Here is a 72,089-nt window from a genome sequence, read left to right as displayed (position 1 = left end):
CTCCAAATGCTTACACAAGATACATGGGAGTATGTACTTTCTTTTCTAATTAGACAATTAACTGCCATACAAAAGTAGTTATTGCAATGTATTCTTCTGGCACATGAACTGTTTGTGAACTACTATACTATAAATATTAATTACCTCACTTCTGAACAGTTTGTTGTTTATTTGGGTTGACATTAGCACGGGCTGCTCAAGACAACTTGACACATTTCAGTACTGAGTATGCCTACCTACATCCTTGGTAGAGCCTGAATACACAGGTATATTGTTCTTTTGGGTAGGGGAGCAGAAGTACAGAGAGCATTATATATTATTGCGTGATGTTTATCTTGCTGAACATACTGGGTTGCTGTGTACCTGTTAGTCTAACAAGGCAAGTAGTCTGTCTGTGTAGCTCCCACCTGTGGACATATCCAGATGGTAGCCAGAGGTTAGCCTATTATTCTTTGTCTGTGCACCACACCAGTCTTTTCTGCACTGGAACAATGGCATTGTCACAGTTGGTTGCTACCAGTACATGGCTACATCCGCTGATATTTCTGTGTTGTACTCCTACATAAGGGTATGCTTGTGGGACTCATTCCAAAGCTATTTGCAGAGTGTGTAACAGCAGAAAAGCTGAAATGCCTGTGTGTTTCTACCTCTGCCAGGCCTTTGATACACTCAGGTATATATCTGAACAGCCTCAAGGAAAGGTACATATAAGTGAGGTACACCTGTAATATATTACAGACATTAAGTCGAGACTGTGAGAGAATCTGAGCATATGTATTAATACACCTTTTCTGATGTGCAAGCAGTGTGTACTCTTACTTATTGACATTATTAAGTGTAATTCCCCACTTTTTGGCCTAACGTCAGTACTTTTCAGAGGAATTCTGAGGGACACAGCTAACATTTGTTTATGAATCAGGGACATCCCTGAAAAGCAGTCACAGTTGGGAAGTATGGCCTCTGCCCTATTCAAATATGCCAGTGTTTATCCTGCTCTGATACTGTGTGGTGTTTGTAAAGTGCTACTATAACTTTATTTCCTGCTAGAATGGCTGGTTCTCTTTTCACAGTTATGTCATGCAATTCCACAACAACTGCTGGTAAAGATCCACAGCACAAGATTTGTGTTATGGCATTCCTATTTCCCCTTTACATTCACTCATTGTAATGCATGATATATTTATTACAGCACCAACTTGTTGTATGTCTACTGTGGCTTAGTGGTACTTCATGCAGTGTAGTGTGTCCAAGGTCCAGGGTTCGAGACTGACAGAGGTGTTTTATTTTGCTGCTCAGCAGAACAAGGGCCCTGCCATGCAGAGTGACTAAGGCACTTTTAAGAAGTTGTAAGCGGGTTTGAGTGGGTTTGCGCGATGCTTAGCAATACTTAGCTAAGTGCACACATGCGCACACTCGCTCAAACCCACTAACTACTGCTTAAAAGTGTTTATTCCGCTAACCCCCGTGCTAATTTCTTTGAAAGAAAAGAAAATGGGGAGATAGGAAAGTGGTGAAAAAGGGGCACAAAGAGGGAAAGACAGTAGGGAAACCAGCTCAGGATGTGCAGGACAGGTGTAGGGAAGGTCCATAGCTCCCCATTTTTTTACCAGCAACAGCTGTGCATGTTAGAAATTTGGAGTGAGATTTGAAACTTTCCACCCCTGAGAGAGGGGTGAGGACAACAAAGTATGTTGCACTGCCAATTATAATTATCAGTTTACATGCCCAGCAAACATGTGTGCGAAATGGGCAGCTATGTATTGGGAGTAATTTTTTTGTGGGAACAGATTGCCCTTTTTTTTTTCAGGTGAGAGTGGAATGTGAGGTAGAGGAAGTAGACATTTTTGGGGAGGTAGGTTGGGGAGGTAAACAGACAAGACAAACAAAATGCATACAGGGGCGGAATATGACACATGGGGTGGGTGAACACAATTGACGGGGACGAATGTTTGGAAATCGCAAGCCCATGAGCCCACAGATGGTAACAGTGGAACTGGGATCCCCACCCATGGGCAGTCACCACTGCACCTTCACAGCCTCGAGGGTGGCTATGCTGGGGGCTGTGTAGGAGGGGCAGGCTCACCCTTGAGTCGAGCCACTCTTGCCTCAAGCTGGCGTAGGGGATACGCGACTGAACGCTGGATCTCCCTACGCACCACAGCCCGGACCCTTCGGAGGGTGACGGGTGGCCCTTCTCCGCCCACGCTTGCACGGGGGGATGAGCCCATACCCTGCAGTGCTTCCACCTGAAGGTGGCACAGGACCAACGGAGGAGGGGAGCCCGGGCTGGGCACAGGACCTGCTGGTGCCAGGTGCAATCCCCAGCTGAGGAGGGACAGGTGGGTCTGCTGGGACGGGCCTTCCCATACGTTCTGTGTTTAGGTGTGTTTAATTACAACATAGACAACAGAATTCAGTAATATTCCCATTAACCCAACACACCAGGGTTCCAACAGTTGAACAGCAAGTAATATTCCCATTAACCCAACACACCAGGGTTCCAACAGTTGAACAGCAAGCATAACACATGCATATACTGAATGACAGTAAACATTCCAACAGCATGCAGGGATGATTGGTGGCAACAGGCCACTAAGACTGTGGTGTTTGAACAGGGCACATGCATCAAAGTAAATGCAGATATTTATAGAACAATAGGACATATGTCCCAACAAATGTTTTGAGATTACACATACCCATTGAGGTGTGGAATTGCATTGTTTATGCACATACAGTAGGGTGTAAAAAGATACCTCCATTAACATCTTATAAGTACTTATAGTTTACACTACATTCCTATTGACTGTAGGTGTATATCCCCTACATGTATTATTACACTAGGCAACGTGCATTAGGTTGTGTGATGGGTTTGGCTAGTTCATTTTATACCTGACCTATATCTGACATATTAACTGTCCAAGATACAGATGTTACTGCTACATAGTTATATATTTTATTTATATATATATATCTACATATCTGGATGTGTTCACGTGACATTTTCAGTTATATTTCTACAGAAACCTACATTTCAAGTAGCACACTCACTTTTCTGGGGAACACATTAACAAACTACTCATGTGCCAGATCTACCTATGCATGCCAGCCATTAACCAACTGTTGAGGACTGTATATATGCTTCACAGCTACTGCCACTTCCTTCATCCACTTTATATGGGACTGCCCAACTGTGGGTTGACGGCGCTTAATACAACAGTACTATTTATATAATGCAAGGGTACAACAACATTTCAAAGTAAGTGACACAGACACACTCCAAGTATTATACCTTTATTAATTACATTACACACTTTTCTAGAGGCTCTCTCATTTATTTGATATTACAGTACATGCAGAAGACTTATTCAAGACGTATTATACCTTTAATAATAGGTTACAACACTCTTTTTTAGGCTCGCTCACTTATTTTATATAACAGTACATGCAGAGATATTATTCCAGACTTATTTTACCTTTATTAATTGGTTACAACACTCTTTTTCTGGATCTCTGACTTATTTTATATAACAGTACATGCAGAGAAATTATTCAGGGTATTTTATGGCTTTATTATTGGGCTACAACACTTTTTTTCAGGCTCTCTCACCTATTTTATATAACAATACATGCAGAATAATTACTAACCTGCCTGGTGGCGCAGCCTTAGCAGCCTATCTGCATAGGCTTGCTGATTCGCAGCACGGACACCTGTAGCTGTGAAGTAAATGAAGGGATATTGAGGCATACCTCTCCATTATATAGAGTACATTAGCATGTCTTACATAATTCATTCCATGGATACCTACTCAGTAGTGGGGCATCTTGCATGTCACGGGCCTCCTGTATCCATTGGTTCAGTAGGTCCTGCTTCTGTCTCTGCAGGTCTGCATGGTGTTGACGGACCTGCTCACCAGTCCGAGGGATGTCTGTGGCACTGGTGAGATCATGAGCCAACTGGTTCCAAGCCTCTGCTTTGTACTCCGTCCCTTGGAACTGGCCCTGCAGGAGTCTTGACTCATGATGGTGGACAAGAAGCCAAACCATGTATTTTGACTCCTCGATGCCCCAGTGTTGCGCTCGAAAGCAAGTACCCTCTCCAGCACCAGCCATTCTGACTGCAGATGGGTGCTACAATCAGTTATGGTGAGTATTCCTGCCTATGGAGCTTAAATATGCCGCATTTCCTGCACTTATTTGTGATTGGCAGTTTTAGAAAATTCTCGGCTGACAGCAGACCTGCTTAGCAATGGTTAATCTTCCATTTATAAGTATATGTATGTTAAGAGTGCATGTTTATGCTAAGCTCTCATGGCTTAGTGGTTCAGTACTTTGATTATGGTGCACAGTGTCCCGGGTTCAAACCTTGTCATTGCTTTTTATTTTACTACTGTCCTGACAGGCTAGGGGGTGTGGCTGTGTTTAGGCCACTTTGCACTGCATTGCTCCACGTTGCCCAACGGTGCACTGGTTAGTGCGGTGCTTAGCTATGGACAATGATATTGCGCTAAGTAAAACCCTGCTTAGCTGTGGGCACTTTTATTGCACTAGGTAAAATGCTGCTTAGCCATGGGCAATTATATTGTGCTAGGTAAAACCCTGCTTAGCTATGGGCAATTATATGTCAATATCCTTAATGCTGCTCACCTTCTTATCTTTATATGTATACATTTTGTTCACTAGTACATAGGCCATTTCAATGCTTTTTACTAAAATTTCATTCATATATCTCAGGAATTATTTTATATATTAATTTAAAACATAAAATAGACAGGGGAGTGGTGGGACTAGAACCGGGAATGCCTCCTCTTTGTGCGAACCTCTACCACTAGCTATTGCTATTTGGCTTGATTTGCATAAACATTTCTTATTATGCTCTTCAATGTCGAAATTGTTAACTGCAGCTAAGCAATGGGCACACCCGCGCAAACATGCGCAAATACGGGCAGCTATATCGGGAATTATAAAAAAAAAAATAGTTTAGTTTCTGAGATATTTAAAAAAGTCTAATATATATATATATATATATATATATATATATATATATATCATAAAAACAACAGCTAATATCTCTTTACCTGCACTAGACAGTGGTCAAATATTATCTCTCTGAAGGTGGGTTCTCGACCCTCCACCTCCTGGGTGTCTCCGCCTTTCGACCCCGTTATAGAAGTAGTGGCTCGGAAGGCATGGTCGGCCCCGGATTCGGTGGAACCCACCCCTTGGAGGCCATCTAAATTCATTACAGCACCAGTCGACAAGCAATTTCTGACAAAAGGTGTACTGGTGGATGCCATGGTGGTGGCTGCAGCCACCAAGAAGGAACTAGCTGATCATTCAGTACCTGTCCATCCTCCTAATCAAAATTCTAGGACCATGGATAGGCACGGTAAGCGGATGTTTTCTTCAGCGACCTTTGCCATGCGGTCGCTGAATTACCTGTGTCACTTCACCCACCTTCAGAGAGATATTCTCAAAGAGTTGGGAGAAGTCTTACAGGATCCATCAGCTGCTGGGTCCCAGGATAAAATAAACTCACAGCTTGGAATCCTGAACTCGATTGTTAACTCCTCCATGCATCTGATTTCATATGCAGCCGATGGAGCGAGTAGGGCCGCAGGCACAGGAGTGGCCTTAAGGCATCACACCTGGATGCGCCTGTGTAATTTCGCAGACCCTTTCAAGGTGTCCTTCACAAATTCCCCTTTTGATGGTTCGGCTTTGTTCGGACCTCAAGTGAAAGACACCTTGACCAGATGCGAGCAAGATGGCAAGACTCTTTCTGCTGTAGGAGTCCGTTTCTCCACCCCTTCAAGACCATACCCTAAGGGTCAGAAGGGTGGGAAAATGTGGTTCCGCAAATCTCAAGGAGTCACGTCTGACGCAAGAGGTCAGTTTACCCCAGAGGCAGAGGGGGTAACAACAACAGACACCACCCTAGGGGCAGAGGGTCCGCAAAACCAGGGTAGCAGGGAGCCTCTCTGACAAACCCTTCCAGCATCCCTGAGATGTTGCCCGATTGTCCACCTTGGAGGCAGTCGGGAAGATTGTCGCTGTACCCAATAGCCTGGCTTTCCCTTACCCAAGACAAATGGGTACAGTCGATCATATCCGAGGGTTACAAAATTCCCTTTATCCAAACCCCAATTCAACAAAAGGGAACCCTCCCAGACGTTCCACCCGGTCTAAGGGAACTAGCAGTATCAGAAATATCAAAACTGCTAGCAAAAAGAGCCATCCAGCCAGTCCCAGCAGACCAACTAGGATCCAGAATCTACTCAAGGTTCTTTTTAGTACCGAATAAGACAGGAGACTGGAGACCAATATTAGATCTCAGCAAACTGAACAAGTTTGTAAAGAGAACAAGATTCCGTATGGTCACGCTACAGTCCATTCTGCCCTTTCTGGGCAAGGACAATTGGATGTGCTCCTTGGAACTTCAGGATGCGTACTATCACATCAAAATTCACAGGTGCTCCAGAAGGTTTCTCCGCTTTCGGCTGGGGGCCAGTCACTACCAATTCAGAGCCCTGCCCTCTGGTCTCACTACAGCCCCCAGAGTGTTCACCAAATGTATGGCAGCAGTTACGGCTCACCTGAGATGGCAAGGATTCCAGGTGTTTCCATATCTAGACGACTGGCTCCTCACTGCCACCACTAGGCATCAACTTCTCCAAGCCACAGCTTACACCATTCACATTTGCAGAGGGCTAGGAATCTCTATAAATTTCGAAACGTCTGCCTTGTCGCCTTGTCAGTCTATTACCTTTATAGGCGCCAACTTGAACACCGTACAACTTTCAACAAAGTTAACAGACCAAAGAGTCTTAGATATTCAAAACCATGTCCAGGTTCTTCTTCAGAGCGACAAAATTCAGGCCAGGTATGTCCTGAAAGTATTGGGTCTTATGGCAGCCTCCATAACACTTCTTTTCCCCTTGCACGTTTTCACATGCGTCTTCTACAGTGGATGCTGTTCGCCCAATGGTCTTTTCAGCAACTCCCCATGCACCACAAGATCATAACTCAAACTTGCAAAAGTCATCTGTCCTGGTGGATATTGTCCCCTCAAGTCCATCAGGGCAGACCTTTTGTTCCTCCTCCCCCGGTCGCCATGGTGACATCGAACACCTCCCTGTTCAGGTGGGGGGGGACATTTTCAGGGCAGGATGGTCCATGGCACTTGGTAACCTTTCGAGCGCCACCTGCACATAAATGTCCTAGAGATGAGAGCAGTGCTTTTAACGTTGCAAGCCCTCCACGACTCTCTTCCCCTAGGAACTATTGCAATTCAAACGGACAATATGTCCGTAGTGTGGTACATCAACAAGCAAGATGGAACCAAGTCCTATCCCCTGTGTCGAGAGGCACTCAGACTTTGGCAATGGGCAATCTCCTCTCAGCGGTTTCTGATAGCAACGCATATCCCCGGGAAGTCCAACTTCATAGCAGACAGGTTGAGCAGAGCCATACACATGCCACACGAGTGGTCTCTCAAACAATCGGTAGCGGAAGAGATTTTTCAGAAGTGGGGTCTTCCTTGCTGCGATCTTTTTGCTACATCCCAAAACAGCAAATGCCCCGACTTCTTCACCCTCTTCCCCCTTCCAGGCCATCCCCTCAGAGACGCTCTAGTCCAAGATTGGCCTTGGGGACTTCTTTATGCCTTTCCACCTTTTCCTCTAATTCCACAAGTAATTCAGAAAGCAATCGCCTTGAGAGCCAAGTTGATTCTCATTTCCCCTTATTGGCCTCGACAGATATGGTTTCTGTTCCTACATCATTATCTTTTGGTGCAGCCTTGGCATCTGGACCCAGCTCCAAATCTGCTGACCCATCAGTCGGGGCAGCTGCACCAATCCCTACATTCTCTCAACCTCACTGCTTGGTTGCTCCACTTCCGTCCTTAGCCAGGCTTCCTATGATTTCTAATCCCGTCCGGGATATCATAGTAGCTTCCCTTAAATCTTCCACCAGAAAGATTTACACTAGTAAATGGAAACGTTTCTCCTTCTGGGCAAAGGCAAGGAATATAGATCCTTTTACTGCCCCAATTCATTCGGTCTTAGACTTCCTAGCCGAAATTTTTCATTCAGGGTCTTTTGCCTCTACAGTAAAGGTTCAGTTGGCAGCCATATTGAATTTTCATACAGGCTTATCGGACCACAATATCATGTTCAATAAGCTTTGCAAAGCCTTCCTTAAAGGTGTATATTTACTTAGGCCTCCGATCAAAGATCCTTCACCTCAGTGGGATCTTAATTTAGTCTTAACATCCTTAATTCTCCCACCCTTTGAACCTGCGGTCTCCTGTTCAATGAAATTTCTTTCATGGAAAACACTTTTCCTAGTCGCCATTACTTCTGCTAGGAGAGTATCAGAGCTTCACGTCCTCTGCATTCATCCTCCCTACTTAATCTTCCACAAAGACAGAGTTTCTCTAAGGACTAATCCATCCTTCTTACCCAAGGTGGCTTCGCAGACAAATTTGAATCAATCAATTGATCTCCCAGTTTTTTTCCCAAACTATACTAATAGAGCGGAGCAAAAGCTACATTATCTAGATGTTCACCGCCAGCTCTGGTACTATCTGGATAGAACTAAACAAATAAGGAAATCTGATCAACTGTTTTTATTGTAGGCAGAAAATAAGAAAGGCCTTCCTGTTTCCAAGGTAACCCTATCTAGATGGCTGTCTTCTGTGATTACATCTATTTATCAACTCAGAGGCAGGGAATTATCTTCTAAGCCAAAAGCCCATTCAACTAGAGCACTAGCTACATCTACAGCTTTTCAAGCTAGACTACCAATAGACACTATGTGCGGCAGCCACATGGGCCTCTCCTCATACCTTTGTTTCGCATTACAAATTGGACATGGCCTCCAGGGACAGAGCAACATTTGGTTCCACCATTCTTAAGAGTCTGTTCCAATAAGCCACCCAGGATGAAGGTGCTAGGGACGCGGTCCCATCCAGCAAGAATGAAGGCGAGATTGACAACTTATCATTGAGAAGTTATGTACCTACTATAACATTCCATGTTAGTTGTCTTCTCTCGCCTTCTTTCTTGCATCCCACCCACCATCCCCCTAGCCTGGACAGACCGAGAAGATCTTCCCTTCTTTGAAGGGTCCTTTTATTCCTTTGTTCACTATCTAGGTGTCCTAGGATATATATAGTGTAAATAATTATCTTTGGAGGTTTTTATTCCTCTTCCTCTTCCTTCCAGTGAGGATTTTTGTTTATTGGCCTATGCTAGGTTTTTCAGCTTCCAAACGAGATCTGGGGAGTTATTGCCTAGCATCATGGGATATAGGGTTGCCTTGAGCCAGTAAAATAAGCTCTCGAGCTTTAGTAAGTGGCCGAGTCAGAGCCGAGGATCGGCTCCGAACCCATCCAGCAAGAAAGAAGGCGAGAGAAGACAACTAACATGGAACGTTATGGTAGGTACATAACTTCTCATTTGTAGCATATGTTGCAGGATCACAGGGAAAGGCCATTTCAAAGCAAACCATTTCCAAGTGGATAGGACACTATCCATTTCTGCTACACACAGCATGGAAAGACTGTACCTAGCAACATTAGGTTACATTCCACCAAGGCAACAGCCACTTCAACTGCCTACCTTAGAGGAGTACCTACCAAGGACATTTTGGAAGCTGCAACTTGGAGTTCAGTGCACACCTTTACCAAACATTACCACTTGCCTCTTTACTCTAAATCCAGAGTTGGCTTTGCCACTGCATTTCTGCAGGGCCTCATAGCCACCCCAAATACTTTATATACCCAGCCACCCTAACTCAGCTTTGGGATTCAACCCAAGTATAATGACTGCAGCAGTGAAACAAGATGAACATAGTACAGTTTTGTACCTACCATAAATGTAGATATTTGAGTGTATTCACTGCTGCAGTCCAGGTTACCCTCCCTCCATCCCCTCTTCTTAGCTGGGACTTATCTATACCTTTCTACCCTATACAACCTATGTGGTGTATTTGCTTGTAACTGAAGGTATTGCTTATATTTTTTATGTATATTTTATTATAGATATATATTGCCTACCTATTTGGGGGAACCTGACATCTGGTGCAAGAAAAACTGAAGAAAATGGCATCAGCTGCGTCTTGTATACCCCTGGCGCACTGACGTCAGGGAAGAAGCGACAGCAACCGACGCCAGACCAAGACTTTGGAACTCTGGCCGACTACGGGACCGCCTGATGGCAGGATACCCCAAGTGTAATGATTGCAGCAGTGAAGACACTCGAACATCTACATTTATGGTAGGTACAAAACTGTACTTTCTTGACAGCCCGGGGTCACCCGTCTTCTTCTCAAGACCCTCTCCCTTCAGATGCACAGGGTTTTTCTCCATCTACCCCTACTTATTCTCCTCTAACCTTGACATAGGCTTTAGACTTCTCACCTTCAGAGTCCTAGGTACTGAAGGCTTCAGCGCATAATCTAGCTCTCGTTCCCACGGTGTCTTCAACACCATTGGGTCCCTGGGACCGTGTCTTTGCCATTTTTCTATGAAGCCGACTGTGTCCCTTCTGGCTGCATTGGCAGGGGACCTGTCTTTGTTTCCAGTCTGTCAGGTGGGGTTCGCTGGGTGGGGTGTGACCCTGGTTTCAGATTTGTTGGTCTGTGTTCCAGGCTCCCATCTCTTCTCAGGGGAACTGCCTTTCATGCTTTGGAAAAAGGAGGTGGCTCCTGTAATTATTGGAGTCTTCCCCTGTGACTCCAGGTTTTTCAATTCAGCCACCAGCCTCTACCCCTGGACAGCGTGCACCATGGTGGCAAGACTTGCATTCTTAATGGCACTCCCTCTTCTGAGGAGCCCCCTCGGAAGAGATTGTGTAAGAGGAAACACCTTGATTCTCCTGAAGAATCTGTCACACAGGACATGAATTTCAATGATGGGGAAGTTTCCCCACTGTCAGCCCGGAAGATGTCTCCTTTGGAGACATTCTGGAGATCCTAAAACAGAGGGGTGATTGAAAGTCCAAAAACCCATCTTCAGAGGAATCTGTGTACTTGCAGGCCTTTGGTGTGCTCCCGTCCATCTCCTGGGTGACCCTACCTGCTGGCGATTTAATTAAACTAATTGCTCAAAGGGCTTGGAAGACTCCTGACTCTGTGGAACCAGTCCCCTGCAGACCTGACAAAATCCTTACTGCTCCAGAAGACCAACCGCATTGGGCTAAGGGCTTAGTAGTAGATGCCATGCTGGTAGCGGCTGCCACTAAAAAAGAACTGGCTGAGGAAGGTGCTACTGTCCATTGCCCGAACCAGGAGTCCAGGGTGATGGACAGATGTGGGTCTATGCATCTTCGACCTTTTCCATCAGGCCCTTCAACTTTTTGGCACACTTCACAAGGCTCCAAAGGGATCTGGTCAAGGAGCTATCAGATACCTTGTAACTTGATACCTTGATAACTGTCACCGAGGGAGTCCAGGAAATAGTGTCCTCCCAGCTAGCTGTCCTGGAGTCCATCTTGAACTCGTCCGTGAGGCTCAATTCGCATGCAGCTGAAGGGGTGACCAGGTCAGTAGCTTCAGGTGTTGCTATTCGAAGATGTGCTTGAACGTGCCTGTGTGAGTTTGCGGGACCATTCAAGTCTTCCTTCGTCAGTGCTCCCTTTGACTAATCATCTTTATTTCATCCCAAAGTGAAGGAAACTCTATCCAGGTGTGAAAAGGATGGAAAGACTTTGTCTGCTGTGGGCATACGTTTTTCCACTCCTCAACTATCCTATTCCAGATATCAAAGGAGATTGGTAAGATGTGGTTCAAGAAATCCCAGAAGCCTTTTCAGGACACACGTGGTTTGGACTCCCCTCTGGTCAGAGGGTGGAGATATTTATTTATTTACATTTGTTGACCGGGAGTGTCCGACTGGATGTAGGTCCATTTTCAGCGGAGGCCCGGGGAGAAAAGCTCCACAGTTAAAATAAACAGACAGTAGTTACATTGGATTGCACAGCGATTAACAATTTAACATAGCAATTACTTACAACATATTTACAGATGAAGAACATAGTACATCAGTAGACAACTAGAATCTTTATCTGTGAAGTACATAACAGACATTAACAAATATTACAATAAGAAGTTCCTGCTGTATAATAAGTACTAGGCTTATGAGCATCTGAGCTTGCTATAATCAAGGTAGTTAGTGGAGTGGAAAGAAAGGTAGTGATTGGATGGGGTGGGTGATGTTAGAGTGGGAGTTGCAAGGGCATAGCCAGCATGTTTTTAGGTGCACTTTTAGTAAAGTTTTGAAGTGGGTGCATGATGGTACGGAGGTAATTGTGGGTGGAAGGGAGTTCCATAATTTGGCTATGGTGCAAGAGAATAGTGCTTCACCAGCAGAGTTATTGGCTTTAGTGATCTGCAAGTGATTTTTGTTGCTGGATCTTAGTGGTCTGGTGGTGCGATAGGGTTGGAGTAGATTCTGGAGGGCTGGGACATTTAGAGGATGGTTTACTAGTTTGTGGGCGAGTGAGAGTTAATACCACTGAAGGAGGTGAGGGAGTTCAAGCCAGCCCAGTTCAGCAAGTGAGAGACAGTGGTGACTACGGTAGGATGCCCCTGTGGTGAATTTGGCGATTTTGTTGTAGCAGGTCTCTAGCTTGTTTAGATCGCATTGCCTTAGGTTGGTATATATTGGGGAGGCATAAAGTAGGGTGGAGATAAGGTGAGAATTTGCTATTGAAATCTTTGCTGCTTTGGTGAGAAGTTGCTTATTTCTGTATAACGCTCCTAGTTTTTTGTGGACTATTTTTATGGTCATGGATATGGGAATGTCAGATTTTTGTTTGTCTATTTCCACTCCTAGCAATTTGGTGTGTTCAGTTGGGTATATAGTGGTGTTTCTTTTGCTGTGATGTTAGAGAGAGTTGTTTTGGGTATGTTTGGTGGGTTGGAAGATGAGTAGTTTAGTTTTGTTTGCCATCCCAGAGGTAAGAGTGGTCTTCAGAATCAGGGTTCCAGGGATTTGTTCTTTGGTCAACCCTGTCAGCGCTCCTGAAATGGAGCCCAATTCCCTTACCTCTTGAAGCAGACACATTAGCACTGATGCTGGGTGCCAAGGATCATTACCAAAGGTTATCTAAATCCCTTCACCTTTTATCCAAGAACTCTGGTAAGACTCCCCAATGTTCCACCCAGTCAGAGTTCAAGCACAATAGAAATACAAAAGCTGCTGGAAAAGTCATCCAAGAAGTCCAACCAGACCAACTAGGATCCGGATTTTACTCAAGGCTCTTAGTGCCAAAGAAAACAGGACTGGAGACCAATTTTGGATCTCTGTATTCTAAACGAATTCGTCCAACAAGCAAAATTCCGGATGGTCACGGTTCAGGCAATTCTTCCTTTCTAGGAGAAAGATGATTGGATATGCTCTATTGACTTTCAAGATGCATATTGCCACATAAAGGTGGGCAGAAACTTAGTTTCTCCACTTCCGAATTGGAGCCAGTCATTTCCAATTCAGAGTGCTGCCCTTTGGCCTCAACACAGCCCCCATGGGGTTCACCAAAGTATGGCAGCACATTTGAGGATGCACAGATTCCATGTGCTTCTTTACTTGGATGACTGTCTCCTCACTGCTCCGACCATGCATTTGCTTTTACAGACTACGGACTACATTCTGACGCTAGCCACTCAGTTGGGCATCACAGAAAATTCTGCAGAAATCTCAACTGATCCCTTCTTAGGACATGGAGTTTATCAGAGCTCGCCTCAGCACTGATGTTCTTCGTGTTTTACTGTTGCAGTTATTACATTTGGATTATCTGCCTGCAGGTAGCCCTCAGCCAGCCTGAATATCAAATTCTTGGGTCCTGCGTCGGATGCTGTCCCTTCTTCCATGACGTCAGATCATCAGGGGTATAAAGCATGCAGCCGACACCATTACATCAGTCTTTTTTGCCACGCGGTGCCCAAAGCAGAAGCAGTTCGCAAGTGCCGATCGGCTGATTCCTGAAATTTTTGTTTTTGAGCTGCAGAACCGAAGTCTTCAAAAAAGCTAAGTACCCTGTTGGGGATCCTTTTTCTTGCTCTAAACCAATGTCAGTAAAAGTTAACAATTGTATTACCTGTGGAAAGCAAATACCTCATAAAGATTTTCATTCGTACTGCATTCCTTGCTTAGGCCCAGACCACGACGTCCCTCGCTGTTGGTTTTGTGCCTTATTCAATCCTCGAACTATTCGTCATCTGTTCATTTTTGCATCAAACTATTTCGGTACTCTGTTTAATTATCCAGAAATGGCTTCGGTAAGCCATCAGACTACCGACATTCCAAAAAAACCGTAAAGATAAAGACAGACCGCATAAGTCCAAATCTGCCGACGACGCTTCCGTTAAGCTAGTCACCAGTTCGCCAGTACTCAGGTGCTTTCGCAGCCCCGAATACCCACTACGTCAGATTCGCATGCCTCTACTGAGACCCATTCAGAGTGCAGTATGCCGCGAGATGCTTCTTCGACTATGGAACCTGCGGATGTGTCTACCTTGGATGGGTCCAGAGCCGCTGTGCAGGCACCGGCTTCTGAGGGTGAATTCAGGCCTACAGACATTCATATTAAACCAACGCCATCATTTCCATCCAGAAGTTCCGAATTCCTCAGGCCAAAAACTCGCACTACGCCTAGAAAACCAATGACCAAACCACAGGCTCAGGCCCATATGCCTCAAAAACAAATGCTTAGAATGGCTGAAGACCTTATTACCTTAATTAGGGGAAGCCAGCCTACCACCTCCAAGAGACCTAGAACTTATTTTCTTTGATTCTTCTGATCAGGAATCTGATATTTCTGCTCCTTCTGATTACCAGAATTTGCCGTTATCTCCTTATGAGGATTCTGATGCAGAGGATTCCATTCCCTCTGCTTCCCCTCCAGAAGATGTTTCTTTTGGTGAAACCTTGCACACTCTTAGGGAGCATTTCCTCAACACAGGCCTTTAGCTGTCCCTCCTGTTCTGGACATTGTAGATGATGCTTTCTTGTAATCTAGCCTTTCCCCAGACACTTTACCTTCAGCTCCCAGAAAACCTGGCAGGTATTACAGAGTACCTGACTCTCACAAGTTCCTCTTCAAGAATCCTACTGCGGATCCAGAGACCATTTCCCAAGGACCAAAAGGCATTAAGGCTACTGCTGCCAATAATCCTACCCCTTCTGATAGAAATTCTAGAGCCTTAGACAGATGGGGTAAGAAGATACACACTTATGCTACTTTGGCCATTAGGGCTTTAAATTGCCAGTTTCATATGTTAAAGTATCAGCAGCATATTATGGGACTACATAAACATAAAATGATGTTGATTCCTGACTGTGCTGAACACAAAGAGTTGCAAGATTTAATGCATTCTGCAGAACAAGTCGGTAAACATACTTTGAAATGTGGTTTTGACGCTTTAGAAGCATCTTGCAGGGCTGCTGTCACTGGGTCTGTACTTAGAAGGCATGCTTGGCTTAAGGAACAAAACTTGCCAGATCATATTAAAGCTAAATTACTAGATGCTCCCTGAAACCAAGACCACCTTTTTGGCAACAAAGCAGAAGTCCTCAAAAGGATGGAGGAAAAAGCTAAATCTATGCAAACAGTTAAAAATTTCCTACAAGTACAGCCTCCCAGATTCAATAGGCATTGGCCTTCAAAGAACTGGTCCTTTCCAGTCCCTTGCAGGCCTTCTCAGTCCAAACCCAGGAATAGCAGACCACCTATGCTGCAGTCTCAGGCTACGCACAGATCTAAGCAGTGGGGGGGTCCCACTTCCAAAGCAGGGAGTAGTAAGCCACCCCCCTATGGAAAAATGGCACAATGACTTAAACTTAACCCTTCCAAGCCCTGCTCAACTACCTGCTCCCTTAGGAGGAAAGCTCCCCCTGCATGCAAAAAACTGGGAACTCATTACCCAGGACAAATGGGATTTGAACGTAGTTTCCCCAAGGATACAGATTCCACTTCCACACAATAGCAACCCCAAATGATTGGCCAGACCTACCCCCAGATCAGTGGGCTGAGGCCCAACAGCAGGTTCTCTCTCTTCTCAGTATCAGGGCTATTCAGCCTGTCCCAACAGAACAAAGGGGACAAGGTTTTTATTCAAGACTTTTTCTGGTACCCAGAAAAGACAACAACTGGCATTCTGTCCTGGACCTCTCTATTCTCAACACCTTTCTGGTGGTTCCAAAATTCAAAATGCTAACTCTTGAACAGCTTCTTCCTATGCTAGCCAAGGATGCCTGGCTGGCAACCCTAGACGTAAAGGAAGCTTACCTACACATCCCAATAAGAGGATCCTGCAGACAATACCTATATTTCAGGGCAGAGTCCATGTACTTTCAGTTCTCTGCACTTCCCTTTGGCTTATCTACTGCACCCAAGGTGTTCACAAAGTGTTTAGCTCCAGCCATTGTATTTTGCAGGCAGAGAAATATTCAAATTTACCCATACTTGGATGATTGTCTGATTCAGGCTGAAAGCCAGGACTTGCTATTACAGCACCTGGCATTCGTAAAGAAACTTCTAACCTCACTGGGGTATACCATCAACGAAAAGAAATCTCACCTAGTACCCTGCCAACAGATTGTATTCCTGGGAGCAAGCTTGAACACAACTTCCCAGATGGCATTCCTCACTCCAGAGAAACAAGTTTATTTGACAACCTACTTCAAACTATTGGCCACAAAACCCCAGCTATCTGCAAGGAAAATACTGCAAGCTCTGGGGTTCATGGCCTTTTGCATTCTACTAGTTCCATATGCAAGACTACATATGAGGAAACTCCAATGGTATCAACATTCTCAGGACCTGGAAACAATGATTTCTGTCATTCCTTGTATGAAGACAGAGTTCCTTTGGTGGGCAGAGGCCTGCTACCACAACAAGGGACTCTCTCTCACTCTACCCCCTGCCGCCCAAGCCGTAACAGATGCATCAGACTATGCATGGGGGGTTCAGGGCAGTGCATTCAGGGCAAATGGAACCCGAGGCAGATGCACCTGCATATCAATCAAAAAGAAATGTTAGCTGTACAGAATGCTCTCACAGCCTTCAAAGACCGTATTCTTCCAGGTCAAATATTGGTAAAGACAGACAACACCACAGTTATGTGGTACATAAACAAGCAGGGAGGAACCCACTCGTACTCTCTCTGCAGACTAGCCATGGCTCTGTGGAACACAGCCTTGAGCTACCAAGTACACCTACAAGCACAATTCCTGCCAGGCAAACTAAATGCACTGCAGACGACTTGAGCAAAAATCTCATGGACCCTCACAAATGGAAACTAGAACCCAACATATTCAACCTCTTGAGGAACAAGTGGGGGACTCCAGAGGTGTAGACCTGTTTGCCTCCCCTCAGAACTACCAGCTGAACAAATTCTGCACAAGAACTCCCCACAGTCAAACTTGGAAAGTGGATGCCCTGTCCTTTACCTGGGAAAGCCTCTCGGTTTATGCCTTTCCCCATCTGCCTCTCATTTTGAAGGTTCTACTAAAGATCAAACAGGACAAGCCAAGGACAATACTGACTGCACCAGACTGGTACCCCATCTTGCGCAGTATGACACTGCTACAACCATGGCACCTGCCTCAGACCCCTTCCCTGCTGTCCCAGCAGGCGGGCCAGATTCTGCTCCCTCAGCTTCAAACCCTGAACCTTGCAGCCTGGCTTATTCTTTGAGCTCTCCTCTAGCATCCCTCAGTAAGCAGGTGCTGGATGTAATTCTGGAGGCATGGAGGCCTAGTACTAGAAAATTCTATGCTGAAAAGCGGAAAAGATACTGTTCCTGGAGCCAGGCTCAGGGGATGGGCACAACTGTGCCCAGCTTACCTCATATTTTAGAGTACTTAACAGAAATGCTCCACAAGGGCCTATCTTTCTCGTCAATTAAAATTCATGCCTCTGCCATTTCAGCACATTATAATACTGAGCCACCCCTCTTCTCTCACTCCTTGCTAAAACAATTCCTTAGAGGGGCCAAAAATTTAAGACCCCCCCCCCCAGGAGAGCTCCCACTCCTGCCTGGGACCTTAACTAACTTTGTATTGGAAAAGTTCACTCTTCCCCCCCTTTGAGCCAGCTGCAACAGCAGAGATGAAATTCTTTTCTTGGAAAACAGACTTCCTTCTAGACATCACTTCAGCAAGAAGAGTGTCTGAATTACAGCAACACATGGCAGTGGAACTCTTCATTATCTTCCATGTGGACAGGGTTTCCCTCAGGACTTATCCTTCCTTTATGCCCAAGGTGGTGTGTAGTGTGGCCCTAAATCAGTCCATTCATTTGCCTACTTTTTTTCCCTAATCCACAAAACAAAGGGTAATGAATACTGCACTCTCTGGACGTGCACAGACAACATAGATTCTATTTGGACATGACTAAGCCTCTCAAAACATCTGAACAGCTGCTAGTTGGCTTTGTTGCAGGAGCAGAGGAGAAGGCTATTTCAAAGCAAACTATTTCCAAATGGATAGCCCATTGCATTCATTTCTGCTACAAGCACCATGAAAAACCTACCCCATAGGGGATAAGATCACATTCCACCAGGGCTACATGTACCTCTGTGGCATTTCTCAGAGTAGTCCCTACCAGGGACATCTTAGAAGCTGCTACCTGGAGCTCTGTACATACCTTCACCAAGCATTACCACATGCCTATCTTTTCTAAATCCAGATCTGGATTTGCCACTGCAGTCTTACAGGGCTTAATAGCTGTCCCTAATGCTCTTTAACTTCCTTCTTCCTTCCTTATCTTTGGGAATCAACCCAAATGTGATGACTGCAACAGTGAAACACGAAGAACATAGTACAGTTGTGTACGCTTACCATAAATGTAGATGTTCACTGTTGCAGTCCTGGTTACCCTCCCTCCAGCCCCCTGACTTCTCTTGACACTACCTTTCCTTCTTGTTGGTATATTTATTTTTTCTTGTGTATTTGCTTTTTGATGGGGGTGTACCATACCATAATTGCTTCCTGTTGTGGGGGCACCTGATATCTGGGGCAGGAAAAACTGATGTAATGTCGTCAGCTGCATGTTTTATACCCCTAACGACCTGACATCAGGGAAAGCGACAACATCCGATGCAGAAATCCAAAGACTCTGGTATTCAGGCCGGCTGAGGGCTACCTACAGGCAGATAACCCAAATGTGATGACTGCAACAGTGAATACACTCTAACATCTACATTTATGGTAAGTGTACACAACTGTAGTTTCTAAAGCTTCTTATTTAGTTTTCCATAAGGACAGTGTGTCACTAGGAACAAACCCTACTTTCCTTCCTAAAGTGATATCAGAGACCAGTATCTTCCAGTCCATAGACTTGCCTGTATTCTTCCAAAACTTTTCAAATAAAGTTGAATACTTCCTGCACCTTCTGGACGTACAGAGAAAATTACATTTCTATCTTGATGGAACTAAACAGTTTAGGTGATCATATCAGTTATTTGTATCCTTTGTGAGTGCAGCTTTGGGCAGACCAGTATCCAAGGTGACTCTGTCCAAGTGGTTAAGCAGCTGCATCTCTTTTATTTACGCAAAACTGAAGATGAAGCTCCCTGTGCCAGTCAGGGCACATTCCCCCAGATCTATGGGGATGTCAGCTGTTTTTCATTCCAAAGCTTCCACGTCAGACATTTGGGCAGCTGCAGTGTAGGCTAGTCCACATACCTTTATTACTCATTCAAATCGGATATGGTCTCCAGGGGAAGAGCCTCCTTTGGTTCTGTAGTTCTCAGGAATATCCTTTCATATGGCCACCCATAGTCTAAGGTAGTTGTTTACTCTGTCCCACAAGTCAAGAATAGATGAAGATTGACAACATCAGTTTAACGAAGTTATGTCTTGCCATAGTGTTCCATCTGTGTTGTCAATCTTCTATTCTTGCATCCCTCCCACCTGCCCCCTCCTTCATACTTTTGGTGCAGCAACCTCCGGTCCTGATTTGTTCTTGTTAGGGATACCCTGGACAAAGGTTTCTGTATTGTATTATGACAACACAGAACGTTACGGTAAGACGCAACTCTTTTTTTTTGGGGGGGGTGAGCCCTTGTACCCCTACATTGACACCTTATATGTACCAACTCAGATAAATTGCATTACAGTGAGGAAAGGGTATTTTCCCCAATCCTACTGTACAGCGATATATGCTCATAAACAACAGCAAAGTGCAAAAGTTAATTTTTGAGCAGCCGATTATTCAAGTACTGAAACAGAGTTCAAGCTCTTGAATGGAACCCAGATATGTGGATAATATGTGCACACAATATATTCACCTGTTCTCCATATTCATACTTTGTGTCATTATGCTGAGGAGCCCTTTAACAATGTTAAGAATTTTACCAAAAACCAGTATAATGCAATGTATTGTGTATTTATTTGCTGTTTTCTCTTCCATTCAAAAAGTTTTTAACTTGAAACATTGTCATCAGACCACTATAAATCTGATGATCATAGTGGAAGGTTTTATGCATTTCTTTGTCATAGCATTTCAGGGCTTGGATTATTTTCTAATATGTCTGTTTAGAAGCATTATGATGAGTAACGTGTTTGTTTCATACTTTACAATATTGGAAATGGATTATTTTCTAATATGTCTGTTTAGAAGCATTATGATGAGTAACGTGTTTGTTTCATACTTTAATTACAGTATTGGAATATTAAATTTGAAAAGTTCGCAAACAGTGAAATCTGTTTTCCAGGGTTTTTTCACTAATTAGTGGCTCCTGTTAAATAAAAGATTGTAAAGTCTGAATACATTTAATAGGAAACACATTTAATTAATAAAAGTTTTTTCTTTTTTCCCCCAGAAGCAGAACGTTCTGAGAGGAACACATTTGCAGAAAGGCTGTCTATGTGTGTGTGTGTTCATAGGTAGGTACTAGGCTATTGGCCCTAGGGCCTATATAAGCCTAGCCAAAAAGGTACCCTGGCTTTCGTGTGTATTTATTTTAAGCATATGTTCTCTGTGTAGAAGGTTTTATTACTGTCATTTACTAATTGTTGGCTCAATCTTTCATGTAGTACAATAATGTTTGAGAGATTAATCCATAGTGTAAACTCCATGTAGAGTTGTCATAATGTGATAAACACAGGTTTTTAACTGCATAATCCATCTTAACGCTTCTGTGAATAAATGTGTAGATGTTCAGATACTGTGTAATAAAATTAGTGGTTTTTGTATGTGCTTTACTCAGTATGTCACTCCTTAACTTTATACTACTCAGCCCATCTTTCTTTCTCACTATGTCCATCTTTTTTTGCATCATCTGTACTTTATATCATTCCCACTTCTACACTTCTAGTTTGCTCTTATGATCTTTCCCTGTTAAAACAATCTCTGTATTGTCTTCATGTTGGTAATTTAGGACTAGTACTGTGCATAATCTCTGTGATGTGCAACCTACATCCTTTGACATTAATGCATTCTTTAAACAATTCTACATTTGAGTTTTGGGGAAATATTGGAAGTGTAGAATTTTACACTGCATACTGTGTATTACAGGTGTTTCAGAAATGATGTGATCTTATTTGTTTTAATTTTATTGAAGCATTTTACTACAAATGTACTGATTTATAAAATATAGCTATTATGTACTTTTTTTTTTGTACGTAATGTGTAAGCTGGAACAAAAACAGCAGTGGTTGCTCAAATGAAAATGCTAGGTTGCAGACTATTTAATTTATTGTTGAATAAGAAACTGAACATTTTTCATACTCTGCTACTAAAAACAAATCTGAAATGACTTTTTTGTTTACCTTCGGTGCTTGGTAAATTGTGTAATATGTCATTAAAAAGAAACATTAAAATTGTATGAATTGTCCGTATGTATCTTTAAATGTGAATGGAAATGAATTTAAAATTACCAGTGGCAGCCTCAGACTCGCTTGTAGCCACAGAGAGCATGATTTCCCAAGTGGAGACAGGGAAAAGCACTATTTGTATTCTGGAGGGAGTGGATAGCTGGAATTGAGAAGTGAGGGACTTTCCTCTGTGGTTAGACCTTGTATGCCCCTTCTCAACATTAAGTTGAGTACATGCAGGAATAGGGTCTTAAAAAACAGAAAATCTTGAACTACCTCTAATGACTTTTTAAATTATGGTGCTCCCCCCCCCCCCCCAAGTTAAGCCTCACCCAAGTGAGGTGGAACTAATGGGCCAGTTGGTTTGGAGAGAGCAGATGATTAACAGACGGAAGGGGAAAAAGAGCAAATAAATTATTTAAATAACCAGTCTGTGTCATGTCCTTCCACATCACTGTTGCAGTATTCTTTACTAAAGGGATCATGTGCCAAGGGTAGCCCAACATCTGGCCAGTTACCAAAGCCTTAGCTTTTCAAGGACTTCGTATTTCCCACTTATGCTCATGGCATAGGGCATAAAAGTGACGTACATACCTTAAAACTCTGGGGAAGAGTCTTCTGCTTATTCCTCTCGGATTCCTTCTCCATTGGACTGTGTTTCTGCGGAGAAAGACTCCATTAGTCCAGATACTCACTTTGAGGAACTTTCTTTTGGGGATACCGTATCTCTTATGATGGAGTATTTTAAATGGCACTGTACTCATGTTTCTTACGTCCAGAAGAGGTATTTGGGAACTCCTCCAGATGGAGTCCCCTAAGCCCTCTGCTGTCGCTTTGGTCCTATTTACCTTGTTAGATAGTTTTTCAGCAGCTTCTCAAGATTCTTATTCCCAGCCTCTATCCCCTAAAAAGCCTAATAGGTTTTATAAGGTGCCTGATGACTGGAAATTTCTTCACAAATGTCCTTCTGCTGACCCTCTGTTGTGCCTGTCTCTTCTGACAAACCTTTCAATTTCCTTCTACAAAATTGCTTTCTTCTGATAGACATTAGGGCAGTGGAATGGCTGGGCAAAAAGGTGTATACTGCTGCTACCCTGGCCTTTTGAGTTATTAATTTATCAGAACCAGGTATGTCTTAGCTCTTCCTTCTCTGGCCTGTCAGGTTATTTCTGACCTTTTTGATTCTGAGGAGAAAGATGTCCTTCGTGTTTCACTGTTGCAGTCATCACACTTGGGTTATCTGCTTGCAAGTATCCCTCAGTCTGCCTGAATACCAGAGACTTAGTATTTCTGCGTCGGTTGCTGTCACTCCAGGACTGACGTCAGGTCGTCAGGGGTACAAAAACAGGCAGCTGACACCATTACATCAGTCTTTCTTGCTGAGAAGCAGAACCAGTAAGCATGAGTGCCGGTCGGCTGCTACCTGAGTTTTCATTTCCGAATTGAATCATCCTGAAGTCTTCTAAAGCTAAGTACCCTGTTGGGGATCCTTTTTTCTTGCTCTAACAGATGTCAGAAAAAGTTAACAATTGTCTCGCTTGTGGAAAGCAAATACCACACCGAGATTTCCATTCTTACTGCATCACCTGTTTAGACCCAGGCCACGACGTACCTCACTGTTGGTTTTGTGCCTTGTTGAATGCCAGAACTATTCGTCTGGCCCTTATTGTCGCTAAATACTTTCATCCTCAATCTCCATATTCCGAAATGGCTTCAGTAAGCCATCAGACTACCGATCTTCCAAAAAAACATAAGGATAAAGACAGACAGACCGCACAGATCCAAAACTGCCGTCGATGCTTCCGTTAAGCTAGTTGCCAGTTCGCCGGTACTCAGTGAGACACTTTCACAACCCCTGATGCCCACTTCAAGTGGATTTGCAGGCCTCTACTGAGACCCATTCGGTATGCCGCGAGACTTCTTCAACAGCGGAACCTGCAGATGTCTCTACCTTGGATGGGTCTGGAGCTGCTGAACAGGCACTGGCTTCTGAGGAAGTTCTTCGCATTACCGATATTCGACACAAACTGATGGCTTCTTTCGCGTCTTCAGTTCTGTCTAAAACTACCGAGTTTCAAAGGCCAAGAGTACAAGCTATGCCTAAAAAAACAACTGAAACTCAAGCACCTACTTCCTTGCCACAACATCAAATGCTTAAAATGGCAGAAGACCTTATGCTGATTAGGGGAAGCCAGCCTTCCCCTGCTAAGAGGAAAAGAGACCTGACCCCAGCAGCTTTAACAGACCAAGAGTCCGATGACTCTGAGGTATCTGATTATGAAGACATGCCTTTATCTGCTTATGAGGAATCAGTTGCAGAGGAATCCATTCCTTCTGCTTCTTCTCCAGAGGATTTTTCTTTCGGTGAAACCTTACATACTTTAAGAGACCATTTTCACTGGGAATGCCAAGACTATCCTCAGTCCAAAAACAGACTCTGAGAATTTCTAGAATTGCCAGAACATAGGCCTTAATCAATACCCTCAGTCCTGGATGTTGTGGATGATGTCTTTATGGAATCCAGTCTAACTCTTGATACTTTACACCCTGCTCCTAGGAAACCAGACAGGTACTACAAAGTCCCTGACTCGCACAAATTCCTTTTCAAAAATCCTACTGGTAACCCAGAGATCATCTCCCAGGGGCATAAAGATATCAAAGCAACTACAGCTAAGAATCTCACCCCTTCGGACAGGGATTACAGAGCTTTAAAGAGATGGTGTAAGAAAGTGTACACCTCTGCAACTCTCGCCATTAGGCCTTTGAATTGCCAGTTTCACATGCTGAAGTACCAACAGCATATTATGGAACTTATTAAGCAAAAATTAGCTACCTTTACAGACTGTGGAGAAAATAAAGAATTACAAGAGCTTATGCATTCTGCAAGCCAAGTCAGCAAGCATACTTTGCAATGTGGCTTTGACGCTCTAGAAGCATCTTGCAGGGCAGCAGTCACTGATTCTGTACTGATAACACAGGATTACTCTTCCTAGAAAGAACCAGACACCAAGCAGAGTAAGGTAATTAGCGCTTTCGTTCTCTTTATTCACACTCAAAAATGGAACTTCATCAGATGCAAAAACTTTACCCACTTCCCCTCTATTTATATAGTTAATTTAAACAGTTTACACCAATCAGCACACTTTGAAATCAATTAAGTTAATTAAATTCTACGTTCCCTCATGTTTAAAATGCACATATACTTTCTTCATTGTTTAAAAAGTATTTTTACTATACCTTACTTGATGTGCATCGTGTGATGTGCATCATGTTTCACTGTTGCAGTCATTACTCTTGGGTTATCCTGCTGGCAGGCTGCCCGCAGACGGCCTGAATTCCAAAGTCCTGGTCTGGCGTTGGTTGCTGTTGCCTCTTCCCTGACGTCAGTGCGCCAGGGGTATAAATGATGCAGCCGACGCCATTTTCTTCAGTCTTTCTTGCCGCGCGGTGCCCGAAGCAAAAGCAGTTCGCAAGTGCCGGTCGGACGACTCCTGAGATTTTCAAATCCGAATTTCAGAACCCAAGTCTTCATTAAGCCTGCCCCTTTCCTGTTTTTTCTTAGGGATCCTGTGGAGTGTTTGGGTGTGTCAGTATCCCTATTAATTTTTCGAGTGTGCGTGTGTTTTTTGTTACTTTTGTGTAACCCTCAACACTGTTATGTCGAAGGAACCTAAAGAAGCTAAGGTCTCAGGCTTTAAGAAGTGTGACTCGTGCTGTCAGAAAATGTCTCTGACAGACGGTCACACTTCTTGTGTTTACTGCCTGGGACCCCTGCACCTGCATGACTCTTGTTCAGTATGTCATGCATTCAGTCCAAGAGTCCTGCAGGAGCGCAGGAATAAATTGATACTTAGGAGCTTGTTAAAGCCCGAGGGCTCCCCGACTAAGTCTGCGTCAGGGAGGCCCTCGAAACCTGCAAAACCGTCAGCTCCAAGTACTAAGCCTTCGGCTGCTGGCTCCTTGTCTGTGCCTAGATTGGCTCCGGCTGGAGCCGATCCCTTTGAGTCACAAGTTCCGGTCTCGGCACCACTTGGTGCCGATACCTCTGAGCCCATGCTTGCGCTGTAGGCTCCGGCTGGAGCCGACGTGTCTTCGGCTCCGTTGGCTACATCTAAGAAGAGGTCAAGATCCCCTTCTTTGGAGTCCATCCATTCGGCTCTGAGGTCTCCCCTGCTCTCAGAGAGGAGCCATCGGTGCCGATCTTCCCGGTTGTCCAGGCTTTCAGATCATGACCTTGAGAGAGTGGTAAGTAGGCTGTTAAAGTCTCAGGCATTGGCCGAGATGATCTCTAGCCCGTCTCATCAGACGGTGGCCATTTCCACTACACCTATTTTTCCTCCTTCGACTCTCCCTCAGAGTTCGGAGCCGGAGCTCCTCAGAGCAGTGACCGTTGGGGCATCGGAGCTGATACCTCCCCCTTTGGCTCCTTCGTCTTCCGCTCCGATCTCCTCTTTGATACCTTCATTGGAAGGATCCGGGCACCTGATCTCTCTCGTCAGCTCCGAGGGGGCGAGTGGCATCGGACCATTGTCCGACCCCGTTCTCCCTCTCGGAGCATCGGCGCTGGTGAGCTTGGCCGTGACATCGGCCTCGGAGCCTTCTCTGTCGGTGCGGCCTGGGGTTCCTACCTCTTCGGAGCGGGGGCCCTCTGGCCTTTCTGATAGGGGAGCCTTCGAGGTGATGAGGAGCGTACTAGCCCCAGGGCTTAGTCAATGGTCAGCTCCATCAGCTCCTCCCACTACAGTGCCTGCTGATGTCTCTTCTCACTCTCTTGCTCCGAACCCCCCTGAACTCGATTGTTAACTCCTCCATGTGTCTGATTTCATATGCAGCCGATGGAGCGAGTAGGGCCGCAGGCACAGTAGTGGCCTTAAGGCGTCACGCCTGGATGCGGCTGTGTAATTTCGCGGACCCTTTCAAGGCGTCCTTCACAAATTCCCCTTTTGATGGCTCGGCTTTGTTCGGACCTCAAGTGAAAGACACCTTGACCAGATGCGAGCAAGATGGCAAGACTCTTTCTGCCGTAGGAGTCCATTTCTCCACCCCTTCAAGACCATACCCTAAGGGTCAGAAGGGTGGGAAAATGTGGTTCCGCAAATCTCAAGGAGTCACATCTGACGCAAGAGGTCAGTTTACCCCCAGAGGCAGAGGTGGTAACAACAACAGACGCCGCCCTAGGGGCAGAGGGGGTCCGCAAAACCAGGGTAGCAGGGAGCCTCTCTCTGACAAACCCTTCCAGCATCCCTGAGATGTTGCCCGATTGTCCACCTTCGGAGGCAGTCGGGGGAAGATTGTCACTGTACCCAATAGCCTGGCTTTCCCTTACTCAAGACAAATGGGTAGTCGATCATATCAGAGGGTTACAAAATTCCCTTTATCCAAACCCCAATTCAACAAAAGGGAACCCTCCCAGATGTTCCACCCGATCTAAGGGAACTAGCAGTATCAGAAATATCAAAACTGCTAGCAAAAAGAGCCATCCAGCCAGTCCCAGCAGACCAACTAGGATCCGGAATCTACTCAAGGTTCTTTTTAGTACCGAAAAAGACAGGGGACTGGAGACCAATATTAGATCTCAGCAAACTGAACAAGTTTGCAAAGAGAACAAGATTCTGGATGGTCACGCTACAGTCCATTCTGCCCTTTCTGGGCAAGGACAATTGGATGTGCTCCGTGGACCTTCAGGATGTGTACTATCACATCAAAATTCACAGGCACTCCAGAAGGTTTCTCCGCTTTCGGCTGGGGGCCAGTCACTACCAATTCAGAGCCCTGCCCTTTGGTCTCACTACAGCCCCCAGAGTGTTCACCAAATGTATGTCAGCGGTTACGGCTCACCTGAGACGGCAAGGATTCCAGGTGTTTCCATATCTAGACGACTGGCTCCTCACTGCCACCACCAGGCATCAACTTCTCCAAGCCATAGCTTACACCATTCACATTTGCAGAGGGCTAGGAATCTCTATAAATTTCGAAAAGTCTGCCTTGTCACCTTGTCACTCTATTACCTTTATAGGCGCCAACTTGAACACCGTACAACTTTCAGAAAAGTTAACAGACCAAAGAGTCTTAGATATTCAAAACCATGTCCAGGTTCTTCTTCAGAGCGACAAAATTCAGGCCAGGTATGTCCTGAAAGTATTGGGTCTTATGGCGGCCTCCATAACACTTCTTCCCCTTGCACGTTTTCACATGCGTCTTCTACAGTGGATGCTGTTCACCCAATGGTCTTTTCAGCAACTCCCCATGCACCACAAGATCATGATAACTCAAACTTGCAAAAGTCATCTGTCCTGGTGGATATTTTCCCCTCAAGTACATCAGGGCAGACCTTTTGTTCCTCCTCCCCTGGTCGCCATGGTGACATCGGACGCCTCCCTGTTCGGGGGGGGGGGGCATTTTCAGGGCAGGATGGTCCAGGGCACTTGGCAACCTTTCGAGCGCCACCTGCACATAAATGTCCTAGAGATGAGAGCAGTGCTTTTAATGTTGCAAGCCCTCCATGATTCTCTTCCCCTAGGAACTATTGCAATTCAAATGGACAATATGTCCGTAGTGTGGTACATCAACAAGCAAGGCGGAACCAAGTCCTATCCCCTGTGTCGAGAGGCACTCAGACTTTGGCAATGGGCGATCTCCTCTCAGTGGTTTCTGATAGCAACGCATATCCCCGGGAAGTCCAACTTCATAGCGGACAGGTTGAGCAGAGCCATACTCATGCCACACGAGTGGTTTCTCAAACAATCGGTAGCGGAAGAGATTTTTCAGAAGTGGGGTCTTCCTTGTTGCGATCTTTTTGCTACATCCCAAAACAGCAAATGCCCCGACTTCTTCACCCTCTTCCCCCTTCCAGGCCATCCCCTCAGAGACGATCTAGTCCAAGATTGGCCTCGGGGACTTCTCTATGCCTTTCCACCTTTTCCTCTAATTTCACAAGTAATTCAGAAAGCAATCGCCTTGAGAGCCAAGTTGATTCTCATTGCCCCTTATTGGCCTCGACAGATATGGTTTTCGTTCCTACATCATTATCTTTTGGTGCACCCTTGGCATCTCTGTTGACCCATCAGTCGGGGCAGCTGCACCAATCCCTACATTCTCTCAACCTCACTGCTTGGTTGCTCCACTTCCGTCCTTAGCCAGGCTTCCTATGATTTCGAATCCCGTCCGGGATATCATAGTAGCTTCCCTTAAATCTTCCACCAGAAAGATTTACACTAGTAAATGGAAACGTTTCTCCTTCTGGGCAAAGGCAAGGAATATAGATCCTTTTACTGCCCCAATTCATTCGGTCTTAGACTTCCTAGCCGAAATTTTTCATTCAGGGTCTTCTGCCTCTACAGTAAAGGTTCAGTTGGCAGCCATATCAATTTTCATACAGGCTTATCGGACCACAATATCATGTCCAATAAGCTTTGCAAAGCCTTCCTTAAAGGTGTATATTTACTTAGGCCTCCGATCAAAGATCCTCCACCTCAGTGGGATCTTAATTTAGTCTTAACATCCTTAATTCTCCCCCCCCCTTTGAACCTGCGGTCTCCTGTTCATTGAAATTTCTTTCATGGAAGACACTTTTCCTAGTCGCCATTACTTCTGCTAGGAGAGTATCAGAGCTTCACGCCCTCTGCATTCGTCCTCCCTACTTAATCTTCCACAAAGACAGAGTTTCTCTAAGGACTAATCCATCCTTCTTACCCAAGGTGGCTTCGCAGACAAATTTGAATCAATCAATTGATCTCCCAGTTTTTTCCCAAACTATACTAATAGAGCGGAGCAAAAGCTACATTATCTAGATGTTCACCGCCAGCTCCGGTACTATCTGGATAGAACTAAACAAATAAGGAAATCTGATCAACTGTTTTTATCATATGCAGAAAATAAGAAAGGCCTTCCTGTTTCCAAGGTAACCCTATCTAGATGGCTGTCTTCTGTGATTACATCTATTTATCAACTCAGAGGCAGGGAATTATCTTCTAAGCCAAAAGCCCATTCAACTAGAGCACTAGCTAACATCTACAGCTTTTCAAGCTAGACTACCAATAGACACTATCTGTGCGGCAGCCACATGGGCCTCTCCTCATACCTTTGTTTCGCATTACAAATTGGACATGACCTCCAGGGACAGAGCAACATTTGGTTCCACCATTCTTAAGAGTCTGTTCCAATAAGCCACCCAGGATGAAGGTGCTAGGGACGCGGTCCCATCCAGCAAGAATGAAGGCGAGATTGACAACTTAACATTGAGAAGTTATGTACCTACCATAACGTTCCATGTTAGTTGTCTTCTCTCGCCTTCTTTCTTGCATCCCACCCACCATCCCCCTAGCCTGGACAGACAGAGAAGATCTTCCCTTCTTTGAAGGGTCCTTTTATTCCTTTGTTCACTATCTAGGTGTCCTAGGATATATATATAGTGTAAATAATTATCTTTGGAGGTTTTTATTCCTCTTCCTCCTCCTCCCAGTGAGGATTTTTGTTTATTGGCCTATGCTAGGTTTTTCAGCTTCCAAACGAGATCTGGGGAGTTATTGCCTAGCATCATGGGATATAGGGTTGCCTCGAGCCAGTAAAATAAGCTCTCGAGCTTTAGTAAGTGGCCGAGTCGGAGCCGAGGATCGGCTCCGAACCCATCCAGCAAGAAAGAAGGCGAGAGAAGACAACTAACATGGAACGTTATGGTAGGTACATAACTTCTCATTTTTTAACACATACGCTACACCACCAGTGTATACAAGTAGGAAAATTTTAACAAACAAAAACAACAGAATGATAGGGGCAGCAGCAGCTATCAGACATTAACATGTGGAAGAGGCTGAGGGTGGTGAGGATGGGAATGCTGTTGACCAACCCACAGTGAGGAGACGGAGAAGAGTGTACAGACCCAGGGTAACCTACCAGAGGCTACATGATCTGGAGATAGTGGAGCACTATAGGGTGGACAGGGACCTCCTACAGCAAATTGTTGAGCTGTGCCGGCCATGCCTCACACACCAAACTAACAGAGGGGAACCCATCCCAGTGGATACCAAGGTATGTGTAGGCCTAGGAATACTAGCCACAGGTACCTGCCAAAGCCCAACTGGGGATATCTTGGGGATCTCACAGGCATCAGCATTCAGAGTATTGCACCAGTTCCTGTGTGTGCATGGGCCATAACCACACACCACATGCAGGCACACGCAGGGTTATATTGCACAGGTACGTGTATACAGCTGCTAGATGACTACTGCCTTGTACAGTCATGTTGCACAGCTAGCACTTGCACCACATAGTCTGTAATGCTGATGGATACTGGTGGCTAATGCCTACAGTGAGTGACATTTACACCTCATGTGGTTGTAGCCATTTGGGTGTGTGCTGGGTGGGACAGACCTCATGATGGATGGCTCCTTGTCACAGTCACTCTCTTCCACACATCTATGTACGTCTACTTTTGGCTTATTATAGTGTGTTACACTTGGATACATGTCTATATTCCTATCCACTGTGTGTGCAAAGCATGACTGGTGCATACTGAGGAGTGTATTCACTAACATCTGCAACTGCTAGATACGTATGGTCCACTGTTGTTTGCAGACATCGGCTTCATTTGTTTAAGTGTGTGAGCATGCCCAGTATGACCTTTCAGTATGTTGTCTGACATTGCCTTCATTTCTCTAAGTGTGCGAGCATGCCCAGTATGCCCTTCTGTATTGAATGTGTGGATCGATTCCAGGTAGTTTGTACTCCAGTGCAGACCTTTGTGTTGTACACCTACAGGTAGCAAACTATTTTGCCAGGGTATCAGTCGATCATTTAGCAATATGAGGACAAATTGTGCAGGGGATAATATGTACTGTAGGTGATTGTGTCTGTGCTGCTTCAGCTACATGGTACTGCTGTTAGCAGAGATATTCAGACATGTATACTGTTATACACTGTGATGTTTTCTGTCCTCATGTACTGTCAGGTGGACATTCTTGCTCACAGTGATGTCTTGGGGGACAAGGGTGACTGCAGTTGTGTCCGGTATTATGGGCAGATGCCTACATATTCATGGTAAGTTATGCCATTCTGGAGGGGGAGCTACAGTCACTTGCTGCTGGGTCTATGTATCCAGTTCAGCACATTGGTACAGTACTGGCAGAGGATCCCATACTTCTACATCCATTGACATGACAGTATGGCCTTATCTTGCTGTGGCAATACCTCACAGCTGTACAGATTCATACAGGTTACCCAGAGGCAGGGGCCATGAGTCAGAACATTACCCCTATTGTGATGTATGGGCAGGTATGTAGCCACCCATTTATGTGTTTGCAGCCAGGGATAGTGTGTGCATGCAGCTTTGTGTCGGACCTTGCGCATTCCATGCTGCCCATGCTCCCACCCCCCCCCCCCCCGTTATTCTATCCTCTTCCATACATTATGCATACATTCTCTGATACTTTCCCTAAGGTTATCACCCCCATCACAGTTGTGTGTTGGTGTTGGTGTTGGTCCACAGTTCATGCAGTGGGACATGGTGGGCATGTTACTGTAATTTGTCCACATGGCCTTGCATATGGCTTATGTGAAGTATGTTATGTTGTTATTTGGGTGTCCATAACATGCATTGGCAGTACGTGTGAGACACAGGCCTTTGGCAGAGGCCTGTGGGCCATTAGGTGTTGATATGGGCCAGATGTGGCAGGCCATTGCATTCTGTCAGTCCTAGTCATAGACTGCCATACAGTATATTCCCCTGGGGTGACAGGGTAGGTGTGCTAGGTGTTCATGCCAATACCTTCTATCAGTCTTGATCAGGTGGTGTGGATGCTGGCAGGGTGCTACCTACAGCTAGGGACACACCTGCATGGGGCACCTGCACTGTATGCTGCATTCTTTCGCTATTGCCATATACAGGTGGGGTCATATTGTACCTATTCCCCACAGCAGTGATACGACCAGAGAGGTACCTGTGGGTGGTGTTTGCATGAGCTGGGTGCATGTGTGCTATGGACACTACTTGCATCTGACAAATATATGCATGGGGCATTCCAGTTATGCTGGCATGTGCAGGTACATCAGCTGTTTCCCAATACATCAGTCCCACCTCCTTTGTGATCTGCAAGTATTCGGGCAGACAACACCAGTATCCCCTACTACAGGACCAGATAATGTGATGCATACCTGTATGTACAATTCCAAGGGTGTCTTCATTTCACAGTGACATTATATATACTGTATGTCTGGGGTACCTTCCCCTGTGTACTGCTTGTATATCTAGCCCAACAGCCATGCCATGTCAGTCTTTCAGATGATGACACATATTACCACCATACGTTTACAATGGCTTACTTCTAGCATGTGTTATACTGGTGGGAATTGTCTTTGGCACTGCAGTTGTGAGGACTTGTCCCTGTCATCAGCAGTAGTGGGGAATGGCCACCAGGTCTTACCTCAACATGCATACATACTGACCACTCTCACACAATATGAAACATGCACCAACCTAACACACACATACCTGCATATTGTCCAAATGCTGCTACATTGGCCACCTCTGGGCATCTGTGCTCCACTGGTAATATACCTACACATAGATGTTATTAAATTTCTACATTGGGTTGTGGGGGGGGCACACCTGACTGTTACGACGTATGTACATTGGATGGGGGGGCACACCAAACTGTTAATACATTTCTAAATAAGTTTGGGGGGCACACCTGACTGTTAATACATTTCTAAGTAGGGTTGGGGGAGCACACCTGACTGTTTCTACATTCCTACACAGGACTGAGGGAGGAGGGCACACCTGATTGCTACTACATTTCTATGCAGGATTGGGGGAGGGGGTACACCTGTCTGTTTCTACATGTCTACACAGTGGTTGGGAGAGGGCACACCTGTTACTACATTTCTATGCTGGATTGGGGGAAGGGGCACACCTGACTGTTTCTGCATGTCTACATAGGAGTGGGGGGGACAAACCTGACTGTTACTACACTGAGATTGTGGGGGGGGGCACCTGACTGTTTCTACATTTCTACACAGGATTGGGGGGCATGCCTGACTATTTCTACATTTCTTCACAGGATTGGGGGGGCACACCTGACTGTTTCTACATTTCTACACAGGATTTGGGAGGCACACCTGACTTTTACTACATTTCTACACAGGATTGGGGGAGCACACCTGACTGTTTCTACATTTCTACACAGGATTGGGGGGGCACACCTGACTGTTTCTACATTCCTACACAGGATTGGGTGGGCACAGCTGACTGTTAACATATTTCTACACAGAATTGGGGGGGGCACATCTGACTGTTTCTACATTTCTACATAGGACAGGGGAGCACACCTGACACTTGTACACATTTGCTATGACTGTACTGGTATGTCAGGTACTCCATTTCATTCTGTATTCTAACCTATCATGCTGACTAGAGGCATATCAGTGTAGTACAGGTCTTAGCTTTGATTGACCTACATATTAGTTTCTGACTTCCTACCCTTCAGAACTAACATCCCACTGCCTGACCTGCTGTCGTTTGTCTGTGTTGGCCTGGGGGGGGAGGTTACCCATAGGCATCATTCAGAGGCCATAGCACAGCCTTTGTTTGTGTTTGTCTACACCTGTCCTGCTGGCTGTTGTTGGGTATGTGAACCTCCCTGACTGGCATGTGTGAGTCATATGGACACACATGTGGCCTAGCATGTTTCCTGCAGTGGGTTTTGTCGCCTTGTGTAGTTCTGGCTACTATGGTGACATCAGTATTTGTTACAGATCTCATGGTGCCACTATAGGTGTCTACTATCTGCTGGCATACTATTCAGCCACCCGATTCCCTCGCATGCTCACATCCATACTATAGATACAGGTAACGACACATTCTACTCCATTCGGCAATTGGTAGGTTGAGTTACTCACCTTGTGGGTGTGCCAGTATTGAGGATGGTGTTGGAGGGCTGCCTATGTTGGATGCACATAGTACACTCCCTATACATGGTTGAGCACAGGTAGTGTCATGTTTGGCATCCCTTTTACTGTATGTGCAAGTCAGAGAGAGAGGTATCATTCCCTGGGTCCCTACTTTGTCAGTGTATGTGCTATGAGTTGCCTCTTTTCCAAGGCCAGGGCATACTGGACACACCTCCATCTGCCTACTGTGGCAGGCTCAGGTTGTTTCTCCTCCGAGTCACTCTGTGCCTGTGCAGGCATTGGCATTGGTGGGGGGCTGTGTGGCATACCTCACAAATGTACCAAATTACTCAGGTAAAAAATGAGTTTTGGGGTCCTAACAATGGGGTGCCATGATTCCCAAGTGGCACCCATTAATTTCCGAGTTTCGAACTTTTGTTTTTAAATTTATTTCCTGGGTTTTTGAGCTGATGTCACCACACATGTGATGATGTCAGCTCTGTGGAAACAGCCTGTCGGAATTGAGCTGAAGCTTAACGTGCGTGCATTTCCGGATGAAATGCTGCTCAAATCCTTAGCGGGAAGGACTGCAATGTGAGGGAGGCATCTTCTATGTTGCTGTATGGAACAGCCATTTGAAACTGCAATGCTAGCTAAGCTAGAATATCTTCATCTTCTGTGCTGCCTAAGATAAGCTGTAGCTGTATGGAAGAGCTGACATTTGATGGACAATTTGGACAAAGCAGAATGATGCTGCTGCCAGCTGGGAAGGTAGAAAGCACTGCAGAGCTGTATGGGATGACGAAGAGGGTGTGTGTGCTAAGTTTGGAGTTGAGGAAGTAAGTAGTTCTAAAACAAACATAAACAGCTCCCTTAAAACAACAGCCCAAAACTGTTACAGGCATAAAGCCTAGTTTAGTGCGAGGTACTTAAATGAGTCCCCACGATAGTGAGATGGCGGTGGCAGTGCCTGTTGTTGAGTTGAACCCGGGACATGAGACAGACTTATTCAGTATTTCAAACTGTTTTTCACTGTGGAAAAAAACGTGGAAAGCAGGTGAGGTAGGGGGCGAAGAATTCATATCCCAACAGCGTTAAAAGGCAATATTTCTTGAAGAAAATGAAATATAAAAAGGTGGAAGCCTAATGGATAGAAGGGGCTACCATTGGAGGTACACACAGGATTGAAGTTCAACTGGCATATTAGACCCAGTAACAGAGCCATGAATGTGAAGGACTTAAGACTGTTGGAACTGTATATTCAAGAGTTTCTTTTGTCAAGACCGTAATAAGCAACCTGGTAAGAAACACGTTGTAAAGTTTGATATTGGTAGGCTGGTGTCAAACCAGATCCCACTTTCAAAGTGCCACATCTAGTAATGTTTCACAGTTTGGGGGCTGGGATGTCTAGTGAGACCATTCCTAACTGTGGCAGTTGGAGATTGGGTTTGATATAGTAATTTAAGGAGTGCCAAAGAAGAATTAGTCCACGACCAGGGAAGAAGGAAGCAGTTCTCGGTTGCAAACTGAAAATAGTTTTAATAGCAGAATTCTCGGATTAAAAGTTACACAAATCACAAGGTTAAAAATCACACAAGCGCTTTCGCTCAGGCAGTCCTGAGCTTTATCAAGTGTTACAAAAATTCTGTGTTCCAATGTTCCATATATATCCTGGTAATTATGGTCTTAATTGGAAAAACTTGTTGGTAAAGTGCTTTAGTGAGTTAAAGGTATAGACTGAGAATTGATTTCATTAAACATCAACTACCAATAATAAAACATATATATATATATATATATATATATATATATATATATGTGTGTATATAAATAATATGAAATCAGGTTTTGAACACAAGGCTTCACTAATAAGAATTTAAAAGTGAGAAGTTAAAAATTCAAATTAAACTGGAAAATTCAATGACACTTGTATTGAGTGTGCTGAGTGAGTTACAAATGGTTACATATTGCTAAAAGAAACTGTAATATTAAGTTAAATTAGTTACTAATAGACATTAATCAGTGACATAGATATAAATTTAGTGGTAGAGATGGTGAGGACTTAAAAAAATGCAAGACAATAATTACCCATATAGTTTGGCTTAGTGTGTGGATGAGTTGTTATGTTGAGGAATTTCAGCAACAAGGCTATAATCTAGCTCTTCTTAGCTTCAAAACTGGTTTGATGCTGATCGTCCCATTGAGGCCAGGCGGTTTCCCTGCATCCAGCCTCAACTGCCATTGTAGTTCACGATAACCTAGGGTAGATTCCCAATCACCACCCCTTGCATCTGGTTCAACTTGTTCAAGAACTAGAAACTGAATTTTGAGCTCTGGGCAAGAGAGGGAATGTTTGAAAAAGGCATTGGTCTCTTTCTTTTTAGCCATATCGTAAAGGTTTTTGTTTTACTGCGTTTCTCTCACCATGGCCAGCGGAGAGGAAACATTTAACCCGGGTGAAACTCCTGAGATTCTTCAAGCTTCAACGAACGACCTTCCAGTAAGCCGAGCAGAATTCAACCAAGTATTGGTTGCGCTAAAGGAACTCACAAACATGCTGAGACCAAGTTCTACGGCCTCACCACGTATTGCATGCAACCAACAACAAGCTCTTGAGAGCAATCCAAATGGCATACCAGTTATTGCGGACCCGGAAGAGGGTACGATTTCTACAGCATCCTCTTCAGATATGTCCAGTGCTGGGCTCAGAAGGAATAATACCTCTCGTCATCAAGATACAAACACAGGATTAGAAGCAAGGGCACGACCGAAAATAAATGGTGCTAATAACGCTGGTCTAGCATACAAAAACAAGGATGTTAACTTTACCAAATGGGCCGGCCAACGTTTTACATTTTCAAAAGGTACTGACAATTCTAATAATTTCTCGAACTTTGACCAAACTATGGATTTATTTAAAGATAAACTGTACTCCCTGAGGAGCACACAACTAGAAATTGACTACCTAAATGAATGTGTGAGAGTTAAGCGTATCCCAAAAGAGCTACGCTTGTTTAAATTTCCTAATAATGTCCAGCATGGTACTAGTTATTATTTTAAACTATGTGAAATTTTTGACAAAGCAGGGTTGGAAATGCTCAATGTGATGGTTGGTGAATATGAGTTAAAGACACAAGCACTTCTGAATGATTTAGATCTTCTAAATAATAAATTAATATCTAATTTAGATTTTAATGCTTTTAAACCTAGTTATGATAAAGTTTTTGACAATGTTGACATTTTTTGTGACAAGATTCTTAACAGGAAGTTAAGAAAACTAGAACGTGACCTAGTGGATTATAGAGATGGTTTGGCTTACCCCTTTCCTAATGGGTACTACAGAGGGGGCTTCTCCAAGACACCCACCATTAATTCAGATAGGGCTGATGACATGCATGATGAGCTAGAGGAACCTCCTAGAAGAAGTGAAAGATTAGCAGAGAAAGGCAGGACGGGCAACAGCAACCAGGATTTTCAACGGAACCCCGGCCAGACCGGGGTTTGGGGACAGAAACAAGCACCGAGGGCTTGGAATACTGGTCGTTGAATGCCCCCCACTCTTCTGGGGTCCCTGGACCTCTAGAAGAACTTCCCACAGAATGTATTCCCATCTTTGGCTCAGATACCTATAGCCTTGATAACACAGAGGGTAATTGCACCATTTTAAGGAAAAACAATTTTGTCATTTACAATTACACAGACGTGGTCCTAGATGAATGCGCTTTCGACGTGTTCACACGAGGGTTGCAGTTTGTACCATCTAAGCCTATGAATCTGACACAAGCCTTGGTAGAGCTGAAATTTTTCACTAGAGGTCTGAACTTAAACTTAATTTTCAAAGGCCTGAGAATGCATGACATGGGCCTAACCCGTACTAGCCTCTTTAATCCTCCACTCCACCCGATAATTCTCTTCTTTGAGAAACTGGTGGAGAATGATTTCAGGGAATTATCCAAAAGTAAAAAAGCCTTGTCCCATCCTAATCTTTCGGACCAAGAAACTAACCTCATAAAACATCTTCAAGAAGAGAAAATCAGGATCATGAAACCTGATAAGGGTGGAGGAATTGTCCTCATGTTTTCTGGGGATTATGAAGCGTACATCCATACTATGTTACAAGATGATGAACAATACGAGATGGTTTCGCGAAATGAGGTTAACATCGCCCTCGCACAGATTAATTACTACCTTAATGACCTCTTATTGCAGCAGGCCATTAATGAAAAGGCATTCAACAACCTTCATGTGGAGAAGCCTAGAATACCGGTCATCTTTGGGATACCGAAAACTCATAAAGGGATCCACCCTCTCAAATTCAGACCGATCGTATCAGGGGCAGGAGGTGTGACTGAACCCCTGGGGAAATTTATTGATTTCATGACTAAAGAATACACACTTTACTTACCCATGTTTGCAAAGATTCCTGGCATTTTTTGCGTGACATTCCCACCTCATGTTTTTCACCAGACATCTTAATGGTCACTGTGGACATCAAGGATCTTTTCTCCAGTATCCCGCACAAAGAAGGGTTAGAATGGTTTGCTGAATTTCTTGGTCAAAAAACCACCCTCACCAACAAAATGTCCAACCTACCTACTGAATTGATGGAAATTGTCCTGTCCAACAATTTCATTTTTTTCAATGGAGAACTGTTTCGGCAACGTAAGGGTGTAGCCATGGGAGCACCCTGTGCGTCCTTCTATGCGAACGTAGTATTGCATATGTGGGAGCACACTTTTGTCCTTATACCACCTTGGGAACAGTACATCCTTTTCTACAGACGCTACCTGGATGACATCTGTATCCTATGGGCTGGCTCGGAGGAAGATTTGTCTCGATTTTTCAGTTACATCAATTCAACCACGAACTTCCTACAATTTACACACACTGCCGATTTACATGAACTTCATTATCTAGATGTCACCTTGTATAAGGACTACACTCAAAAAACTTTCCACTCCAAATTGCACCGTAAATCCACTTTTTCCAATTCTTTTCTACACTTCGAGAGTGCACACCCCTTATATCAAAAAAGAGGAATCATCAAGGGACAGCTCATTAGAGCAAGTAGAATATGTAGCACACAGAATGACTTTGAATTGGAAGTGGAGTTCTTACAGACCTTGTTTTTGGAAAGAGGTTACCCCCTGGAATTATTTAGAACCTTAGCTGCTGAAGTAAGTTCTTCAAGACATTCTCTATACACACCGATACTAGGAAGAGGACCGGAATTTCCGTTTAATATCCCCTCAAATACAGAAGTTTCCCACACAAACAGTTTTGCATACACCTACTCATCTAATTCTCAAGAAATGGAAAAAAACATCTTGCATCATTGGCCAGTCCTGGCCCTTTTTGAAGAACTAAAGGACTACATACCATCCAAACCTAGTTTTGTCCGAAAAAGAGGGGCCAACTTGAAAGAAATATTTGAAAAAAAGCAAGAAACTAAGAAGAGAGTCAAACAACCCAGGTTGGGCACATTTAAATGTGGCACTTGTGCACAATGCCACGCCATATTGAAAGAAACGTCTCCCTATATTCCATCAAGAAATTTTAGAGTACATCCAACAGGTTTTTACACGTGTGCCACTAGAGGGGTGGTTTACTTGGGTGTATGCATCACCTGTCAAAGCTTCTATGTGGGTAAAACTGAGAGGGAATTAAGAAAACGAATTTATGAACACCTTTACGATATGGCTAAAAAGAAAGAGACCAATGCCTTTTTCAAACATTCCCTCTCTTGCCCAGAGCTCAAAATTCAGTTTCTAGTTCTTGAACAAGTTGAACCAGATGCAAGGGGTGGTGATTGGGAATCTACCCTAGGTTATCGTGAACTACAATGGCAGTTGAGGCTGGATGCAGGGAAACCACCTGGCCTCAATGGGATGATCAGCATCAAACCAGTTTTGAAGCTAAGAAGAGCTAGATTATAGCCTTGTTGCTGAAATTCCTCAACATAACAACTCATCCACACACTAAGCCAAACTATATGGGTAATTATTGTCTTGCAATTTTTTAAGTCCTCACCATCTCTACCACTAAATTTATATCTATGTCACTGATTAATGTCTATTAGTAACTAATTTAACTTAATATTACAGTTTCTTTTAGCAATATGTAACCATTTGTAACTCACTCAGCACACTCAATACAAGTGTCATTGAATTTTCCAGTTTAATTTGAATTTTTAACTTCTCACTTTTAAATTCTTATTAGTGAAGCCTTGTGTTCAAAACCTGATTTCATATTATTTATATACATATATATATATATGTTTTATTATTGGTAGTTGATGTTTAATGAAATCAATTCTCAGTCTATACCTTTAACTCACTAAAGCACTTTACCAACAAGTTTTTCCAATTAAGACCATAATTACCAGGATATATATGGAACATTGGAACACAGAATTTTTGTAACACTTGATAAAGCTCAGGACTGCCTGAGTGAAAGCGCTTGTGTGATTTTTAACCTTGTGATTTGTGTAACTTTTAATCCGAGAATTCTGCTATTAAAACTATTTTCAGTTTGCAACCGAGAACTGCTTCCTTCTTCCCTGGTCGTGGACTAATTCTTCTTTGGTTACTGTTGCTCTGGTTTTTGTTTTAATTTAAGGAGTGCGTAAACAGCTGTGTTTGCTACCTCATAGTTAAGGTACCAGTTCCTGGTATATACAAATTTGCATTGACAACTGTAACGTGGCAGATCCTCTCTGTCTGGTTTTAATTGTAGATGCATTTTTTTCCCTTGCAGAGACAGAGCATTGGCATATTGTCATCATAGGTATTTTGTCTGTTGTCCTGCAAGCCTGGACGTTTGTAAAAATGAACTTGTTTAAGCACCTGACTTGAGTAAATATTACTCTGTGGTGCAGCTGATATAGGCAAGGGAGTTAGAGCTTAAAGCATAATGATGCGGAAAGCTGTTGAGTTCTGCTTCCTCAAATCTAGTGGCATTTTGGTATTTTGCACATTAAGCATGCTCCAATGATGTGTGCAATATTTTTGTTTTCTGTTTAGGAAGACTTTCTTAATTGACAGTGTGTGCCACATACATATTTAGAGGCAGAAATCTGGATAAAGTCACAAATAAGGGGGGAAAGGTCCCAAAATAGAGACACTTTAAATATTACTCTTACAAACTTAATGTCAGCCATTATTTTCTGACTTCAGTCCTGAATGTTTTACCAGAAATCCATGTTTGTATGAGAAACAGACCAAACATATGAGACAGAAATAGGGGGTGGGGGTGGGCATACATTTACGTTTTATTTTTTAAGTGTATGTTGTGAGGATGTAAGGTGAGCAGTTGCTGTGAGAAAATGTACTGTCTCCTTGTAGATTTTGTGTTTTATGATTTAAATCAACAGATTACCATGCTGTATGTCTATAAGGTTATATTGGGAGAGTTACTGGGAGAAAATTAACACTGCATTGGTACTAGATCAACTTTATGATCTGTGTGTGTATACCCTGACATGAGATTACGGGTTTTCTGAAGTAAGGCTGAGTCGACGTCTTTTGGTGAATGCACAGCATCCTGGTTTTACTTCGTAATGCTGTGCTTTGTGTACCTACAGTGGCAGGTTTTAAACAGTTGACTTCCTAATGTGCATTGCATTTTTCATCTCATCAAATGTCTCAAGGGTTAACTTGTTTTCTTCCTCGGCACAGCTTTTAATTTCAGTTTCCTAGCAATTGGGCCATGTGCAGTTGTGTTAAATGCTATCATTAGAAGCTGTTGTGTTCTTGTTGAAATAAAGGCTGACATTGTTGCTTCCTTCACTTTTCAAATTAAGACTTTTAAGACTTTATGAATGAAATGTTAAGCTTACAGACTTGCCCTGTTTTGTGGCATACTTAATTTATATTTTTTGGCAGTCTGCTGGATTAAGATTTTGGGGGTGGATGGAGTTTCTTTGCATTGTAATATGAGGTGGCATGCAGTAAAGTATAGCAAGTTGTTTCTGTCTGTGTTACATACACTCTAATTCTGCTCCATTCTATTGTGTAATGAGATTGCTCACTAGGAGAGGTTTGTCAAGGATGAAATATCAATTCTATTTGACCTGAGCCTAATTTAAACTAGATGTGCAAGGTGCTACTGTACATCAGATAAATGTAGGTAATTGATACAACAGCGACCTGTTTTTTTACAAGTCTCTGGTTGCTGTAGCAGAGCTTGCATTATTTTTCTTATTCAACAGAAAAGAGGAAAATCCCAGGATCCAAAAAACTCCCTTACCAGCCTCAGTAAGAAGATGAGATCCCTCATAAAATCCTCCAAAGCTAGTTACGAAAATAAAATTGCCAAAGATTCCAAAAACAACCACAAGGCATTCTATAACTATGTCAAGAATCTAAATGGCAATGCTCAGATCTGCTCTGAGCTACAACAGAATGGCATTAAATATACTGATCCCAAGGATATTGCCAATATCCTAGCAGATCGATTCAGTGCCAACTTCACCCCCCTCTCACCCCCTAAATGGCCCATCTCAATACCAGAAGGTTGCCAAATTCTGGTAATAATGGCCACACAGGTAAAAAACGCACTCTCCAAAGCTAAGAATACAGCATCCATGGGACCAGATGACATCCCGGGCTGTGTACTACATGAACTACAAAATGAACTGGCACCTTACCTAAGTGTCGTGTTTAATCATACCCTCACCTCAGGCTTCATGCCCACTCAGTGGTGCACAGCTGCAGTTATCCCAATCCACAAGGGAGGATCCACCCTGGATGCCAGGAACTACCGCCCCATCAGTCTGACGAGCCTGATCTGTAAGGCCATGGAACGTATTATCATGGAACTTATAAACAAAGACATTGGCAACCTTAAAACACTGGACCCCACCCAGTTTGGGTTCGTGAAGGGCCGATCTTGTCTCCTGAACTTGTTTGACTTCTTCGAATCAGTCTCCAGATCCGTGGACGAGATAAAGGCAGTCCACACAGCCTATCTGGACCTCGCCAAGGCCTTTGACACCATCCCCCACTCTGGAATCATAGATAAACTTACTAAGCTGGGCATTAATCCCTATGTCACTCGATGGGTTGTCATCTGGCTTACTGACAGAACCCACACTGTAAAAGTAGCTGACTCCAAATCCAGCTCCAGACAAGTGACAAGTGCAGTACCTCAGGGTTCAGTCCTGGGACCTCTCGTTTGGCATCTACATCTCTGAAGTACAGGCCAACACTAAGGGACTCTGGCTAACAAAGTTTGCAGATGACTGCAAACTGGGAGGCATTATTGAATCCCCAAATGATGTTGATACTCTACAAAAGGGCCTTACAGAAACAGATGCTTGGTGCCAGAGCCATGGGCTCAAGCTCAATGCCAACAAATGCATAGTTATCCCCTTTGGGGAAAAACATGTACCCGTGAATTACCACATAGGTGGAAGTACACTAAACACAGAAAGTGTGATAAGAGACTTAGGGACACAGGTGGACAGTGGTCTCACCTTCAATAACCACATCGCCACAACAGTTAGGAAATCCTTCTATGTAGCCCACCTCATCATTAAGGGCTTTTCATCCAGAAAAAAGGAGGTCATTGTCCCACTGTACTCATCCCTCATTAGACCCATTATAGAATACAATGCCCCATTTGGTATGTACCTCTCAAGACATCTGCAACAACTGGAAAGGACACAGAAATACCTCACTAAAAGACTCACAGGCCTAAAGCAGATGCTCTATGCTGACCGCCTTAAAAAACTCCAGCTATACTCTGTCGCATATTGTCTACTCCGAGGCGATCTCTGCTTAACATAGAAGGCCATGTCAAACCTACACTTAAAGAAATCCCAATCCCTCAGAGCCACACGCTCCAGGGATCTAAACCTTGTCATTACAATAAACAAAACATGTTGGAGGGATAGGTTCCTGACCCAGAGACTCCCCAGACTGTGGAATAAACTGCCCATGCATGTCAAGCAGACCACCTCTTTGGCCCTCTTCAAAAGGAACCTTGATGATTGGATGGGAGAAAGGAAATTCACCCCAGGGATCACAACAGTCACCCTGCTAGACAGGGGTCCAGGGAAGTAAATAGTGTGGGAAGAAATAGCCGGGGAATTGTTATGGCTAGGCTTGTATAGGCCCTAGGGCCAATAGCCTAGTACCAACCTATGAACCTATGATCTCATCGGTTTGGCATTATGAGGGGACTTGGTTTCTTATAGAGAATGCTGTCTGGAGAAGTTAAAACACTGCTCCAACTATTCTCTGTCTCCAACTCCAACTATTCTCTGTCTCATATCACCTACTTAGAGGCAATCTCTGCTTGACTTCCAAAGCCATGTCTGACCAAGCTCTGTTAGAAATGGTACATCTAAAGAAATCCCAATCCCTCCACACCACATGCTCCAGAGACCTCAACCTCATTACCACAATCAACAGAACATGCTCGAGGGACAGGTTCCTCATGCAGAGACTGCCCTCTGGAATAGACTTCCCATACATCTCAAGCTGAGTACCTCGCTGACCCTCTTCAAGAGAAATCTTGATGAGTGGATGGGTAATAGAAAGTTCACCCCCAGGGATCACTCCAGTGGCTCTACTTAATAGAGCCACTGGGAACTAACATCTGGCAGCACGATACCAGGGCACTTCTGTGGGCTAGGCTTGTAAAGGCTCCAGGGCCAGTAGCCTAGTACACACCTATGAACCTATCAGTATGGCTGTATTATCCCATTAATGTTCAAACAATAAATTTAAAATGCACTCTAAGTCTAACAAGTGTGCTGTATTATACACGGAAAATAATTTAATAAAGTCAGGAAAGTGTATCGAAGAACACATGTATGTTTCTTGTTTTGTGTGCAAGGGGCCTATGATTTGAATTTTGAAAACAGCCAAAAGGTAATCTTTATCCACCACTCACCAGATGCATTTTCTTTGGATGTGTTGTGGGTTTCAATGCTGTTTCAATGGATGTGAGTTTCAGGGGCAGAGAAGTTTTAATGCTAAGTCTGTTTTCATTGTGAGACAGTATTGCTTTGTTTAGCAGATGTCTATTAGTGTTTGTGTATTGTGCTATAAAATGTAAAAATAAAATCGAAATAATCATTCTAGAAGTAAAGCAGTATACACACTAGTCTTTATGGTAAATGGGGCGAAATAGCCAGGTAATGGGACATTGGAATGGCTGCAGGGGGACTTTGGTGGCATATTTTGGTTGTCTTTTCTTCAGTTTGCATTTGAAAGTTGGTATCCCATAATCCCATTGGGGTGGGCAGGGTTACATAATTATGTATGCAAATTTTATATTAATCAGCATACAGATTTGTACCTATTTTTCATGAGCCTTGTCCAGATTTTTGACATTTCCAGGTTGAGAGGTATGCTGTGTCGCCCTGCCCCATGCTGTTCCTGCTGCAGCTGGTTCCGTAGGATCATATTGTGTAGCATGGCATGTACAAAGACAATTTGAGTACATGTAGCTGGTGAGTACTGTAAGGCTCCACCGGATGTGTCCAGGCACCAGAACCATTACTTGAGCATCCCAAACACATGCTCTATTATAAGTCTGGCCTGTGTGTGTGCCTCATTATGGTGTTCTTGTTTGGGTTTGTGTGCATTTCTGATGGGTGTCATCAGCAACGGCTCCAGTGCGTAACCAGCATCCCCCACTAGGTGACAGTAAGGGATGTCCCCATTAGTAAATCTCTGGTACAGCTGCGTCAGATGCCAGATGTGGGAAACGTGATAGCTTCCAGGGCAGCCAGCACACACATTTATTATAATGCCCTGGGCATCACACATGACCTGGCAGTTGATGGAGGGGAAACCCTTGCAGTTGATGTAGACCCTACCCTGATTACCGGGTGGTGCTTTCATGCATATGTGCGTGCAGTCTATAGCACCTACTACCTCAGGGTATTCTGCTATTTGGTGGAAGAGACACACTGCCCTCCCCATAGCCCTACTATGACAAGTCTGCTGAGGTCATCCACTTTGAAATACACCTTTGGGAAAGGTGTAGCCCAGTAATCTATGTGGTGCGTCCTATAACTGCGTACTGCTGTAGTGTGATAAACTAGTTAAGTAGGAGTTCTAATCCCAGACATAACAACTGTGTGCGCGTGCGTGTCCCTGTGTGTGTAAAGAGCAATGCTTTTTAGGCTAGTCACACTCACTACAATTCAAATGCCCTACTTTGGCAAGGCTGCCGATACCATTCACTGTGAAATACACCTTTGGGGAGGAGTACTCCAGTAATCTCCATGGCATGTCCTATAACAGCATAATGCTGTAGTGTGATATAGAACTCTGGTAGGGGTTCTATTTCCACACATGGCAGTTGTGGATGTTTTTGTGTGTGTTTCTATGTCTGTGTAGGGAGCAATGTTTTTTATAGTAATCATACTCACTACAATTCAAATACCCTACTTTGGCAATCCTGCTGATGTCATTCATTGTGAAATACAACTTTGGGGAAGGCGTACTCCAGTAATCTCTGTGGCACTTCCTATAACTACATAGAGCTGTAGTGTAATAAACTAGTTAGGTAGGAGCTCTAATCCCAGACATGGCAGATGTGTGTGTGTGTGTGTGTGTGTGTGTGTGTGTGTGTGTGTGTCTGTGTGTGTGTGTGTGTGTGTGTGTGTGTGTGTGTGTGTGTGTCTGTGTTTGCTATTTATATCCTGTGTGGAGGTGGTTGTGAGTATGTAACAACTGGACTCATTGTGGAGTGGGTTTTGCAAACTTCATATATGGTGGCCCTAGTATATGTCACAATGTCCACCGTACAGGGATAACACATGTGAAATAGCTGAAAGGCCGGGGTGCAAGTCCATACCCCTATATGTGACATCAAGTCCAGGCAAATAAAGGTAACAACTCTTGTATTACCCAGAGAACACTTTCAACCCATGTCTCATACATACACACACACACACACACACACACACACACACACTTGCCTAGGCAACAACCGCTATGTTGGTAGTACCCTGCATATTGCCCACTGATAGTAACCATGGTGTGACTGCAGTGGGCTACAGAAGGCATGGCACCTTGTCCATCAGTCCAATAGGCATGTACATGCAGACAGTGCACCTTCTATATGTTCCCCACTGGACACCAGCAACACCTGTGGTGCCATCAAATGTGACTCAGAAAGGATATACCATGCCTGAACCACATGCCCTGTATGGACAGATGCCACTGACAGCAGGGAATACCTGTATCATGCTATCAATGTAGGTGCAGGGTCAACCTGCTGTCCATTAACAGTTCCCACCAGATGAGGCCAGGACTGGCACATCTGATGATAATCTGTGTACACAACATGGGCCAGACACCTCAGGTACAGTTCCACATGTCACTGTACATGCATGTGGGATGTGTGCACATCCCAGACACCATCCATGTCATGGACTAAGGAACACATACATGGCAAACAATGCACAGCAATGGCCACACACAATAGTCACCCAGGTGACTGGATGGTGAATAGTATACCCACCCGTTTGGGCAAATCCAGACACTACACCCCTGAGCCACACTGCAGACAATTGTCATGTGGCCTGATGCCAAGGTATACCCATCACCTAGCCTTGTATAGCCATCTGGCACAGTCGACCACTACACACCTGTGAAGTAATGCACCCATGCATGTCAGTACTGACACCCTGTGTCTGTGTATGGTGTATGATGCCTATGACCACATTCACACTCACTACAACCCCCATTCGCATACTGAAGCATGCTGTCTGTCAGACACCTCCACATACCCTTTGCCCATATAACCTCCGTATAACCCCTGTGGTGCATGTGACACCTGCACAGTGCTGTGTTGTGGCAATCTAACTAGTGATGAGTTGTAATCCTGACCCTACCAAGTATGTCAATGTGTGTGGGTCCCTGAGACAGTGTGGCTGTGTTGACACTGACACCTGTTCATGTGGACAGGCATGTGTACTACACCTACCGTATAGCTACCATATCACTGTTGCAGATGTCAATCACCATCACATATATGTTTGGAGGGCTCCTCAACATATAACCTATGTGGCACATCCAATAACTGCATAGACATGTGATAGCAATACATAATCAGTCAGGGGTTTGATACCCTGTACTGGTAGGTGTGTGACACAAACATGCTTAAGTTTTATTATCCCACCCCTCCCTGACTTATCTTTGCCTCTGTCTGCCTCCCTCACTCCCTCTCTGGTGGATGTGGAGACTTACACCTGCTTTGCTTAGGCAGCAGCATGTGTATTGCTAGTGATGCTCATGATCAGCTGATGGCCTCTGCATGAATTGCAGTCCTCCTCTAGCTGATTGCATATGGAACAGCTGTGGTAACATTCCCATAGCCAATTGCATGGAAACACACTCCAATACCTAGGAACATCATGTTGGTGTTGGGTATTTTCATTTATTGTGAGCAGGAACTAGATCTGTTGTTTGGCAAACGGCATCACAGATGGATTGGGGATTTACCTCTAACAACATACACTGTGGAAACAGGCCAACACACAGGAGGGGGATGTGCCTGACTTGACTACAGACTGTAAGTGCTGCTATACTGCATTTGGAGTAATGTTGGTTTAACAGGGTGTGTGTGGATATGGCTGTCCTACATGTTTTAATACCTGTCATGTCAGTGCTATGTTTATGAGAAAATCCCCATCTGTAGGGTCATCTGCAGACTGGGCAGTGTGCGGTGCCTTTTGTTTCTTGTGTTACCCAGAAAGCACCTACCTGTGAACTGCAGAAGGTAGTGTGAGGATTGCAGTCAGTAGATGGTGACAGCCATGAAAGTTACTGACTTCATATCCCTCATAAGACATATGTTGCAACAAACCCTGTTACAACAGTAAATGTATGAGGTTATCACAGCAACATGTCAATAATGGCCCTATGTTTGTGCCTCCAGCCACAACTCTGTCAACCTTTGTACATATGTCATGCAGTAAGAGGTGCATATGTTTTGTACACCATATTTATTGATATCATATCTGATAAGCCAGTGAGATAGACTGCTACACATGTTATGTATAGTAGGGGTTATATTTGAGGACATAACCTGGGCATTCTGTGGTGGTGTGTACAGTACTGAGGTCTGCGTACTTATGGAAATTGTTGACAGTGTATGTATTGTGAATATGTATCTTGACCTGTGTACAGACTGTGGTAGATGTCATTGTTCTTGGTCCTGTTCTACCTGATGTTACATGCTGCTCCACTATATATTACCCTATCGGCTTACATCTTTGTAGGGCCAAACACAGACATGTCCCATACCACAGACAGGCATCAGACCACACTGTGTAGTGGCCCAGTACATGTAGGGTTAGTGTGTGAGTGGCACATATGAGGATGGTGTTGATCAGATAGTCCATATCCTGTAATATTACGCTAGCTTACCATATGTGGTGCGGCTATGTTCACATTGGTTGTGGTTATGCACTTTCACACAGGTGTTTGTTACTCTGTGCTGTGACATGCCTGTACAGCCTGCTATATATGCAGGTACATCTGTATTCCCCCATAGGAAATGTAGGCCAGTGTTGAGGCAGTCTGCCTGTAGCCTGCACAGTGCTTTGTTACATTCTTAGCAGCTTAGTGTACTTACCCAGTGAGATGTCATGTCCAGATACTTGCTAGATGTACTGCTACTGGGCCACCATAACAGTCATGTAGGTCAGACAAAGCAGTGGGATGCTGTACAGATATATGTCACTAACTAGTGGGTAATATGTGACCATGGCACCTCTGTACCAGTGGTTATGTATCAGGACAGACAGGGGTGTGTGAATGCATAACCTATGGGGGCAAATGTATACCAGTATTTATGTGATATACCCAACTACATGGCTGTTAACATCCACATTGTCAGGCTTGGTCCACATGTCTTGCACTAAGTGGTTCAGTGTATACCTCTGGACTGACCAGAGTGTGTAAGACTGTCCACATATATTGGCCATATCCTGTAGTCCACAGGAGCATTACTGTGCTAGCAGTCGTACTGTACTATGATGTCCTTAGGATGTCTGTCAGTAGCCAGTGGAGCACATGTTAAAAGCAGATGTGACCTCCCACACACACCATGTCTGTGAAGACAATCCCTATTACAGTAGCAATAGTCTACAAATATACCTGCAATACATACCTGACATCCCCTTGCACTAAGAGGTTGGGACTATTGGGGCTGAGGTAGGGCTCCACTCCATGTTCAGGACATATGATGAACATATATGTATATATAATTATCCGGGTCCCCTTCACATGGTCGACAGTTCATATGATCAACACTTATTTGGTCAACAGTTCATTTGGTTGACAAGCAGATTTGCCCACTTCCCCAATGTTGTGCCACCCTGGAGTTGATATATATAGTTAGGGGGGGGGCACAGCCCCCCACATTGGGGGGTGTGGTGGGTGAAGCCCCCCACTTAAAATGCTTGTCGATCAAATGAACTGTCGACCAATTAAACTGTCGACCATATGAACTGTCGACCATGTCAGGTAGACCCAATTATCCATATATCTATATAGATATATACATATCGACATACATAGATGGATATGTGTATGTACATATAAACACTCAAATACATACATATACAGAGCAATATATGTTTACACAGTTAGAGATACATATGCACATATACGTATGGATATCTACATATATATTGACAGTAATAGGTATATCAGAATAGATATGTATGCACACATAGTTATAGATATCTACATATATACCCACATAAATAGGCATATCTGTACACATAGGATGTGCATACATATATAGATATATATACATATATCTATACATATATAGATATATATATACATATATATATATATATATATATATATATATATATATATATATATATATATATATACACATACGAAGAGATGTACACATGGTCATATATATGTTGCACTATACAGATGTGTATACAGACATATGTATGAGTATACATGTATATGTACATGTAGATGTATAGCGACCTATTATATGTATATATCCATATTCCTGTCATATGTAAACCTCACGGTTGTGTATGCCCTCCCAGATGAATCTCACCATATGTATCTGCTATGTGTACATTATGATAAAACAACATATGTGATGCAACAGTCATATTAATAACAAGTACTACACAATTGTGGAAGTAAAGGAAATTGTTCAATATTACTCAATATGTGTATTGACCGCTATATTGGTAAAACAACAGCTGTCTGCACAGTGGTCCTAGGTTTAAGACCTGCAAGGGCTGTTCATTTTTTTGCTGGGCAGAACAAGGGTTGACGGATACAGAGTGGTTAAGGCAGTTTTGAGCAGCTTTAAGTGCGTTTGCGCAGGTTTGCGTGAAGCTAAGCGGTGCTAAGCTATGGGTAAATGTACGGGTGCTTACACAGTCTAGGCTTCGCTTACCAGTGCGCAAATCAGCTCAGCTGTTATAGTGCAGCAATGTTGATACTTGCTAAGCATGTCTTAGCCCTGGTAACCAGTTCACACCACCCAGTCTGATAACGTAGCAGGGTAATGACACCTGTAATAAGTGTAATGTCATGTACAACACATGCGCCTATGTGCTGTCATTACAGTAGCAAGGGGTGTGAGTGTCATGTGTGGGACACAGACATATATATGAGGCCTGTACAGCACTGTTATCCATGCGAATGTGTTACATACAGGGGTAGTAGCTCAGGGTACATGCTGTCACACTGGCATGTAGTGTATCATGGCAGTACTACTGCTGACAGTGCTTACCCAGGCAAGAGCAGAGTGCTAAATTTAGTACTGACAACAGGCACACCTTCAGGCATAGCTGGACTCTGAGCCCTCCCTGTTGTATCCCTGGTGTGTGAGCTGTATCATAGTATATACCCCTTACTGGGTAATGATCTGACATGTGGAATGTAACTGTAGACTACTGTCTGTACAGCATGTTAGTGAGGGCTTCTGACATGTAGTTATGGCATACATATTGTTGTCAACCATCTGTCAACACACTCATCCTACTGCATAGCTACTTGCCAAGCTGATGACTGTTAGTCCCTGTACAGATGTGCAGATGTCAGGTATCCAGCTGGGATATGTACAGGCAACCTCAGCTTGATTGACACTGACATGTCTGCCCAGCTGTGTAAGAACTGGCACATATAGGAGATGTCACCCTGTACACGCCACAGGTACCTCCACTGCACTACCACAGTCAACAGAACATGCTTGGGTGCAGGTCTCCATCACAGACACTAACCATGTGTTGTAATGCATGTTGCATACGTCAACTTGATCACCTCAGTGGCCATGTGCAGCAGACACTTGGAAGATTGTCTGAGCATGCCATTCTCACCCTGAGGGTCACCACAGTAGTGTCTGTCAATATATTGCCTGCTGCCACCTGGCATGTGGCAGGATACCACTGTACATACAACCCCTACACAACCCATCTCTCCTTGGACAATAGCTAGGTACACAGCTATGACTACCTGCAGTAATGCACCCCTGTACTGACACGTGTGCATGTGCATGACTGAGTATAGCAGTGTCTGTGTGTTAGCACACCTGTACTTGGAAATTCCATGAGGGCCTTCACAACCAATGCAACACCCATTGCCATAGTCAGTTGTGGCTGCTGCTGTATGGGACATTACATGTACCCTGTTAAGCTCTTTCCCATACCAGCTACACAAGCCTTGCAGTACCAGCACAACAGTGTTGTACAAATGGGCTGATAGGCATAGGATACCCATTGTGTTCTGGCATGTGTGTGTATGTGTGCATGTCCATATATCTGTAAGGTACAGCATTCTGAGGCCACATACTCCTATTACAATACCCATTGCCACACAGTAGTACAGATAGTGTTGTTGCTGCCCATAGGTGAAGCATGAAAATGCAACACCCTACTACTGATGTGGCATGTGCATTAGATGCATATCCCCTGTAGTACCACTGTTGGGGTATACTATGGGTTGTATAGCAGTCGTGGCCAATGTGTGCTGGTGGGTATGGTAGAGTGCCATCATGGGTTTCAGGGAGTACAATATCCACTGGGGGATGTGGGTGCTGTGTACACTGTCATTATACCAAGGTACACCCAGTATATGTCCCATGTACCACATTATGGTTACCACTGTCACCATCAACCATATAGGTAACTGATACCACAATCCAGGCCAGTTATGCATGTGGTGTGTGCAGCCTACCTGTAACACATTGGACACATGGTCAAGTTAGTTAGCAGCGATAGGCCCCGGTCTCTCAGATGTGTGTCTGTCTGTTATGTGTCTGTTAATGTGTATATGAAGGTATGTCACACTATGTATTGTCCATATACACCCATTACATCCCCCATTAGCATACTGTACATGCCTGGGGATGTTCTGCATGTAACATGTAACCTGGGACACACTTCACCCTAAACACTGTGTGGTGTGTGCAATGTAAGCCACACACTTCAATATCACTACATAGTTAGGTAGGGGTCTAGTCCCAGTGTTGCCAAGTAGTGTGTGTGTATATGTCTACATCAGGTTGCAGGGTATACACGCCCCAGGGGGTCACCTGTCCATGTGGCACAGGCAATAACCATTTTAGTAACCTGTGACATGTGTTTAACTGTACCCCAGATATGTCACAGCCATGGTGTCACCACAGTGCCATACCCTGTTGTGGAATATGACTGCAGACCATCCTCGTGCTGACACATGTACACCCACAACACAAATGGATAACATTATAGGGACCGCAATGAACCAGTGTTACTAACAGCTACAATGCAACACTGCTGGACGGCTACACTACCTGACATATATGTATTACACTTTACTCCTTACAACATGTTACACTGCAGTATTGTGGTACACTGTAGTACAGTCACTGTGTGCATCAGAACCATATTAGCCTGCCCCTGCATTGATGGTATAGATGACAGGGATGTGGCACAGGTATCATCATATGCACAGGGTGTGATGTTAGTTTGCCAGAGGCCAAGGGTGGGCCATACATTTGACACCATGTGTGTGGGCGAGGGGTGTACTGCAGTGAGCTGGGTGTGGTGCTGTGGTGTGTGTAGGAATGGGGTTGCCCTAGGTGTGTTTGTATAGTGTGTGGGTATGCATGCACACAGTTCTGCCATGTGGCTGCCCTACACAGGTGTTTATGGACAGCTGCAGACCATACATGGCAGCGTGTGCAGTTCACTGCCTCCGGCCATAGACACGTGGACTGTGCCTGCCAGGGGTTTCAGGGGCACATCCAGGTACAGGCCTCGATGTGCTACTCTCACCTGCTGATGACAAATGTCCGCTGGTACCAGGTCCCTCCTGGGACTGGCCAGGACCACATGCATGTGGCCTGCTGTGGTGTGGTGTGGAGAACCCCACACACTGCCAGGCTGGTACTGTCACTATGGAAGCCCCTTGGTGTCCTAGCATGTCCACATTGACTGCCAGCTGTTGGTGTTGCTGGCCTATGTCCACGTGGCTGTCGCCGCACCCCCACCACATGTTCAAGCACGGACACCACGGCCGATGAGGGCCATCATCTCACCATGCCATCTATCAATGAGCTTGGTATAAGCACAGATGGCACCAGACAGTTCACTGATGTTGTTGCTTACAGCCTCAGGCCATGTCTGGTGTAACTTTCCATATGTGCCTGCACCGCCATGACAGCCTGAAACATGTGCCTGCTGGTACCAGCTATGTCGCCTCTGCCTGGGGCATGATGTCCAGCAGCCCTACCACGAGCACCCTGGGGTATCTAACTATGTGGTGCCCTGCTGGACATCCGGCTATGCCTGCTGTGACCAGACACAGTAGGCATGGTTACCACACTTTCCTGTGCACTGCCACCAAACTCCAGCTATCCCTCTGCTATGGCCACTGGTGATGGGGTATGCATAGGCACTGTAACTGTGTGTGGGGTTGGGGTGGCTAAAAGGGGATGTCAAATGGTGGGGCAGTGTCGGCTCCTGACAACCTCACCTGTGCCTCAACAGTACTATCATCGTCTTCAGTGTCTGTATGGACACCAACATCAGATTACATGCAGGAGGGACCCTAACTCACCTCACCACCTGTGGGGGAAAACAATAAATGCACTTTAAAACCTGTGCAGCATTGCCTAACAGTACACACACCCACATCCACACACACTCACGCATGCATGCACACGCACACACATACGCATGTATGCACACACACGCACGCATACATACACATGCACACACACACACACACACACACACACACACACCTCCAAACTGCTGATTGAGGGCTCAGTGTCTGTTATTCTAAAAGTGTATTAATTCTGGTTTAAGCACTTGGGCTTCAGGCCAGTTATTTTACATTAAGAGGGTTCGTGGTCTGCACTCTTGTGGGAGGAGAGGCTGGACTCTGCCCTTCTGAGCTGGGAATTTCTGGTTAAAGGCTTATAGTGCCTGCATATTTGAACTGCTTCTTACTGAAATTGGTACACCTTGTTTGCTGTAGCATAGACTAGATCCAGGCCTGCTGAATCTAGCTTTGTATGCTTGTTGTTTGCTTATTTCCCTGAAACGCTAATTCCACATAAAACGCGGCTTTTCAGCGCTTCTGTGGATCCCTAGTGATATCTGCATTGCTTACTGTACTTATTTCCTTGTTTCACTTGAATGAAAGTTACTGTTTGTCGTTTTTGCATTTAAGTTACCTGTAGCACATTGCATTTAAGTTACCTGGCACTTGCTCACTAAAGCAATTATATAAGTCAGCACTAAAAAATTAAAAGGACTACATCCTCACAAACTCCCCTTGAGTACCTTGTTCCCCATTGGCCCTTTTTTTCAATTATAAAGGAATTCACAATACTATTCTAACATGTCCAAAGGTCAGTTGTCAATCTCCTCTCCGGTCCAGCTGGTGAATCTGGGAATCTTGAGGCAATGTTACAACTGCCTCATGTACACAGACAACCCTCTCCTCCTCCCAACAAATTCTAACACATGTGAGAGATGCAACCATATAGCCAAACTGGAGGCTAAGCTCTCTCAACTCAGTACTGGCATAACCAGTCAGGAGGAAAAGGAAACCACACTCACTACAATTCCAGTCTCACATAGACCTACCACGACAGCAAACCAAACACATAAACACACAAAAACATACTCGGAGGCTCTAAATAAAAATCTGTCTAAGCAGCAGAGACCTCCAAAGCAGACATCCAAGCAACCGCTACCCCAAAACAAAACACGTGCAACACATAGCTCACAAAGCCAGTGTGCCAAACAGTCACAGCCCTTAAGGCTAAACAACACACCTGATACACTTGTAATAGGTGACTCTATCGTCAGGCACACTGACGTCCCGCTCACCAGGCTGAACAAGGAGAAGGTCACCATGAGCTGCCTGTCGGGCGCTCGGATCCGCCACATAACACAAGCACTCAGGTCACTCCAAGGCAAGTACAAATATGACTCAGTCATTGTCCATGCTGGTGTGAATGACCTGAGACGTACCTCCCTGGACTACATGAAAAGAGACATAGAGGAGCTCTCTGAGCATGTAGCCCAGGCCGGTATGACCCTGACCTTGAGTAGCATCTTACCCTCACCAAGAATGATGCCACAATATGAAGACAAGGTGATCAATTTCAACAATTGGCTTAAGTACTGGTGTCATTCAAAGGGGATCCAATGCCTGTCAGCCTGGGATGACATGCTCGACAACCCACGATGCTTCGCTAGGGACGGCTTGCACCTATCAACCCTGGGCTTTCGGATATTGGCAAAGGCTCTTGCTACCCCCATAGTGCCTTTTTTAGGCAAGGCTCAGAAGACAAACCCACCTCCATAGGTATCACAAGTGATAAGAAACTAAGAGTAGTGCTACTCAACGCCAGAAGTCTAAACCTCAAGATGCATGCACTCAAAACTCTCTTTAGCATGGAGAACATCGATATCTGTGCAGTAACAGAAACCTGGTTCAAGGCTCCCGAGAGCACCCCAGCACTACCAGGTTATACCTCATACTATGCTTTTCGGACCCAAATCTTGGACCGAACCACAAAAGGAGGGGGAGTATCAATATTCGTCAAAGATACCCACACCTCCAGGTTGGTGGCACAGCACGAAGCATCAGAGACTATCCATGTGCAACTAACAGTGGGTAAAACTGCTTTCCAGTTTATAGCCTGCTACAGACCACCCCCTCAAACCCAGGAACTCCACTCGGCCTTCCTGAGAACACTGGAAAATATGAAGGTCTCTCCAAACACCATTATACTGGGCGACTTCAACTACCCAAACATAGACTGGGAGCATTACTCTAGCTGCAACACCCTAGCCCAAAGGTTCCTATAATTTATAAACTCAAATGCTATGGAACAACTTGTTACCACTCCCACAAGAGGGGAAAACATACTGGACCTGATCATCACCAACATGGGGACTCTATGCTCCAGACCAGAAGTGTATCCCTCACTGGTAAGATCAGACCATAAACTAATCTCACTGGATATTCACATCCCGACCCCACCCCCTGCCCAGAAAACCACAGTGAAAAACTTCTCTAAAGCAAATTTCACACTCCTCAAAACCGAGGTGGAATCCTTCAAAGCCCCGGGCCTGTGGAAAATATGGCCCAGACCGCAGAATCCTTTATAAATGCATTCTATGAACACCTTCAGAAATGCATGGATCATGCAATCCCAAATAAAACCAAGACCCAATCCTCCAAAGGCAGATGTCCTGTCTGGTGGACCCCAGCCATAAACAAACTATACAATAGAAGGAGGAAGCTACTACATGATAGAGCAAAATCCCAAAAGGGAAGGCATCTCTGATCAGTATTAGCAAAAAACTACGGGCACTCATAAAATCGTCTAAGGCCAGCTTCGAGAGAAAAATTGCACAAGACACTAAGGATAATCACAAGGCTTTCTTTAGTTATGTTAGGAACCTGGGTGGGAATTCCCAGATATGCTCAGAATTAGTCCAAAATGACAAAAAATACACCGAACCCACAGACATTGCCAACATCCTAGCTGACAGGTACAGCGCAAACCCCCCCCCCCACCAAAAGGGCAAATATCTATCCCAGCAGAGTGCCACCCCCCTGACATCTCAGATGCTCAGGTAAGAGCCACCCTCTCCAAAGCAAAAAACACAGCATCAATGGGACCAGACAGTGTCCCAGGCTGCGTCCTACATGAACTCCAAGAAGAGCTAAACCCAAACATAAATCTACTGTTCAGTCTCAGCCTTACTACAGTATATGTACCCAAAGAGTGGCGTACAGCAATGGTGGTCCCTCTCCACAAAGGTGGTGCCTCAACGGATCCTGGAAACTATCGCCCCATAAGCCTGACTAGCTTGGTCTGCAAAGCTATGGAAAGGATCATCATGGACCTTATAAATAAAGATATTGGGGACCTACAGACACTGGATCCTACCCAGTTCGGCTTTGTTAAGGGCAGATCCTGCCTCTTAAACCTGGTTGATTTCTTTGAAACAGTCACCAAGGCCATTGACGAGGGGAAGGTGGTCCACACAGCCTACCTGGACCTCGCAAAAGCCTTCGATACAATACCCCACTCGGGTATTATAGATGAGCTCACCAGCTTAAATGTAAACCCCTATGTCACTAGATGGGTTGCAAACTGGCTCAAGGACAGAACCCACATGGTTAGAATTGCTGGAGCCATGTCAGACTCCAAACCAGTTACAAGTGGCATCCCACAGGGCTCAGTCCTGGGACCTCTCTTGTTCGGTATATATTTCTCAGAGGTACAAGCCAACACGGAAGGACTGTGGCTGACCAAGTTCGCAGATGACTGCAAACTGGGCGCCATAATTGACTCTCCAGCCGACACAAGCATCCTCCAAAAGGACCTCATAGAAACAGGCAACTGCTGCCAGAGCCATGGCCTCCCAAGTTGATAGCAGTCTCTCATTTGACAACCACGTGGTTAAAGTGGTTAGAAAAACATTTTATATAGCCCACCTAATCATGAAGGAATTCACATCTAGATCAGGGGAGGTCATCGTGCCTCTTTACTCATCCCTCATCAGGCCCATAATTGAGTACAATGCCCCTTTTGGGATGTACCTTACCAGACACCTGCAGCAACTGGAAAGACCCCAAAAGTACCTCACCAAGAGGATCAAAGGGCTCAAACAGATGCCATATACTGCCCGGTTAAAGAAACTCCAGGTCTACTCAGTGGCATACCGCCTGCTCAGAGGCGATCTGTGCCTGACGTATAAAGCCATGTCCAACCCAGAATTAATGGACATGCTGCACCTCAGAAAATCCAAATCCCATCAAGCTACGTGCTCAAGAGACTTGAACCTCAGCACTGAAATAAATAGGACATGCTGGAGGGACAGATTCATAACCCAGAGGCTCCCTTCACTCTGGAATAAAATCCCAGTCCAGGTTAGGCAGAGTCCCTCATTGACTCTCTTCAACAGGAATCTTGATGAGTGGATGGGGGATCGTAGGTTTACCCTGGGTATCACTTGTGTGTCACTGTTAGACAGAGGCACAGTATACTAACCTCGAAAAAGGGCATAGCAAAATTAATTTAAAATGGGTGGCGAAAGCCAAACACACTCTGGCTAGGCTTATAAATGCCCTAGGGCAGATAGCCTAGTATGAACCTATGAACCTATAATACCTACCTGTCCGTGACTTTACAGACAGTCTCATGTATATGACCATGTGTACCCCATTCTGCATCACAATTGTTAACATACACACATTGATACCACTCATTAACATATCAATCTTCTAACTGCCTACACAAGTGGTCACAACACAAGACCTGTTACTACATTACCTACCTGACCTGTGTGTAGTAGTTTTAGATGGCCTCACTGCTGTCATTTGGTGTTTGCCCTGTGTATGTCCTGACATCATGAGCATGGCTCCTATATGTGTGTGGGCTACTATGTTCTATCCATAATATCATGCACAGGTGTGTCATGTGTATGTAAAGCTCAGTACATGTCAGATATGCTGCTCAATTAGCCTATCATGTGACAACTGTAATATATGTATACACTCCCTGGTGCTGAGTAGTACTTCCCCAATGCATCTGTAGTGCTGCATACGTGGGTTGCAGGTGACCTCTCTCTTGATTCCTGTTCCATGCTACAGACCATATTATACTATCAGCTGTCCTGTGATTATACACATGACAAGTATTCCTGGTGTGCAATGTGGCAGTCCATGTACATGTACTGCATGAACCCAGAAAGAAGTACTGCTGTATAAACATGCCACAATCACACATGTGCATACATGGCCAGCCACACAAACACACATGCACACAAGTATTCTACATGCATCAACCTGCCTCCACTTCACCAGAGTGACCCTACAAACTAACTACCCACCAGGATGCGCACACACACACACACACACATACAGGTGAGGTTGCACAATGATAGTACACACAGTCCTCCTATTACCCCTCTGTCAACATGCATAACATATGGTACCCAACAGCATGCAGTGCAACTATAGTTAATCCATGCTAGCAACAGTAACATGTGTGTGATGCATGTGCTGTGTCACTAGGTGAAGCCATTTCCCCTGGATACCACTGCACCCATGAACATGGTATTGCTGTGCACCTGTTCTGCATCCTAACATGTACTGTGCACCACACCTCACAGGTGTACAGCCCATTGCTAAATGTGTACTACGGTGTCAGTTATGTCAGCTTTAATGCTCACAGCCCTATGTTTTCCTGCAACACATACCTGGGATGATATGTGGACAGATGTCATTTGTGAATGCCTGATGTCTGATTCACAGCTCTCAACATCAGCGGAGCATGTATGACCAATGCAATACTCTTACATTGACAACCATCAGAGCATACCGCTGCTATGGGGGGGTGTACACACCCTTATTGATATGATGCACCCATCCTTGATCTGCCATGGGACCACATCACCGCATATCCTAACAGTACATGAGCCCGATATGCGAGATATGTCCTGTACTTTCACATGCAGTGTCTACGGAATGTGTTAGGTGTGTGGATGCTGACCATGATGCATACATACTATGTGGGCATATGTGTGCACACCCTTATCATGACAGTTTTTGCACCTCTTGTTGTGTGTACTACAGCAGTCACTACTCCTGGCAGGGGTATACTGGCGTGGGCCATCTGCATTTGCCAGTGTATGTTCAGTCTGCCCTACTCATGTCCCCCTATTCTGCATGATTGCAAGGTCTACTCGTGTGCACATCCCTTGGTGTTCACACACTGCCATCACTATTGCTGTGGGGGTAGGGTTATGGCTGCCACAGGTCCTGAACCTGACTATGTGCAGATACAGCCATTCTTAGCATCCTTGGGATCCCTGCTGCAGTGCACGGGTGTGTCATGCTGACACCCCTCCCCCCTCATTCAGCCTTTTTGCAGATGCATGACAAGTAAGCCCTACACATGTGTTACTTTGCAGTGTCCCATACACTGAACACCACATGTTACAGCCTAATCCCAGCTGATAATGTGGACCACTGTAATGCTTTATGCCACAGTGTGTCTCTGTAGCAGTTGCCATTGTCCTACAGGTATATACACTGGTGTTGCACTGTATATGGGTGTTGTTCCAAACATGTCCCTACTGTAGGCCATTTTTCCCACCATTATGTTACTCCCTGTGGACACATTCCGCAATAACAGGATGTTAGTTATCATGCAGGTGTCTGACATACCCTTCCAATAACCCATCATGGTCACCCCTGTGTTGCCGTGCATTTCACAGCAACAATACGTGCACATGTACAGCATGCATTCTGGGTAGGTGTGTTAGATGTGTGCATGGAATATACCATCGCCATTACATGCCTGGTGTATTGGCAAGCATCTACATAAACCATACTTACCAGCTACAGGCTGCTGCCTTGGTGGTATCCTGAAGGGACCTACATAAGAAGGTGAGAGATGCAAAGTCAGTGGCCACAACTGTGGCAGTGCTACAGGGTGGGTGCAGTATTACAATACATCAACAGTACATTTCCACAATACTACCACATATGGGCATCTTTTTATCACTACTATGCAGCAACAAAATATATCTATGACATGTCAAATATGCATGATCTACCTGTACCGATGCAGATGTATACACAACAGTGGTCTATGGATGTGGCCTGTGGCCTTACCTGCATGCTCCTCGACCGGTGTGTGGGTGGCACCCACCTCCACAAAGGTATCTGGCGGTTGGTGGCTGGCTGGAGGGGCAGGTGCCATGAGGCTAGCAAGAAGCTCCTCCACACATCAGGGGGGATGGGTGGCATGGCCCCCCCTCCCAGTGGCAAGATGATCCCCCCAGACTGCAGCAGCATGCCGACGGGCATTGTGAAGCAGGTCAGAACAATGATGCCGGACCTGCTCATAACTGCAGTTGTGCAGTCTGACATGATTGACCCTGTGGACTAGGTCGTTCCACAGGGCGGTCTGCTCCTGATGATCATGGGCAGCCCAGCCAAACAAGTTTGCATGGTGATGAAGGAGTCCATCCAGCAGGATGTCATTTTCCACTGCTGTGTAGGCTGGCAGCCCTCCATGAAACATTGTGCCTGAAAGACATAAAGATGGACACAGGTGTGAGTTATGCAGCAAGGTTACCACAGTTCTTAATACACATCACTGTCACCCCCCCCATATTAGCAACAACAAACTGCACATACAACTCAATAGGTATGGCTACAGCATACCCATACCTCACAAGTGTACCTCATTATGAGGAACGTACCTCATTTGGGGTCTTAAAAAGTTCAAGTTCCTCAAAGTTCCGAATTGAAAAACTCTGTCACACATTCAGTTAGGAATTTTTTTAAGTGAAATCCATTGTATATAGAAATGAATCATATTAATTCTTAAAAAGCTCTTCTTTATAAGTAAAATCAGCATATTTTAACCATCCTATGACCTTCCTAGTTGAAGATGCTAGTAAGCCATTAGTATGTGTTACACATTTTGTCCATTTGTTCCACATTATGAGGGCTGGTGTTCCTTATTTTGGAGATGGAAGGTTGAGAGCTATGAGCATACCTACCAGTGGGGCAGATATTGTACTGTACCACACTTTGTGCAGTGTGTTTGTAACCATATTCCCTGTGTGGACACTATCATTGATGGCCTGTTACAGACTATTCATAGGTTCATAGGTTGGTACTAGGCTTTCGGCCCTAGGGCCTATACAAGCCTAGCCATAACAATTGCCTGAATATTTGCATGCCATTGTTAGGGCCACACTGGTTCCATATATGCCTGTGGTATGCTTGCTATGTGTGTGCTGCACATCTGACATAATGTGTTATTGTGGTTATCTGTGCATGCTGTTGGACATGTTCTGAGATTGTGTAGACTATTACTACCAACATATGTTCTATAACAGTGACACAATAACATGTATATGTACTATTGTCCAGCAGAACCACCGCTCCAAACTCATCTGCCCATGTTACCCAGGTCACATCAAATGTGTGCCCCGCCCTGGGGCCTCCTCATGTACTGGTCCAGCAATACCGTTAGGTGGAACCAACCCAGGGGATGTTGCCCCCCCCAGGGGAACAGACAGACATGTTCCTGTCCCCTGAGGCAGGTCCAGGGTCTGTTCCATAACAGGCTCCACAGACAGATGTGGAATGTGCTACATCACTCTGAGGCACCCAGTACACATTCACAGGGCCAACATGCTCCTTCTGCTCAGCCTTCAGCCCAGGCACCTTCAGGATGTAGACTGGTGTTGTGAGTAGCAGTGGGTGGTAGGATTTTTCCCAATGTGTCCATATTGGGGCCCATGGGTCATCCACATCACAGACCACACACACCATCCTGGGTGTTTACCCACCACATGTGTCAAATACCACCCCTGTAGGCTGTCCTCTATATCTACCAACCGTGACCATCTCCACAACTATACCTGCCATAGTTCCCCATATTCCCATTCCATACTTCTCAGACAACGGCAACGCAGTCCCAACAAGGGGTTCACATGTGACATACCCGTCCATGTTGCACACACTGACAGCTGTAGATATCTGTGTGTATTACTATGTGTGCTGTTTCCTTGCACATAGCATGCAGCACTGTGGTAGTAATATAGGTGACATGTATTTACATACATATATGTTTGTGTGTGTGTTTGTATATATGTAGACGTGCATATAGGTTTATATCTATATATGTGCAGATATATGTGATGTATATATGTGCTCATATATATGTCTACACATGGGTATCTGTATATTTCTGGACATACATGTATATTTTATATACACACACACACATATATATATATATATATATATATATATATATATATATATATATATATTTATTTATTTATTTATATATTATACATATATGTATATATGTACACATATGCATACTTATATGTGGGGTACATACAGACATCAGGTCCACAGTCTCACAATACCTTCCTGCACAGCTGCACTGTTCTGCCTTGCTACAGCACAGACAGGTGCCACATATGGACACAGCCTGACATTAGGGGGGGTATATGTAGGGCCAGATTGCAGGTAACCCTATTACACACCTAAGGCATTCCTGCATGCTACAATACAGATTAACCTGAGTATCCTGCAAGGGGTGGGCTGTGGATCCCATGTGTCCTTTATAATGGCATTACTTCCTCCACCAGCTATTGGCCACATAATATACATACTTCCCATTAAACAACACACACTATGATGGCTTACATCTTATTAGTCAGTGCTGCTCTGCATGGTTGACAGGTATGGCCCACTACCCACAGGGATGGACTATATTGTCCTTAGCAGTTGTTCAGCTGAACATCATTACAACACCTGAAGGCACATATAAATCATTCCACATCATCTATCCCATTATTATGGACCAAGTATTACTATCAATTACATACATATATACTTCACATACCTGTTATGGGAATGCGACTCTTCTGGATCTTTTTTTTTGTTCTGTGCCTTATGCACACACTCTGTCTGTCACTCTCTCTCTCTCTCTCTCTCTCTCTCTCTCCAGTAAATGGAATGGGCTGCTTTGCATAGACTGCAGCATGGAATTTATAGTTGATGCACAAGATCAGGTGATGGCCTCTGCACCAATCAGTGTCCTCCACTTGCTACCTGCATGCAGCATGCTGTGTAGTACTTCCAATTACCACGGTCATGGCAACCAACTACTATAAATCCCTACATCATGTGGGTGTGGTCCCTTTACCTTTCCTGTATGACGGACAGCCTTCCTGTGTGTGGACATCAGTGTTACAGACAGCAGGTAGCATTACCTCTTACAGGAGAACCTGCGCACTCAGGCCAGCTGCATATTTGTAGGAGCTTCCAGAACTACAGACAGAGTGTGAGTAGTGTTTTTGTATGCATTGTATAGCACTGGTTTTACAGAATTTGTGTGTACATACCAGTTTAACTTAGAATGCAGTCTGTCTGCATAGCTCTCAACTGTGGGCCTATCCTCTTGATGGCAGAGGTGTGCCTATTATGTTTTGTCTATCCACCACACAGGTCTTGTGTCAGATATTTCACTGGCAGTGTGTGTGTTGAGTGCTATCAGTACATGGCTACATCCATTTCTGTTTCTAACTTCATATTCCTGACTAAGGGTATGTTGCAGACTATCCTGTAACACCAGTGACTTGCTTAGTGTATGACAACAGTTTTACACATATGGGCATGTGTTCCAGCCTCTGTCCTCCACCTACATACCAGGCTTTGCACATATGACATGCTGTCAGGGGTTGATATATAGTGGGTTGTGAGTATGTCATGCTGCCATTCCTGCCATCAATACACTGCTGTCGTGTTCCCCACACATACTGTGGGGGTTGGGTCCATATATGTGTGGGTTTCACCTACACAATACATGTGTGCCTTTATGCACTCCAGGGGCCAGTGTATGTAACAGTGGTATATGGCCCTGTATTATTGAGTCTAGGGGGATGCACCATAACTAACCTAGGCTGTTACAACATGTGAGGGTATCAGGGGTAAGCTGCCTTAAGGTATCTGGATGTACATTACCATACAATCCACCTTGGGTAAATGCAGACCTACTGCCTCCTGCCATACAGACTGTTCTGTTTGTCAGTGTGATTGTGATGGTGTCAGTTATGCCTTGTTATGTAACAGATACAGCCCTTTGTGTCAACTGAGGTATTTACCCCCTAGGGATTGTGTACAGAGTGTAGATAGAGCTTGCTGGACTATACATTTGCATTACTTACTGTTGATTGTTTGGAATCCTGTGGCCCAGACTGTCTTTACTATTGTACTACTTGAAGGTCTTGGCCTGAACAGCAACATATGTAAACCTTTCCAGACTACTGTATTTCAAAATAGCACATGCATAGAAACAGATTTAAATAATCATTAACCAATAGGACATATGTTCCAACAGAACAGTGAATTCATAACATACCAGTTGAGGTGAGTATTTAGTTTATTGTTAGAGATATGGTGGGGGGGGGGAGATGTCAATTAACAACTAGTATATTCCTGTAGTTCACATTACTTTCCTAGTCAGTGCTGTTATCTGTACCTTACAAATATTACTACACTACCCTATTGCCTTAGTCTGGACAGTGATATGGCTGCCATCATCTTTATACATGAACTGGTTTTACCTGCAGTATAGACCGCTTACCTGGTATACCTGTGGAGGAAATGTTTAACACTAACTGTTTCTCCACATACTCCCAGATTCCAGGTTGATGTTGTGCACATACCTGTCCATCTCTTTCTGCACAGACTCTGGCCATGTCTTGACCACATGCAGGTGAACCGGGACATATCTAGGCTATTGCCCTCTTCAACCTTTACTGACTTACAACACTCTTATACAGGCTTTCCTACACAGTTATATTATGTAGCACAGTGTGGGTGACAGTGATCAGTGATACCTTATTATTCAGTGCAACTGCAACACTCACAATTCTATACAATACCAGAGAAAACAGTACCAGTACAGTGTATCAAGCTTTTTATTTTTAGGCACAGTGTTCGTATCCAACGTACCTGTGGGAGCAATGTTTATTAGCACTACCTGAATGTTGCCACACAAAGTGCCAGATTACACATTAGTATTATGCACATAGATCTCACTCTGTTACTGTATACACTCTGGTCACAGCTTGACAACATGGGGGTGTAGATAGGACATACTTGGCTTATTACTCTCATAACAGTTTCGGGAGTTGCTAGAGTGACAGGTTTGTTCTCATAGATGTGTGACAATCAGTTGTAGTCCCTGTTTGCCTAAACATCTGGGATCATCCCACTGACTTCCCAGGGGGACAGGGGGACAGGCAGCAGATATGGCCCCATATACTGGACATTCTGGTCTTATCTGTAGAGTTGTGGGGTATGATTCGGTATGCAGCCTACTTCCACTCACAGGATTCAGACCATGGCTGTGTCTGCTACAACTAAAACACTGTCCATCAGAGTTCTCTGTGCTATATAGATATTGCTGTATATCTCCTATCTGCTTTCTGTCTTATAATTCTCCTGTGGTTTTGCATTCTGACCTTGTATTACAACACTCTAATACAGGATTTCCTAGACAGTTATATTTTGTAGGACAGTGTGGGCAACAGTGATGAGTAATACCTTATTATTCAGAGCAACTGCATCAGTCACAATGCCATACAATACCAAAGTAAACAGTACCAGTACAGGGTATCATTCTTTTATTTCTGGGCACAGTGTTCATATCTGACAGACCTGTGGGAGAAATGTTTGTTAGCACTACCTGAATGTTGCCACACACAGTATCAGATTCCACATTACTATTATGCACATACATCTCACTCTGTTACTGTACACACTCTGGCCACAGCTTGACAACATAGGGGTGTAAATGGGACATATGTGGCTTCTTACTCCATAAGGTTTTGGGGAGTTGCTAGTGTGTCAGCTTTGTTCTCATAGATGTGTGTCAATCAGTTGTATTTCCGGTTTGCTGCCTATATGTCTGGGATCATCCCACTGATTTCCCAGGGGGACAGGTTGACAGGCAACAGATATGGGCCACTTTACTGGACATTCTGGACATATCTGTACAGATTCTGTATACAGACTACTACAACTGTCAGGATTCCAACCATGGCTGTGTGTGCTAAAAATACAACAGTTCACATCTCAGTTGCATGTGCCATTTGCATTTTGTTGTCTGCCTTTTCACTGTTTTCTGTTTGTGTCTTTCAGTTGTACTAAATGACCCCTGGGGATTATACCAGTCATATAAAGGCATTCCTACACATTCTATTTATGGTGCACAGTGTGGGTAACAGTGCTTAATACAACAGTACTATTACATGATTGCAAATCTACATTACCATATGATACCAGAGTATACACATGCAGTCCAGCAGTTCAGTTAGACCTTATTTGTCAGGCTATTATGCTTTACATGCAAACTATATGAGACTCTTCCTGCCATATTCTCCAGTGTATGCAGTACTTGCCTTAAACAATACAGGTTTTATACTAGCAATTAATTTACTAATACTTTTAGATTTATTTCCTATGACAGTACATGCAAGAGTATTACTAACCTGCCTCGCATCGCAACCTCTCCAGACAACAGCCATAGGATTCCTGGTTCATGGCCCACTAACTTGCAGCTGTGAAGGACATAAGAGGAATATTTAGCCATACCTATCCATGATATACATGAGCTGGCAATTATTACACACTTAGTGGAGTGATACTTACACACAGCTGGGACAGCCCCTGCCATTCTAGCCTCTTGGATCCACTGCTCCAAGAGGTCCCCCTTACACTGCTTCAGGTTGGCATAGTGATGCCTGACCTGCTCACCAGTTCGTGGTATGCTAGTGGCACTGGTGAGGTCACAGGCAAGATGGTCCCAGGCTTCTGCCTTATATTGGGAACCCTGGTACTGGCCCTGCAACAGTCTCTGCTCATGGTCTTTGACAAGGAGTCCTGCCATGACTCTGGACTCCTGGATGCCCCAGCACTGCACCCAGAAGCACACATCCTCTCCCCTTTCTGCCATGGTGCCTGCAAGGGGAAGCGACAACCAGTTATGAGATGTATTCCTGCCTGTTTGGTTTAACTAGGTCAAATTTCCCACACTTTGCCGTGATTGGCCAGTTTTGAAATGGCTAAGCTATGGGCAACCCTGCTTACCTAAGGTTGGCATTGTTTAAAGGGGCATACCACTGGGCCCATTGACTTAGCTGGCCTACACATTGCTTATACCTCCTAAGCTGACTTGTGCAATGCTTAGCGTTGCTTGCAATAGACTTTGCATTATATTTTCTTCTACATCTTATATATATGTCTGGCATCCATGATTCATGTGTACGTACACTGTATGGGGTCTTTGTGTTGTACTGGGGACTTCAAAACTCTATTACAATTACACCTCACATCTGGGCTTACTGCTGTACTCCAGTTCACATATTTATGTTATGTAGTGGGTTATAGAACATATGACTGTATATATACTGATTCCTTTCACAGGTTCAGTTTGATTTTACTATAGTGAGGATTTGTTTGGTGATACCTCATTCTTCTGAAATGCTGTGATGGCTTGGTGGTTAACTATTGTGACTATAGTGTATTGGGTCCTGGGTTCAAGACCTGCAAGGCTGTTTATTTTTTGCTGGGCAGAACAAGGGCCATTGGATAAAGAGTGATTAAGGCACTTTTGAGCAGTTGTAAGTGAGTTTGTGTGGGTTTGTGCAAGGGTAAGCAATGCTAACCTCCGGTTAATGATGCTTACAGAGTTAGCTTCAATATTGCTTAACCTGTGTGCGCATTGCTTACCCCCCCCCCCGCGCAAACGGGCTTAAACTCGCTTACTAGTGCTTAAATATGCTTACTACTGCTTATTGGTGCTTACACTTGGTTACTAGTGCTTACTCCCGCTTACAACTGCACTGATTTAGACAGTAATATCTAATGGTTCTTGGGAAGGAGGGGGATTCATTACAAATTTTACCTTCCATTTGTATCCATGATTCCTGTGTGCATATACTGTATGGAGCACATGTGATTATCTGTGGACTTTGCAACATTATGACACTAACACCTCACATCTGCATTTAATGCAGTACTCCAGTTCACAAATATATGTTATTTAGTAGGTTATGCAACCAAAATATTGGTCATAACGTGATTTGACATGGAAAATGGAATGTGCTGCAGTGGGACTCGAACCGGAAATGCCTGCTCGTAGGGCAAAAGCTCTGCCCACTACACTATTGCTATACTGCTTCATTTGCATATATCTTCCTTGTTATCCTCTTCAGCCATTTAAGCTGCATTAACTGTAGCTAAGCGATGGGCAAACCCACACACCTACGATTAGCTTTAATCGGATTCATAATAAAAAAAAAGTTTATTTGGTTTGCATTTACTATTGCTGTTGTACATGTAGGGGGATGTTGCTCAGAGTATGCAGACACCTATGAGCGGTCTCGCTCATTCCTTTGGCCTTTCTGCTGTTCTTCATTGCGGGGCTTGTATATTCTGAAAGCTCTGCTCTAAGACACGCCCCCTGGACTCTTACACGCTCCATGTAAGATTAGGAGCTCAGGCAGCGCACCTTCATTAATATGCATGCCGCGCTTTTGTCCTGCTCCTAAACGGCTGCTTACATGCAGGACTAAGCTAGTCCTGCATGGAAGATTAGTAAATCCAGGGGTATGTGTTATGTTCTTCCTTTGAGAGAAAAGCACTCTCCTAACACCTTAATTTCTCAAAAAAAAAAAAAACTTCAGTTGCCTATATAAATCCTAATCATATCCTAGACCTTTCTGCCACGTCCTTGTTGTTGTAGTAACATAGTTTTAAAGCAACCCTGCATATGCAGGAGTTACTTGCCCTAGAAATGAATTAAGCATTTAGATTAAAAAAGCTAGTTCTGTCTGGTTATGTCAGTTAACTTTAAGTGTGTACCACAAACCTCCCTGTGAGGGAGATTCCTTCAGATTAATATCACAACTATCATCCCATAAGTCTGGTACCAAACTATTGCGTTTCTAATGTTAAATAAAGTGAGACTCAATTGCCACAAGGAAAGGAGTTTGCTTCAAGTAGTTCCGGTCTGAACATAAGTGGGATATGAGCAGACAAGGAGACGCATCAAACCCTAGAACTCTTACAGAACTCTTACAGATTGGATCAGTATACTTGATTTTTTACATGCATTAGATTACACAGCTGGGAATGATGGGTAAAACAGAGGGTTGTGAGATATTTAAAAGTCTAAATATTGTAAAAGAATGAGTCTAATTACCCTAGCTGCAATTCCTATGTGAAAGAGACAGAACCTATCATTATTTAACATCTTAACAGCAAAGAGATGTAAAGAAAACAACTGTAGAAAAATT

This window comes from Protopterus annectens, chromosome 3.part0 (genome assembly GCF_019279795.1).
Source record: "Protopterus annectens isolate FY-2018-M chromosome 3.part0, PAN1.0, whole genome shotgun sequence".
NCBI lineage: Eukaryota > Metazoa > Chordata > Ceratodontiformes > Protopteridae > Protopterus > Protopterus annectens.
Note: the sequence above shows the minus strand (reverse complement) of the source record.